Genomic DNA, 72,089 nt, shown 5'->3' with positions numbered 1-72,089 from the left:
GTATGGCCCTAGCTTGTCGCTGGTTGTCCTAGAGTTCTGTTGTCCTTACAACATGCGGCTTATCTGTACTAGGTTGTAGCTGTTGGGCGCGCAACCCCTAGAAGGCTTGGAACTACTGTTATTGTGAATTTTTTGGATATTTTCTATTTTCTCAACGGTAAAGTGTTCTGCATATGTTTTTAGCATTGTTACTCTGCGCCTGAGGCATTTCCTCCAGCTTTTGCATGCTTTTGCACTATGTATGGCTTGGGCAATGTAGCTAGTTGTCTTGAAGTTTTGTCAAGCAATTCCGGTGACTGCAATTTCATAAAAACTTAATTGACATTGTGCGAAACTAAGCACAAAATTGGTCCAAACTCCTAAATACTCATTTTATAATTGTTTAGTGTTTATTGGCAATACAACAGGGACTACCGCTATGCAGTTGCCCTTATTTATTAAGACAATGATTAATGTAGTGAACACATTTTCATGGATTTGATAATATTTTAGAGTTTGGAAGGTTGTCACTATTTTAAGAGGAAACCATATCATGTTTCTATAGCTGCATAGTGAACCATTCCTTGACTTTTTTCTTCCTTTATTTTTATTTAATTTTGAGCATCATAATTTTTTGGTTTTATTTATAATAATGAATCATACACTGCCCAGGTCTAACATTAAAAGTAGCATTTTTAATGTAGATAAGTTAAGACGTCTAACAAAATAATTCTAAATCTTTTCTGTGAATACACAAGATCGTAAGGTTATTTAATATTTTCCTTTAAATCTACAAAATGATATGTTCAGTGAACTAGAACTATATGTTACAATATCATGTTAATCTAAGCAATGATTTGTTGAGCACACAAAGGTCCTTAGATGATGATTACTATAATGCATATTTTTTCATGGATTTGATTTCACTCTGAATTGGGAATGTTATCATGATTTTTTTTATAGGTGTATAGTTACTCACACTTTCACTTTTTTTTTTAAAGAATTTAAGCAACACATTTCTTCTACTTTATTTGCACTAATGACTTATAAACAACCCAATTTTAAACATTTTCCAATATGAATGAGTTAGGAAGACCAACCAAATAACTTTAAACACATTTTTTTTTAATACCCAAAATCTTAGGATTATATAATCATTTCCACTAAACTACATAGTAGTATGTTTGTTGTTCGACTATATCCTAGATAACATATCATACTACACTAAGCAATGATTTGTGGAGTACATAAAAGATCTCTACCTATTAGGATGATGACTAATGTACTGCAGGAGGATACCATATCATGTTTAATTTTATTTATAATAATCAATAATGAATATATATCACTTAATTTTAACAATGAAGATAACATTTTCAATATGGATAAGGGACGGAAGCGTGATGTTATACTTTTTCTTAAGGAATACACAAAATTCATAAATACACACAAGGAAATAAGATTTCAATGATTAAAAAAATGTTTAATGTTAATTTCTATGTATTTGAAGATAGAGATTTTTTGCGTGAATACATAAAGAAATAAATGAAAAAAGAGAAATAAGGAAGTATTTGAATATAAGGTATTATGGGAATTTTGAGGTAAAAAATATGCCATAAAATGAAAAATGTACAAACAAAATCAATTTTAAAAGAACTAATAAGGTTTAAGATGATGATGTCATCTCCAAAAGTAAATATTTTTGGAGGGAAAATAGGAAAATTAATATTTTTAATTGTATTTTTGGTTTATCTTTTTATACATTTACTCAAATGTCAAATGTAGGCACCAATCTAATGGGTACGTAATCTTCATATTTTTTATTAGGCCCACATTGAGATAATTGAAAATACTTGAAAAAAACATTTTTCTTTTAAGAAACATAGTTTTTCATATATCTTTAGTTTTTTTCAATGGGATCAAACACATTTTTTAATGCATTTTCATTTTTTTTAGGGGGTCAAACATTATTTCATGTATTTTCCATTTTTTTTATGTCGATTGAACACATTTTTCAATGTATTTTCAATTTTTTTTTGAATTGGGTCTACTCAAAATTATGTAGAATGGGTACTTGCTGGATGCATAATTAAAGTATGCATTCAACAAGTGCTTACACTTAACTTTTGAGTAAACCTGCAAGGAGATAAGTTAAAAATACAATAAAAATATTGTTTCTTTCTCCTTTAAAATTCATATCTTATTTTATTATTTTAACTAATATTTTCCTTAAAAATCCATTACAAATGTCAAAATTCTTTTAATATTTAGAAATAAATAAATAATAAGATGTTGACTTTGGAAAACAAATTTCACATTATAGAAATACTATACAAAAAATGAAAAACAATTATGAGAGAAAAAAAGGAAATACTAAAAAAAAAAATGAAAAACAATTATGAGAGAGAAAAATGAATTTAAGATGATAAGACTCAAAACTTGAAAATGTTAAAAAAAGAAAAGAAAAAAAAGTGAAGTAATAAATTAGCTTTAAAAAGTATTAGAAGTATCGTGGATATCAATGATGCATCAAAGAGGAAATGAGTAAACTAATAAATTGGAACATTTAACGTAATAAATGAGTTTCAAATCTTATCATTTTTTGTTGTGAAAGAAGATACTATATTCTTACTTAAATAAGAACTACAAAAGATCGTTGAAATAGAACCAACTTACCTCACAAAAATGAAAAGGTTGAGTAGACTAATTGAGTATTAAAAACGATTATTTAAGTAAAGGTAAACTCTAATGAACAAAAATATGGCATTAGAAGGAAAATACCTAACATGGGAGGCTTTAGTTGAACCACTTCTTAACGCCCCATTTTTAGTGGATATTTCTAGTAGAAGTGGATGGGAGGATGTTTTAGTGGATTTGTTTTTGCATGCACTTCAACCATCATAACATGTAAGTGCATTTTATCAAATACATCGGTGCTCCATGACCATAAGCACAATGGAGCAACAACATGCCAAATAGGTATTAATACTCCAACCCATGTGCATTGGAATGCTAATACCCAAAATGGCATTCATGCTCTACATTTTTTTTGATATAGTAACCATGTCCATTGGTATTGGTACACCAATGCTCCTATGAGGTATTATGGAAGCACTAGTGCTTTTATATGGTATAGAAGCATTGATGCTCCTCTTTTGTACATCAAAAGCATTGGTAATCCTAACACATGGAAGCATGGGACAATAATTTGTATTTATTTTAATTAAAAGAGGCAGGGAAGGCGTCAATATGACTCTTAAAAAGAGAAAAACATAAATGAGGTTTTATTTGATTTATTCATTTCACATAAGAGGAGAAAAAGAGGAGGTGGTTGTACAAGAGAATGCAATATAAATAGCCATGAATGTAGAAAAGGAAAAAAAAGTATTGCAATGAAGTGACCATTTTTTTCTCTTCATTATTTCATTTATTCCCCTAGACATTTTGTCACAACATATTTGATAAAACAAATTGAAATTTATACTATGAGGTTTTAATTCCTTTATATTCTAGATTTGTTAGTTACCAATTTTCTGCTTGTGCATGAAATAGATAAAATACAGAAACAAAAAAAGAAGAAGGAGAACAACAAATGCAATCGCATACCATCCACAATGAACACAAAGATTTACTCTAGGAAAACCTTACAAGAGAAAACCTAGCTGGAAGCTGAGGCTACTATATTCTCTTTTTTGGTATGGAAATACTACAAGTACAAAGGAGAAAGCACTCTATGGAGTTACCTAACTTGTAGTCTATTAGATTGCTACATTACAATAACCCCTGTGTTATAATTTCTTACTCCCACTCCCAGTTTCTCTGCTTTTGGCATGGAACATGATACAATAGCATAGATTGGAACCCCTACTCCTTCGGGTGGTTGAGTATTAACATAGTCCGATAGCCAACTAAGGGTTAGTTTGACTCCTTCAATCCTAAATTTGACCCTTCTAGAGTCTTCTTCATAGTCCACACATGGATATACCCTCATGAATGAGTAACGGGGGGTTGATGTGGCATCCACTCATACCATTGTGGTCAAACATGGTAGGTCAACTTCAGGGAGGCATAACTTTTGTATATGAACTATGATTGACATGATTCTTACACCATTGGAAATGTTGGAAATGTATCTAAGTGTATAATATCACAAGGTCTATGATTAAGTAGGAAAGTTTTTAACCCAAAAAAACATTTTTTGATACCTCAAAATGGCTCATGAAGGTTTCAAACTCCAATTCTCCAAAATTGGACCCACTAGTAAAAATGACCCTACAAGTTGATTCCTCCAATTTTTCCACTCTACGAGAATTTAGATAGATGAAAACAATATATAGATCTAATATTTTACTCAATATAATGATCCAATTTATAACTACAACTCCCCATTCTAGGAGGATTTTCATCCACAAAATATTTTACTGAATGAGGTGAGGAAAATTTTCCTCTACTTTCTCTTTAGAGTACCATTTTGCTTTGCCTAGAAGTTGTCCTTTCAAACCAATTTACCAAATATCTTGATACCCCTATCTTGTAGTTTTTAACCTCTTTTATAAAATTGTGTCCTCCACTAGCTCTACTCGAGCATTTTGTGTTAAGTCCCCAATGGAAGTTAATACTTTCCCCTCCTCTTGATATAACATGGAAGGCTCATAGAATTTGAGATTTTCTACATTCATTACAAAGTAAATGCACGTGTATAGGGGTATATTAAGTTTGCAGTAATTATATCCTACCTTTTCTAGTATCTTAAAATGACCATATTGCAAATCCTTGATCTTCTTACGGACCCTGTAGTATTTCATTGTTCAACTGTAACCATGATCTATTTCCCACTTCGAATGACTTCTTTTTTCTTTGTTGATTATGTCTAGCCTTGTATTTTTCCTATGACTTATTCAAAATATCCTATACTTGTAAATGGATCTGCCTAATCTTCTAAAAATAAATTCCGCTCTTAATGCATCGCTTGTGAAATCCTTCCTCATCGCTCTTTGCAAATATCTAAAATAAGTTTCAAATGGGGACTTACTAGTAGAAGAGTGGGTTACTCTATTATAAGTGTGTTGTGTATAAACTAAATTTCATCGCAGGTCTTTATATGCTTCTAATTATAACCCCTTAAAAGATGAACCAAGGTCATGTTGACTACTTATGTTTTCCTATGTATATCTAGATGGAATGTTATATATCTCTTTAACTTTGTGTCCATATTCTCCCACAATGTAGTCCAAACTACATTGATAAATTTTGTGTCCCTATCTAATATGATGCTCCTTTGTATCCAAAAGTGCACCCAAACCTATTCAAATATCAAGTTTGTTAATTCTAGCCCTTTAATGGTCTTTTTATAGGGCATCAGAACAAATATATTCCTAAACATATCAACTAGCATGAACAAATATTCATATCCATTTCTGGTAGTTGGTAAACCTCCTACAAAATCCATGGAAATGCTTTCCCAATGATCAGTGGGTTCATGTAAGGGATGGTATAGACCTTGCTTCCTATTATTGGGCTTGTCCATAAAACAAAGTATACATCCTCTAATGAACCTTGTTGCATCTTCTTACATTTTGGGTCAATATACATACCTCTGTAAAATTTCCCTTCAACTTTGGAGGTATAAATCTCTTTGATAAGTTGTCGTCACTCACCTTTAGGAATAAAAAGATCATCTAACCTGTAGAGTAACCCATTATGGAGATGATAGTTAACTATGGTGTCACCATCATTTGCATGACTCTAGGCCTATAACTATTGAAACACCTCCTTGAAGTCCTCGTCTTTTATATATGCCTCTTTGTGTGTATCATGGGTTAAAGGCTCCAATATGTGCATAAAAGTTCCCAAAGATGTCATTTTTATGTGGGTGGCCTTGAAAACATGTCAACCAACTGGTTTGTGTTGCATTCTTGTACTTGACGACTAAATGAAAATGTTGTAAGGACCCCATCCACTTGTAATGCTTAGTTTGTTGTAGCTTACTCTGGGCCTATAGTTATTGCAATTACTAGTGATCTATGTGGGTGACAATATCCTTTCCCATCAAATAATGTTTTCAACTTTTGGCAGCTTGCACCAGGGCGCTCCTTGTTGTAGGTAGGGTAATTGAGAACTTCCCCATGAAATACTTTAGAATGGTAGCAAATAAACATTCCTCCTTGCATGAATACTACTCCCATGGCATACCCATTCGCATATGTCTCCCCTTTGAAGGGAAACTACAAGTTTGGTAACATGAGAATTAGTGCTTGGCTGATTTTTCTCTTCAACTCATCAAAAGCCTTCTACTGGCCCTTCCCCCACTAGATATTCTTACGACTCACTACTATGGCCTAGAGTGGTGCAACTACGATTGAAAATGAATCTATGAATTTCCTTAGGTACTGTGTTGCCTCAACAAAAATCCTTACCTTAGAGACATTTGTAGGCATCAACCACTTCATGATGGCCTCCATATTCGCAGGATATATCTTAAGCTCCCCTCCACCAATCACATAGCCTAAATACACCAAAGACTATTGTGAAACTCATATTTCTCGATGTTTGTTATTAGTTGGTGCTTCTTCAAAGTCTCTAGCACCTACATCAAGTAAATCAATATATATTGGTTTAGATGTGCTCCTCCTCAGTAGCACTATAAACCAATTTATCATATAAATAATCAATATTAAATGAATCTAAATAGTGGCACAGTACATCATTCGTTAGTGTCATGAACATAACTGGTGCATTACATTAAAAGGCATGATTAATCACTCATACAAACATTGTCTAGTTTTGAAGACAATCTTCCAAGTGTCTTTTTCTTTGACTCGAACTTGGTAATACCCTAATTTTAAATCCATCTTGGTGAAGTATTTCTATTGTTGCAATTGATCTAACATATCATCATTCCTAGGAAAGGGGTACCTATTGTTGAGCATAATCTTGGTTATCGCTCTATAAATTATGCACATTTTCCAAGTCTCATCCTTCTTTGGCATAATTATGATGGGTGGCCCATAAGGTGAAGTACTTGGTTGAATCGCACCCTGCTCTAGCAGTTGAGTTGAAACTCCTTCATCACTTCCCTTGCTTCTAGAATGGACTATCTATATAGCCCAAAAATGGAGTCAAGAAATAATTATATTTCATGATTGACTTCCCTCTTGGGTGGTATGCTTTTATGCTCTAGGAACACTCCCTTGTATTCTTGTAGCAATCCTTCCAATTGGTGTTTATTTTCTTTATTACACCCCTCCAAGGATGTATTTTCCCTTACTGACTCCTCACTAAACTTATTTTCTCTAAGAATAGTATAACATATTTATTTCTAGAACTAAACAATTTATTGACTTCAATGGAACTTGCGAGTGAAATATTGGAGACTGGAGTTGTCTTTGTGCGTGTTAATCATGAATGATTGATATTCCTTGATGATTTGGTACTATTTGGCTCTCTACATGAAGTTTGAAACCTATGTCACATACATGTAGGGACTTCCAAACATGACTTCACATACATCAAGTGGCACTATATCCAATTCTACTTCGTCAATATAATCAACAATGATAGGAAAAAATATTCTACAATGTTTTGTTACCTTGATTTATGATTTCTTATTTACCCATCTCAATGGATATTGGAAAGGCTGATGAAGAACCTTCAATCCAGGTTTGTTGACTATATATGCTAATATGATACTATCCTATGAACCTAAGTCGAACATCGTTAAAGGATAGGCCACTAAATGTCCTTACAAAATGAATCTATCTCAATCTCAAATGGTTGTTGCAGGTTTAGCAGGGTGGGGACTAGTGCAGAGCATAGATGGTAATTCATATCCTCAAATGCTTTATGTTGTGACGTAGGCTAGGAAAAAAATTATTTTTCTCCACCCTTGATCACTTGACTTAAGGGAAAAGTGATATAGAGAACCATAACACAAGCCTTTAGTAGAAGTTAGAAGGCCTAAGAAGTTTTGAAGCTTTGATAGAGTTACCAGGGCTGGCTAGTTCAGAATGACACAGATCTTGGTTGGGTCCACATGCACCCATATTCATCCACTATGTATCCTAAATATTTAATTCTCAGTGTGCCAAATGAGTATTTCAGGAGATTGGCATACAACTTGTGTTGCCACAGGGTGCTCCAGACTTGTTGAATGGGATACAAATGTTCTTCCCATGTCCTGCTAAAGATGGGGATGTCATCCAAATATATAACCACCAAAATTTTTGTGAATGGATGCAAGATATTATCCATCATCCTCATGAACATTGTTGGAGCATTATTCAATCCAAAGGGCATGACCAACCACTCTAAAAGACCTTCTTTATATTTGACGATTGTCTCCCATACAGAAGTTTGTTCAAATAGAACTTAATGGTAGCCTGAATTCAAATCTCTTACTAATGAACCTGACACCCTTAAGTTGTTTTAGAAGATCACCAATCCTTGGGATCAGGTATTCGTTCTTAACGTTGATTTTATTCAAGCCTCTATAATCAATACAAAGTATCCAGGTCCCATCCTTCTTGTGCACCAACACAATTGGACTTCGGCAAGGTGAGGACCTCAATCAAATATGGCCCTTTTGGATCAGCTAATTAATCTAATGTTTTATTTCCTCATTATCCAATTGAGAGAATCTATATATTGGGACATTAGGTAAAGGATCACCAAGTATCAAGTCAATTGAGTGTTTTATCTAGCAATTTAGAGGCACCCCCATAGGTGGAGCGAAGATATCTCTGTATGTCTCTATAATCTTGTCCACTTGATTATGTGGTGTAAAGAGGCCAAATACTAAGGTCATGGTGGTTGTGGTGGTTGTAGCGATCTTCATTTCTCCTTTTGATTGAACCATGAAGATAAAAAACTTTGCAGTCTGAAAGATTACCTTTTGGCATTGTTTTGTTGAGATCAATGAAAGTGTAGTAGTTGGAACTACCTCTAGTACCTTGTAGAGATGACCTGTGAGAGTAAAAATGAAACTATGGGGACAAGACTCATAAACAACATGATGTTTCTAGATATAAGGTTTTCCCAAAAGAACATCACAAAATTCAAGTGGGGAACATCACATGGTACCTCATGTTTGAAGGGCTTTGTAGATGATTAGTGGAACTGTTGGCTAACACGAATGTCTCATCCATGGCTCAACCAACCAGTGGTGTATGATTAGGGGTGTACCACTATCAGTAACTTCAATCTCTTTATGACCTCAATTAATATCAAGTTCTTTTAGCTTCCACTATCAATGATGAAATGTAGTGGTGTCCCCTTCACACATATCTGTGAATGGAATATGCACTCCCCATCTTCAGGCTCATCTAGATCTTCTAGTTGGATCTTTGTGACCATGATGATAGCACTGGGTTTCACATCAATGGTCCATTTTCCTTTATCTCTCTAAATTGAAATCAGAGCCAAAGTCTATTTTATTTTCTTTAATCTCCTAAAACAATGCTTGTTTCAAGCATCATTCATCAATGTTGTGCCAGGGGATTTTGAGGAACTCACACCACTTTCCAATGTCCTTTTTCGACTTCCCATTGCACTTATTTTCCTGTGACTTGGGATGGTTTTCTTGAGGTTTCCTCTCCTTGCTCTATCCCTTGTTCTACGTGTTTGTGCCTTCTTTTCTACGCTTTTGTTGTAGTGGATTTTCATACCTATATTCTCGCTTATTCCTCTGCTTCAATTTCTACTCAGTTTTAACAACATATCAATATGAAGCTCATAATGAGGAGATGTCCAATAAATCCATCTATTTTTGGATGTACTTATGTATACACTATAATAATTCAAAACTAGGTGCTACTTGAAGTATCTAATAACTAGATTTGAGTGCAAGGTATGGAAAATATTGGTATACTCCAGTGTTGTCTCATCTCTCTCATGTCACAAGATTTTCCATCTATTGATGGTGCTGGACCCACTAACATGTCAAGGGGATCTCCCCAGTAAGAATTCCCAATTAGACCTCAGACTGTTTGGTGTAGGAGTCCCAGCAGTGGGTCGTAAGGTAATGACTTGACTGCGATGTCGCACAGAGGCAAGTAAGATAACTCTGTCAATAGCAAGGGTGTGACTGTTGCAATGAGTCAAGGGAGGTGTATGAGAGGTTATAACACATAAAGGGGGAGATAAGGGTGAAGGTGAGTTCCGGGTTGAAAGGGATCAGTCCCAACTCGGCTAGGAACACACAACACAAAAGGACATACACAGCTTCCGACGGAGCAGTCCACTCAGATGCAGTAGTCACAACATACAAGGTAAGATAACACGTACAACACTCATGGATCAGTCTGAACGAGTGCAACAGTTGTTACAGCAAGGTTCATGTGAAACGTTTGTGTGGTATTCGGCAGAGTAGTCGAAACGAACAAGACAACATTAACAACATATACAACACATTTACAACAAGATTCATATAATTACATACAAATCAGTGCATACACAAATATGTAAGTTAAACAACATATATTATTAAGGCAACTGGAACAGTCCAACTACAATAACAACATATGCTTGAAAATGTGTTGGCTCTTATTATATAAAAGTGTAAGTTCCAATCATACAATACATCCATGTAAATCCACTTGCTCCTCCAACGAGATGTACTAGCTCCGTGCAGTGGAGAAGCCAAGGCACATTACAATATTGTCCAAGCTTTCTTCAAGATAGTCTTAGTAGAATCTTGGCTGACCAAAAGCCTATACAATGAGTTATGAGGGACTATTTATAGCAAAGGGTGGGGTGACCCTTGACATTCCCCTTTGTGACCATTCAACTACCCTCATGACTCTTCACCTACTCTATGACTGTTACATCCACTATTGAGACTTGACTTACACTTGACATGACTCAACATTACAATGCACATGTACCCATGTGAACAATGGCTTGAACAAGCCAAACTAGACATCATTTTGACTTAGACAACCATAGAAGTCCAACTGCTCGACATCCTCATGCTGATCAACAATAACATATTGATGCCAAGATTAGTAGTCCTTGATGGTGTCCGTGTGTTCCACCGTGACATCTGTCTGAAACTTGAACCTTGCCTCCATAGCATCTGGGTACACTGCTCGAGCTCCTTTGTCGAACTCGTTTGAGAGCATTCGCATCATTGTCTTCAATGTGGCCATACTAGCAATGTACTTGTGTATGATGTCTGCACTGATAGGAAAGTATGGACTGGTGACAGTGCACATCAACTCGTCGAAGTACAAGTCAAGCTCCTGTCGGACCTGCTTCTTCGTCTTCACCTGGGTGAGAGTCCCAAGTGATGGGATCACATGAGTGTGCACTATAACATCCATTCTCTTGAATACTCGTGCATGGGAAGCCTGTATGCTAGTGATGAGTTGCGGTAGGTCTTCATAGTTTCGGATCTGACTCTGGATACGTGCTTGCAGCTCGACCGCATTGGCCCTCATCATCTTTGGCAAGTGAAGCGGGGCTCCCTTGTACTTCATCATCCATGCTTGCATGTTATCAACAGCAGCATGTATGTTCTTCAAGATGCATGCTCTTCTCACACATCATTGCTGCCATCCGTGGAGATGGACGATTGCTTGGTGCACGGTACCAAACTTGGAATACAATTCTCGCATAACTGTATCAAGGGACAATACTTCATCTAGTATTACCTTCTTTAGTTCAGATTGGGCAAACATTGTCACCAAGTCTCCTCCTTTCTTGGACACCTGTAGTTCCTTCGCCATTCGCTCATTCTCAGCTATGAGGAAACGAACACTTGAGTTGGTGGCTTCGACATACACTCCAGTTGCATTGGCCAAAGCAATTGGATGCTTGCGCACATCAGTCATGATCACTTGTTCTTCAACTTGCACAGGGGATGTTTAGTCCTCCAGAGTCGGTACTTTGTGAGACTGCACAACTCTGTGATGAGATTCATCAAAGGAGATGTTGTGCATCTCTGCTTTCGGCTGACCACCAAGGATCTCAGTGCCTCCTTGGTCATTTGAGACTTGCTTATCATTAGGATGCAATGAAGCGGGTGAGTTGACCTCTTTGTGGTGAGGCATGAGGTCGGTGTCCTATTCCAAGTCCTGTTGCTCCATGTCTGCATCCAACTATTCAAGCACCTGTTCTATCTCATGAGCAAAGTCTTGCCCCTGCGATGTTTCACCCAGTTTTCCTAATGCCAGTTGTTCAGATGAATCAACTACTTGTACAAGTGTTGCTTCGTCTATTTGCATGTGATGTGCCCCTTGTTGTATCTGTTTTTGCTGCGCTTCCTTGTCCTGTTGTCGCAACTCTTGTTCTTTCCGAAGTTGCTCCCTCAGCTCATGCAACTCCTTCTCTGCTTCTTCCATTCTCTTCTTATCCCTCTGCCTTCGCGCGATTTTCTTGTCTCATTACTGCCTCTTTGCTTGAATAACCATAGCTGCTTGTTCTATAAGTGGATTTGCTTGAAACTTGCAGCTTTGCTCCTCCTCCATGAGGTCGACAATCTTCCTCTTCCCTTTGTCGCGCACAAGTATGCATGCCTCTTATACCTTTGTTGTTGCTACTATTGGTGCTCTCCGTGATGTTGCTTCATGCTGCTTTGCTAACTACTCTACGGCGAAGCCGACCTATTCATTGGGTCTGGAAGAATTGTAGCAATACCTCCATGAGTCTTCCTCGGCCCAATGAAAAGCCCCATGGATCCAGTTGAATTGAACTCTCATGCTTTGATCCTTCACAATGCAATGTGGGTCATACGGGTTGAAGCTTCGGAGGTCGAATGGGTACTTCTTCATCTGTTCTGCTTCGACATCCGCTTACTTGATACTCCTGATCTCATATAACCCAATCTACAATGGAAGAGTGAGCCAAGGTGCGTTCTTCTTCTGTTGCAGTCTAGCTATCAATCCTATTGAGATATGATACGCTACTTCCTACATGACAAGCACGTCCAAGGCAAAATTTGGCAGAACATGCGGAGGATTCCCCACACTGAACATTTGGATGAAAGTGCCAGACGATGAGGCATACCAATCTACAATGCCTAACAACGCTTCCATTGCTTCCTTTGACATGCAGGGTGGATCATGTTTGAATATCAACCTGTACACTGGGGTGACAAAATGGTCAGACAACTGTATGATTACTCCCCTGAAGCTGCATTCACACAACAACTTGAAATATGTGTTCACAACAATCTCCGCCAGTGACCATGTCCACTCCAAGCTTGGGAACTCATGTCGGGCACAGACTGCATCTAGGATGTAGGCAGACATATAAATCTCTACATGCATACCCTCGGGTGACTGTCGAGCCTTCATGACTTGTTCCTTCAGCTGATGAGCCAGTATGTCGGACCAGTTGCATGGTCTTCCTTCTCTAGCCAATTGGTCCAATGCGATCACCCAAATCTGAGGGAAGGTTTTAGTGCTTTCTTGGCCACTCAGTCGACATGCGAATATGACCAAGTATTGGTACGCCTTCCTCAATATCTTTGTCTTGTAGATCTGGTTGGGTGTCATCCTGAAACGAGCTGGCTCCTTTACCCAATCCTTCATAATGTCTCTGGAATTACCTTTGCTGCTGGGCAAGATGAATGGAGGACTCATGACAGTCGTGGTATCTAACATCTAATACATCTCATCATAATCTCATGCCCAGAAGGTTGCAAGCTTCGTCCCACTGACACTGCTCAAGGTCATTGTCTCGGGGTCAGTGTGAGAGACGATCTAGTGAATCATGTCCGCGCATGGGAATGCGGGGTATCTGCATGAAATCCGGTAAAGTTCGGACTTGTGGATGTTCACGTACACCTGGTGGTATTCGAGGTCTTCCCCAAAAGTGCCTGCGAATGTTTCATTAACCTCTTGCCACTTCAGTTTGATGTCCTTGTCTAGATACAACTTCGTATCTTCATAGATTGACAGACTAGAGGACACCTGCTCAACTGTTGCTCCAGCTGCAACTCCATTAGTGTCCTGTGATCCTGTTCTCTTGGAATCCATTGAGATAGATGAACACCTGAAATATCTGGAAACAAGCAGCATGCATGGCAAGAAATATGTTAATGGAAACAAAGCAAATCTGGGGAAGGACACAGCACATGCCTGGGAAATTGATGAGCAAGATTGCGCAAATTTTACTAGGAGGTTGGGTGACTGGCTGCCAGAAATATGCAAAATGAAGTCTGGGCTGTCTAGGAGGCAGGACTAGCTGCTGGATCTGCGACATGCACAATCCAGTCAGGCAATTGGCTGCTGGGATTGCGCAATGCGCAATTCCAGCTGGGAAGGATTGATGGTCTAGGGACAGATTTGCGTAATTTATTGGGACAAGCAACCATTGTCCTCCAGAAATGCACAAAATAGTCTTGGAGGCCGATGCTGAGCCTTCCTTCCCTAGATTGCGCAATGCAAACTTGGTGAAGGCAGAGGCTGGGCCAAGGTTGGCCTGACTCACCGACGGGCAATTGAAAGTAAACGAGACAATAAATGCATGGCAACACTAAGTGATAGCAAAAGTGATTGATAGTGCATGCAAAACATGAATGAAAGATTCATTAATCAAATCGACATGCGTGTGGGTGAGGCAGTTCGCTGGTTGGGCGAACATCCATGCAAAACAGTTTCATGCATGCGACAACAGTGAGATAGAAACGAAAACTGAAACAGTTCTAGGACAAGCTAGTATACATGTAAACGATAGCAAGTGTTTAAAGAAATCAAGCAAACAACACTCACACAAGCGAATACACAAAAGTGACAGAAATGTTGAAAAAGTCAAGTTGAGGCCACTTACCCATGAATAGTTGAGCCGGATGTGTCGAAGAGTCCTGGATGTGTTGTGGGATGTCAGAGTCCCAATATCGATGTGAATGAATGAGATCTGATGTGTCGAATAAAGAAGTTTGGTCTCATGACGCGCATGCCACAAATCTAGGAAAAAGCGACACTTGGAGGGAAACTTCTAAAACAACTTTGCATGTAACCCCTAGCTGCTAAAAATAGCTCCATGAATCCTGGGATTCATTTTGCATGTTGTCTCTTGCTATTCCGGGAAGAGCGCAAGTCATGCATGCATGCAAGTCAAGTTTCCTTGGTCCCGGGTGGAACTGGTTAATCGGATTATTCATGCATGTAGTTGCTCAACTACTTGGGAAAAATGCACATTCCTAGCTGGGAGCTGGGCTGACTGCCTAGGCGGATTGCACAATTTATGGGCAGAGCAGCTGAATGCTGCTCAAATTTGCGTAAATCCTAGGCTGAGCAGCCTTGCTGGGGAAATTTGCGCAAATCTTGCTAGGAGTGTTCGCTGGCAGGATTGCGCAAACCTGGAGCATAGAAAGTTGCTAAAGAGGATTGTGAAATTTCTGGAGGGAAGGTTGGCTGCCCTCCATAAATGCACAATTTTCAAGGGGAAGCTACTCAGCCTGCAGATGGACCAAATCTGGGTGAACAGCCTATGAGGGGAATGAATCGATTGTGATCGAAAGGCTACCTTTGTGCGAGGAAAATACTGAAGCTTGAGTACGTGATGAAGAAATACAAATTGTTGTGAAAGGTTGGTAGGGAGGCTCCAAAACAGGCTAAGGCAAAATTTTGGAGCGTGGTTGTAGACGCTACAACACCATCATAGTTCCCTACAACGTAGAATTCCTCCTTAAGGACATCAACACAAGCTTCCAAAGTGGATCCTGCGTTGATATCACATACTAATATTCATTTTATCTCTCCTTGTAACATTCCCACCAATATTTGACACGAGAAATGGCTTTTAGGAGTGTAAATTAAGATGAACTTTTCATTGTCAAAAAAAAATTGGACGGAGTAATAGCCTTCTAGAAAATTTAACCATTTATCCAAAGTATATGCATTTATTTGGCCTTCAAATATTGGGATATTAAAGTTAACTTATAGCTTGAACCATCTCATACATCCATATTTTTTGTTAGTTGAAGGTGCCTCGACTGTTATTGGAAGTCGTCAAAGGATCTAGGAAAATTTGTCCATCATCTCATTTCTATGTCACCCGAGTGCTTCCTTGAGCAACAAATTAATAGGATCTCCCAATCTTTTGTGACATCCCTAGGTTCATATTTCTCCATTGTAAATAAATTGTAATTAACTAAAGGTTGAGACAAGGGACACATATTCCAGTTGCTTGGGGAGGGAGATTAATTGAGGAATTGGAAAAATTAAATATTCCATCCATGAGTTGGCTGAGAAGCTTAAATGAGCTGATTGTGCATTAAATTTAATTGAAAATATGAGGGCACTCCCAAGTGCCTTTCAGCTCCAACAACAAGCAGGAAGACGACAACAAATTCAAGGGAAGCATGGGTTGCATTGTCCAAGCAGTTGACTATGTGCAACTGTGGAAAACAACAAACGAGGGTTGGTTGGGAAAGGCATACACAATATAGAAGAGTGGGGGGGACACTCTCATGCATACACATAGGCAAGGGAGAACAGACCCTCTTGGATTCTCTCTCAAGTGTAGATACAATGGAAGAAGGGACACATTATGTTTACTCTCTCGTGCATATGTTGAGGAAACAACAAAGAGGATGCGGTGAGAGCACTAAAGGAAAATTTCCTCCAAGGGTGGAGGTGAGAAAACAATGAGAGAGCAGTGATCAAATTGGGTAGAAAGCAAGCTATGGAGAGATAGGAACTAGCTGAAGAACCCTCACCGAGGCTTTCTAGGTAAAAGAATTATAGAGAGCAATGGATTTCCTGTAAGGTTGAAGAACCCACTGGAAGCTTGTGGATTGATGAACCTACTAGTTTGGGAAGAGTCACTCAGGTGCTTGTGAGGGTTGTTGAACCACCAAGAGTTTCCTTAGGGCAGAAGCTCTAGTGCTTGAATCACTGATGAACCACCTGGAGAGGTGATCTCTTACCCATTAGTAGCTTATTTATTGATGAACCTTCCTCAATGTGGACTCTCTGCACTATGGTATCTTGGCATGGATGTTAATTATGTCTGAAAGGACAAATTCAAAACTTGTGTAGTTGGTGGATGAAGGTAGTGTGGCCTTGTGGCATCCTATTTTAGTTGTTCTCTTAGTTGAAATTCATCTTAGGGAGCACTCCACCTCAAGCACTAGAACTTGGCTCAGGGGTCACAACTACAAGTAATTGTGGTTGTAGCTTATCTAAGGTTGGGTGGAGAATTGGAGTCCCACTCTCAGTCAGAAAATCATTGTTGCATAAGATAAGTGTTTATTTATGCTCCTATATTTAAATTCTCCTTGCTCGTGTTTAGAATTGGTTGAACTTAGCATTTGTGATATGAAATTGGGACTCCATTCATAAAAGAGGAATGTTAATACTTTGTGCAATGATTTTTAAGGAAATAATTGTTTTTCTGTGATTATTTCTGAATTGTATTGTGACCTTAATAATTGGTTAAATGTATCAGTGAAATCTCTTATTTAAATGATCTTTGTGTTTATACTGAGATAGGAAACTTATTTTAGTGGTGTATATGCATCCTTTCGATATGGATAGATTTGTGACTATATGTAATGGGTTGTGTTTTGCCTGATTAAACCCAGAAGAGATAACATAGTGTGTGTGTGTGTGTGTGTGTATACAATGGCTTATGGCCACGACTGAGTTTCATTAAAGCTCAAGAGGGATAGGTCGAAAGAGCTTGTGTATGCCCTGTATGTCATTAACTATGTATAGGAGGCCTGAGTGAAGGCCTTGTACACTTAATAAGAAATTGCTAAGCTCAGGGATAGAGATATTTTAAGCCCAAAGCATAAGGTTCTAGAAGGAATTGGTTTAAACCTCTTCAACCATGTGACCAGGCGTTGTGACCAAATTCTTGCAGAAAGAGAAATATGGGTTGTCGATGGGGAAGAATTCACGACTGTCAGATGACCTCGGAAGCTTGGTACCTCGAAATTCTAAAGGGGAGAATCAAAGTAAATTGTCAGGGAAGTATCCCTAGGATGATGTGGCAGTGGGATCAGAACCTGAGAGTACCATGTACACTTTAGTGGGGAGGAGAAAAACCCCAAAATTCTTTTAACGGGAATATTGTGATATGCAAGAGTAAAAAATTAAGTGGTACCTCATCCATGTGAAGGGTGTGACACTGGATGATGCTACCCAAGAACCGAGACCCCTGAGAATTGAGGGAAGTGCATAGTAGAACGCATGGTATTTAGGTCTTAAGGCGACTTGGCATGTGGGGCTTTTTCTGTGGGATGAGTGCTTTGCAGCGTGAATGAGTTCTCTTGTCAGTTAAGAGGGAGGTTGAGCTTAGTGCAGAGATGGCACTGCTAACACAACCTGAAATTTTGTCCCTGGAAGCTTTAGGGGGGGGTAACTTTGAGACTTGAAGGGGTTCAACTCTTGGGGTAACATGGCCTTAGAGGGCATGCACCCGCTTAACCGGATATGTCTATGTATGGGCATTTATTGGCTTGGATTGAGACAAATTTTATATTGGTGGGATCATCTCGATGAGGAAAATGTGATGGTATCATCTGTTTCGAGCTTCTCGACAATAATAATAATAATAAAATAAAAAATATTGGCATAGTAACCACCTCCTGCAAACCCTTTTTTGGTTGGGTTTAGTAGGGGTTATGTTACAGAGTGGTATCAGAGCCTCCAGGTTCAACACTTGGACTGGAAGGGCATCATCACAGAACTAATAAGCGAGGGTTCGACACTAGACTTTGGGAGATCCTGTGAGGCCTTAAAGCCTCATGATGAGCATCATAAATTTGGTTGTTTGCATATTGATTATGTGTGCTACTTGGTATATTTTATCGTGATATTTTTTGTGGCATAGTTTGGATTATTTATATGTTTACTAATGTTAATGCACTAATTGAGATGTGGTGTTGCAGCTAGCTATGCACTAGTAAAGTTCCATCAACAAGCCAAGCTGGTGGTGTTTATTCAATTATGTGTGTGAATTACAACACATCAAAGACACTAAGGCTCAAAGAGATGAATTTGAAGGACCATATGAACAACACATAGTGGTACAGTCTAGAAACAATAGACTAAGGAAAGAATAATAAAATTGTGTAGTATAGCTCCAATGAATCAAAACATGGACATGAAGAGGAAAGATTAGTTGAACAACGAGGAGGGGCAGACTCTCATGATTAGATGGACACATTGAGGAGCTTGAGAGGAGAGATAAGGATTTGTAAATATGGCAATGAGAGGCTTATCAAATTCCAAGAAAGGCAAGCTAAAACCAATGCAGTCATACTGCAAAGCCTATCAGACCTGCAAAGGCAAAGGAACCATGCGTTTGGGATCAACCAAGAGACATGTGAATCCAATTAGGGCAAGGATAAAGAACTTATCATGGCGAATGATAGCATATATAGAAAGAGGCATCGGTTGTCTAGTGAAGACACTGTGAAACGAGGCACTATGTTAAGTACCCCAAAAGGGAACTCAAGCACCCATGAGCAACAATATGAGGAAACTCATAGAATGCCTCATTGTCATCATTATCATCATCATCATCATGGGATAAGAAGGGAAATAGAGTATATACTAGAGCAGTTTAAAAAGGCTAAGCCTCCTACCTTTGATGGTGAAATGAGTAAATGAGAGCATGTCAAAGTTTAGCTACTGGGAATGATGAATTTTTTTCAAATCGACGATTACTTAGAGAACATGCATTAGAGGAAATTTTAGCCTAAAAGTGGCCTCCTAAGGAAAAATTATAAAATAATAGTTAAGATAATAAAATAAGAGTTATGAATCTTGGAGGGAAAAGAAGAAAACTACTTTTATTATTATATTTTTGGCTTATATCAATATAGGTTTACTCAAATTTCATCTGTAAACACCCATTGGATGCAGAATTAAATTCCACATCCGATGAGTACCCGTTATGCATACTTCTGAGAAGACTCACATTGATTAAAAAAAAAAATGAAGATGCATTAAAAAAGTGTGTTCAACAAATTTATTTATTTTTATGTATCTTCAATTTTAACCAATATGGGTCTTCTTAGAAGTATGCATAATGGGTACATGTTGGATGTGGAATTTAATTTGGCATCCAAGGAGTGTCTACAGTTGAAATTTGAGTAAACCTAAAAGGAGATAAGTCAAAAATACGTTTAAAAAAATATTTTTCTTCTTTTCCCTCCAAAATATTTACATGTACCTCTTTTTAAATTTAAAGGATTTTGATTGGTCTACATATTCATGGGCACTTTTAGGCTAAAATTTCCTCTAATGAAAGTAAAGGTAGCCACTTTCAACCTAAGAGGCAAGGTTGATACATGGTGGGAAGATCTGAAAAATGTAAAGGGCATAAGGGAAGAAGAATTGTCCTAGAAGGAGTTTGAGGAATATTTCAAAAGAAAATATCTATTTGAGAGATACTTCAATAGTAAGGCAAAGGAGTTTTATGAGCTTAGGTTGGGACAAATGATAGATGATGAGTACACCACCAAATTCTTAGAATCGTTAAGGTATTTCCCCTACCTTGAGAAAGAGAAAGAAAATATCCAGAGGTATGTAAGTGGGCTACCACAACCTTTCAAGGATAGAATAGAGTTTAATGAGCCCAAGTCTCTAGAGGACACAATTTGAAAATTGAATCATTGCTACCAGAAATTCTTCAAAATAAGGAGTTTATCTCCTTTGAATGAGATGGATTCATATTATGATTTATATAAAATGCAAGAAGCTCAAACCTACAATGGTTTTAACCTAGAAGAAGTTCTCTTAGCTCATATTTTATTTATTGGTTATGGATCATCCCCTAACAAATCACCATAGTTAAATTGATGTTAGCCATGCCGACAACCCTCGATCACTAATGATAATATAATCATTCCAATGCCCCCGCTTAATTATTTGCCTCCAAACACAATTATCATCAAAATTCACTAAACCAAAATCCAAAGAAAAAATATTTAATAATCCCCTTTTATTAATTATTCTACAAAATTTCTACCATGTTCCACAAATTCACAAGGTTGGGTCGGGATTTTACGTTAATTATTGGTTTAATCACTCTTGACTGAGGTCGGGGCCAACCTCTTAGTGGCAAGTCGGGGGTCAGGCTTTAAAATAATAGTCGAAACTCGGAGCTATTGAATCTCATTAGGTTGGAAGGTCGGGGCCAACTTGAATTTGGCTAAGGTCGGGGTTCGATCAATGAAATGGCCCAACCAATGGGTCCCAATGAGAAAACTATAAACTGGAAATATTGGAAGTTTTTTCCTACCCCCGAACTTTATCATTTGCTCTGCAATTCAACGGTTTTGACCCTGTAGCCAACCCTTCGAACTAATTCAAGGAACACTCCAAGAATGAAAATCTCACGTGTTAAGAGACAAAATAATTACCAACCCATTCATCCATGTAATAACAAGGAAATAAATTACCGCGAAGGAATGGTTCCCAATATTCAGTGAATAGTTAAACAATTCTAGGACCGAAATATGAATTGAACAGGTGGGAAAAGGATTTTCTCTCTCTCCGTCTCAATTGGTTCTTGTGAAGGTTTAAATGGGGCTGCATCACTCTGATAGAGCTCAACTAGTTCAATCGTAGAAATGAATAATTTCAAATCACAGTAGTATCAAGATACACACACGAAGAATGAATTCTCTCATAATCAACCATTAAACCAACACACTCATTTCTTTATTCATCCATTACAATCCTAGTATACATTAATTTGGCCCTCTTTCAAAATATGGGTGTATTATACTCTCACTCTCTCTCTTTTGTCTCCTATATCCTATCACTAATGCCCATAGGCTTACAATTTTAAACCCAAAGGATCCTAAAACTAGAATTAGTTCATATCCTATTATTTCTTCACAAAAAAACCTAAGATTCCTCATATCCACAATATCATGAGGAAGATATCTAAAATCTCTCAGTCCCTTTCTAGATCTCGACAAATTCTTGGGACCTTTACATTAATCAACCAATTACAACTTCTAAGACTTAATTTAACTTATAAAAACAAAAGAATTAAATTAAGGGAACCCAATACCTTTAGTAAAATTGAAAAGACCCCATAGGCTTCCGTCATATGACTGATTCCTGATGGGATTGCTCTTGGATCATAAATGAAGGCATAGGTGAAAGTAAAAGTCTACATAAAAATTACGATAATAGATCTCATGAAAAAATTCATCATGATGATGTTCATACTTTGATAAGTACTAATATGCAATATTGATTACATAAATAATTTACAACTAGCACTAGTGTTGGTTCTCCTCAAAGATCCCAAAAAGTTCCTTAACATCCCACAAAAGTAATGGAATTGTTAGCAAGCAGAAGCAAACCATGGTTGGTAGTGCTGGAGATGGAGGAGGAAGAAACCCTTTTCAAATTCCAATTGAAGAATCACACACTACCTTAGTTAGTTCAAAAGAAATATAAAAAATACAAGGACAATAGTTCAAGAGGATCAGAAGGAAATAATGCATGATGAAGAGGCTGAAAAATAATGAAGAAATTGTGATACCCAATTGGGAAATGACGTAGTTAATTGAGAATGAATCTATAGTTGAACAACTATTCCATGATGGACCAATCATTTTTGAAGAAGATTCAGTCACTCTGCACCGTAAAGAATTCAACAAAAAATCCAAGAAATTACAAATGGAAAAAGTCAATTTAAAAAAGAAAAACGTTATTGACTAATGGAATTCATATATGGGAATTGAAGACATAGATACCTCAAATTTTTTAAAATTTCATCAAACTATGGAAGATGATTTTTTTATTCAGTAACAAAACAAGAAAAATAAAATATTGAGTTGAAAAGGAGAATAATTGAACCAGATATTGCCTTATTTCCAAAACCACTCTTTGTCACTCTCAAACCAAATGAAATTTCTAATGAACTAAATGAATCAAGCTCAAAAGTAAACAAGCTTCAATTCTATTGAATGGAATAAGAAAATATGTCGTTCATAATAACAACAAATGGCTCACCATAGTTTTTGAAGCATGGGAAGTAGCCATGAACTCAATCACTTTGGGATCTAGAATTACATCTTTTATTGAATATTTTTAAAAGGATTTTGGAACGTCTTTTGGATTAATCACGTCATTAGTTGTTGGTTGACGTCTTGAACCATATAATGTGGGTCGTCCTTTGTCCCGAGGATGGACCACATTAGATGGTTCGAAACGTCGACCAACAACTAATGATGTGATTATTCTGAAAGACATTCCCAAAATTAGTATGGATCACAAAAGTCTAAACTCAAGTATTTTTAAAAGGATATGGAAGCTAACAAACAATTTTATAAAGATATTATAAGTATCTTTGCTTTTAAAGTTTCACAAATGAATGAGAGAAAGAGGAGAGAATGAAATATCTAATCCAAGCTCAGACTTAAACATCTCAAAGCATGATGGATGGAAAGGATTAATGTACTTCAATAGTTACTTTCTAATTGTGATACTCTTAAATATAAAAGAAGTGAATTGTTCCTCAAAATCTTGATATAGTAAAAGAATTGAATAATGGAAGGTATATTGTTGACCAAGGAAGTAATGCAGGAAAAAATAGATACTCTAAAGGTCTCTCGGGAAATTGCTTTTGATGATTTGAATGATTTTTCCGAAGATGAAATAAAAAGGTGGTTAGTCAACTATGTCAATAAAAATGAAAACCAAGGAGCCATCATTCATCAAATGGTTTCAAGTTAAAATAAATTAAAGATGAGTTTTCAACTTCTATAATCAAGCATAAGGTAACGGTATCACCATTACACGAGTTTTCTGAACAATGGTTCAAAGATGTGGTATCAAAAATAACAATGATGCCCAGCCATGAAAAAATGGTTGTGGCGGTTAAGGCTTCTCAAGGTGTTACTTTTAAAAGAGATTGCAACAAACAAATGATCAAAATTTTTCCAGCATAGTAAGTAAAAATACTCTCACTAAAATTTTGATAGATATTTCCCAATTAGTTACCATCCAATCCTTTGCTTTAGAGTATTTTTGAATGCTAAAGGTGAATTTCCAATTGCATTTCCTTCTTTCTTCTAGGACTTCTTCTTCGTCATCTTTATTTGGTCCATGGGAGCCCCATCCCAACCCATTTGGACAAATGCATTTATTTTTATAGATATCTTGAACTCCTTTACATACATTTACTATTTGAGATTATTTAAGATTCCACAAATAACTCTCATGAGCACATAGCTAGTGTGATTTGTGACTTTGAGTATAAAGAATATTATTACTAGTGTGTGTTTTCATTTCATCCTTATAATCTACTTGAATTATCTTGTCAAGTTCTTTGCGAATGTGGTCCATTTCATTTCATATACCTCAACGATGTGTTATGCTTTACTATTATGTTGGAAATTGTCTGTCATGCAAATATCGATCTTGTATTACTTCAAGTTCTGTATTATATATTCTAGTGTTTATAATCCATTTTTCTACTTTTAAAAGGTTCGATCCTATCTTAGGTATTTTTATTTTTATTTTTATTTTAAGAAAAGAGGAGTAATACCTCTCCTAAACAAAAAAGAGTGGATTTACCTTATAATGTTATCTCCAAGACTGATAATATTCTCAAATATCAACAATAGACTATAGTATTATCATGTTTAGTGTATGCATTTTTATTTTTATTTGTTTTGGATTTTCTTGCATTATCAATGATGAAAAAAGTCAAATTAACAATTTTAAACCAATCACAATTTTAAAAACGTTATTTTACTATTTGATGAATATATGTATCTGCATTTGGTTTTGATTCACACACTTGAATAAATTAGCTATATTTGGTGGTACGAAGCGTTAAAAAGTCGAGAATCATTAAACAGCTCATAAAGAGAGCAAGCATGTTATAAAGTGGCTTTGAATCTAGGGTAGGAGGATAACAACTTTCCTCTTAGCAAGTCGACCTACACCTAATGGACATAATATGGCCTATATATTAAAAAATATATATTAGGTTTTTCATTTAAAATAAATTTTCTAATTATTATTATTATGAAGTTAATGCATTCAAATTTAACATTATAAAAAACCATTAAAGTCTAATATATCATTTATCCAAAACATCTTGGAAAACACTATATTTTTTCAAAATTTGATGAAGTAAAAGATCAGGAGAAGGCATAGTTTCCAGTCATTTATGGATTTTGTGAGGCTTTGGATTGATTCAAAAGCTCTCAAATCCCCTAAATGCATGGAAGGATTATGGCCCTAGAATTTGATGGATGAAACCATGTGAGGCATCCAATCTCTTGCTATATTTACCACACAGAACTTCATCAAAAAGAGGGTTATTTTGGATAAAGGACATCATATGTTGAATCATTACGATTATTTAAATTGATCAGGCAAAGCACAAATGCAATTATATCACTTGGATGGACTTGAATCTTTTAATCGAGTGCTATATAAGCTACTATCTTTCACCAACCCAACAAACTATGACTAAAAAATGTACTAATTTCATTTATAAATAACCTTAAAATGATTCTTTGTTCTTTTAGTTACAATGTTATGTGTTTTATTGTGAACACTACATTGTACCAAACAAGTAGATGTCTCCATTCATTGTCCATTATTTCATACTTGTAGCGATATTTTTCTAATCCCAAAATTTTGTAAATGTAATTAAAGGATGGTAATGTTGGAGGGTGAGCATGGATGCCTTGCCAAGACTATTTGATTTATATCCTACTTAACTAAATTATAACTTATCAAAGCTAAAGAGGAGGACAAGCATATACAAATCCCAATGTTTGAATGGATAGCTTGATTGAGGAAGCCTATAAGGAAATTGGTAAGTTCCTATCGATCCTGAAATAAATGTTCTTGACTCATGATGTTCAAGTTACACTACTTAACTACCAAGCAATTATGAGGGAGATGTGGGCAGAGGTACCATACTACCCAAGCATGGGCTCTGTACTGTGTGACAACCTTAGTTGACTCCTTAGCTTGAGTATGGACCCCATACCTCTCATATGTGAGGGATCCCTCATGGGGGAGTGTCGTGTGTTATTTTGTGGGTGAAAATGGTAATCATTGGAAATAAAGAGACACTATATGGGAAAAGAACTCGTAACTATTGGTAAAACAGTGACATGTAAACCAGTGTGTGTATTAAGAACCATACAAGTTATGAGAGAGTGACTCTAGAAGGGAACATGAAATCACCCTTAGATTCATGACAGGCCCGTGAGGGAGTCCCTCTTTGATTGTTATTGGAAACCAATGAGAAGAAACCCTCATACTGAGTCAAGTAAATCAAATGAACTTGGTTATCTGGTTGTAGCATGCATGAGAAGCACTAGAAAGGGAGAGGATTGTTGAGGGGACCATAGGAAATGGTGAATGGGTCTCCCTTTGTGTTATGTAATCCTCTTGTGGCCATAGTTTGTTGTGAAAATAACCCAGACCCAATAATTGAGAGGTAGCACTCATTTTTCCTGTCTCTTATAAGTGAATGAGAATGGCCTTCATATTATATACCTTGAATTGAATCTAATTCAAATTTCCTGAGTAAAGCATCCTTCAGACATTAGATCTAGCTCAGGTTCGACCAACTACAAGAAATTTGTAGTGTATTTGTTGCTATTATTGGGTGGAGAGTGGTTTCTCCTTCTTCAATTTCTAGCAAATTCAAGTGGAAAAGATAAGTGTATCTCATCCTAGTAAATGTCATGTAAATATCGTTAAAAGTTTATGTTCATATACTATGCTATATTTACTATGTATGTATGTAATGATAGGTTGAAAGCTATTGAAATTATTTATTTAATATGTATGAGAAGTGAGTTGAGTGTAATGTTCAATTACTTAAATGTTGAAGCACATTCCTTTTATATGAATGTTGTGTACAAAATAATCCTTTCAGTTGTGTGTTATTCATGGCTATTCTATGTTGTATGTCCAAAAATAGATAGGTTGGGATTGGATAAGATGTCTGCATTTATTTACTACTTCTTGAATGTTGGTATGTTAATTACTATGTAATATAATGATGTAGTAAATATGTATGGTGGGAGGATCATAAGGCTTTGTATGTCCTTAGAGGCAAGCCAATCTATGGGCCTCTCTGTTGTGATGAGGTAGGAAGGGAAAATCCAGATGCTACCTGGGTAAAGGCAAGGTGTAAACTTGTTTTGAAGTTGTTGGGTGGAAGAAAGGAAATTGGGTAGAAATTCCCAAGTTTCCTTCTAAATTTGGAGGTTAGAGGCCTCGACCTTACCCCCTAGTCACATAGCTTGAGGGAGAAGGCCAAATAGGAGGCATATTAGGATAACAGGCCCAAGAGAATCAATGAGAATACACTTTATATGGAAAAACCTCGATGTGCCATGTCTTAGGAAATGAACCATCACATGAAGACCCCATTTATGTTTACTAGGCTAGTCAACTAACGACCTCAGAGCATCAGAGTAACCAGAAGAATCGAAGGAGTGGCAACATGATGATGTCACGGATGATGATGTGGATATTCCATGTGTAAGACACATCCCACCTAGATTTGGCCCTTTTGGGTACACCAATTGTACAAATGTGAGTGACACATGGCACACATCAATATTGCCACATGTCAGGCCATGATTGGATGTCAGAGTATGATGTGGCATACTGAGTTGTCATATTAGTATATTAGCATATTGGGACTTCTAAAGGATTGTGGTTTGGAGAGCCTAAGAAATCTCAATATCCTAAAATACACATCAACAATGCCACATGTATGGAACATCATCCTTTTCCATGCAATGATATATGATTGGATGTCAGAGATATTAGGTGGCTTGTTGAGCTAGCCACTAGCCTATTGGCTTATTGGTGAAATGTAATGATTTTCAGTTATAAAGAATTTTCCTATGACTCGATCTCCCGTGTGGGTATATATTCATATCGAAAGGCCAGGAGATTTGTTCCCATATATGATTATCTATGGAATTATGCCCATGTTAGCATATCAGAAATATCAACCATACCATTCATATTGGGCATATTGGGACACCAATTTATGAAGATATTAGAATCTTTGGGATTTGGAAAAAGGGCATTTTAAGGAAATAGTTAATATGGCAAGGCTCAATATGATAGTCGAACCGAGCATGTGGAATAATGTGGAAGCGATGTGTGGCCAAGGGCTACTATGTGCCAGCCACATGGTTGTATCAATGATGATGTGGCCTTAAAAGAGGAAAATCTTCACATGGGCACAACTTTGTGCTTGGAGCTCAGAATGAGATGAAATTTATATCATTGTAAATCTCTCAACACGTAGAAGGCGATGGCAATATCAAAATTATTATTTGAGGTGATTGAGGAAAGAGGAAATTTGATAACCCTGTCTTTATAATAAACCTTGAAGGCAAGTTCTAATTATGCCCCATAGCCCTAATGTAACATTAGGGGGTTGAGTGTGTTACTATCCTCGACCATCCACCTCACCATTCATTTTGATTTGTCTCCTTGTACACACCCACCAATTAAAAATTTCTAAGGTCATCATCAAGATGTTGATGATAATCATCCATTGCGATGCTTACAAGGGGATGGTAGTGGATGTTGTAAAGAGAAAGGTGGTACATGGAAATCTCTTATTATAGTGGGGATGGTGAACTGTTTCACTTGTGGACCATTGTTGGGAAAATGATGACCATTTTATGATTTGAATAATGATAAAATCCCCCATTACAAAACCAAGCCTAAGTCCACGTCTCTTGATTAGGATGAAGAGGAAAGTATAAGAGAGAAATGGAGGCTCTATCATAGACTCACAAATTTTCTTCACATGGGTGATGCTCACCTCCCTTGCATTATAAATCCTTCTCGATTTAAAGTAGGGCCCAAATTACAGTAATAAATTACCTATACATCGTACCTTTCTCCCAAACAAAGGGAATCTACCCTTTATAGAGTGCATGAATGTTAATGGATGTCTATTTGAATCTTAAGCAAATGATGTGTTTTTTCAATTAAGTCTTATTTGTTAATGCATGAAAAGAGTTCTCTCCATTGCAAGGTTGAAGTAGAAGTATCTAATTTTGGTTTGACATCATCAATAGGAATATGGATATACATTTTAATGTCTAATAGCAATAAGTAATTGTAATAACAATGTTTCAATAATAATTGAGGGTATTAAATCTTAAGTGTTATTTGAATATTGAGAATGTCATCTTTTTTTGTTGGTTTTCATCCAAATAAGTGAACAACATGTTTTATGATTTGGTTGGTCCTCAAACAATTTATCATACTTAATTGTGATGTAAAACTAAGGTATATCTTGTAATATATTATCCTTTCCCACTTTCCAAACTTTTTTTTTATCTAAAGTCTTTTTTGAAGAAATGTTTTTCCTATGAATTAGTAATGTTTTTTCCCATTAAAGTTGGGTATTTAATATTTTGATTTTTTATTATATTTATATTTTACATTAAATTTAAAGTTAGGTATTTAATATTTTGACTTTTGATTATCTTTACATTTTACTTTAAATTTAATTTTGTTGAATTTATTTTACGCTTTAAGAGATTTAGTAGCCTTGTAAAATCCCATTTTATTAATTTTCCTTGAAACTTATTAAATTTCATTATTGTTTTTGTCAAATTTCAACATGAACACAAATATGAAGTGAGTGAATTTGGCTTCAAATAGAGGGACATGAACACAAACTCGTTACTAGACATAAACACTATATATGTGATAGGTTGTCTTTGAATATATGTGATGTGTTCTAGCTCACAAAAGTTAAAATTTCATGTGCATTCGTTCTCCATTATCTCTCTGAAGTGTTAAGTAAACTTGTATCTACTATTAATAAGTTATAAGCTCAAATAAGTTATAAGGTCTATTAATAAGTTATAAGGCCACGAATCCTATAATCCATCCTACTAAATGAAAGTTTGAAGGTCAGGGGTCAGTTGTTGCCCCACCGTACTTGGTTTATGTTGAGTTGGATGGTGTCCAAGTGTTTGATGGTTAAGGGTGATATAAGGAGAGAAAACCAAAAGATAGAGTTCGAGAGAAGGTTCAAATGCAAGACAAAGGATATGTGGCCTCACCCTCCTGAATTCATGTTAGGGGAGCGATTTCATACGTTTGCAACCATGTAATAAATGCATATTGAATAACTGGTTTTTTTATTACTATGTGAACAATCAATGTCTCACATCCATTATCCAGGTGGCTCTAGAAACACTCAATGATAAAAAAAGGCTCAGGAAAGGATCAAAAATAAAAGTTATTATATTGCAATGAAAGTAGAATCAGATCAAATAGCTCGCCACAATATTTCCAATGGCACAAACGAAACCTCAATCCGACATTGTATGCGAAAGTTATGGCCAGTCAAAGTTTTGGTCAACTAGGCCCATTGGCTAAAGTTAGCAGAGCGCCAACTAAATTTGGAGCCCGGATAAATTTGGCGGAAATTAATGAGGCAAAAATTTGGAACATGGTGGCAACAGTTTTTGGCAGCCATAACTAAGGAAATTTTTGGCTACTTAAAAAGTTCGGTAATCCCAAAAATTTCGCCGATGAATTTTAGTCAATCTATTATAAAAACAAATGTGTGTGTGTGTGTGTGTGTGTATATATATATATATATATAAAGGGTTGGTTGGTGGCCAAACCCCGCCAAACCATAGCTGTTGACAACATATAAAAATAATATATGGGGCGAGCCGCCATTGGTGGAAACCACCCACCATATATATATATATATATATATATATATATATATATATATATATATATATATATATATATATATATATATATATATAGGGTCGGCGGGGATCAAACCTGCCCAAATAGTTCTGTCAGCCCACCCCACTCACCAAACAACATGCCAAGTTAAAAAAAAAAAACCAATGCAAACAAACAGTCTATATGGGGGAGGCCCACGACCCACGGGCCAGAGATTAGGAAATATGCCAACAAAAAATTATTTAAACCAACATTTTACCACATGCTCACCAACGGAGGAGCACACATGGATGCCGAGGTAGTGGAACCATGCTTGGCACAAATTTTGAGGAGAATATTCTTTGATGCAGAGGAGGAATCTAAGAGATTCCCTTGAGGCCAAATTTTCACAGTGTCATATTTATGTCGATTTTATACTCAAATTACTCATAATTTCGCAAGGAGTCTGATGGTGCAGACAATTTTTTGATATGAGCAGCGGATTTCCAAAGATATAATGTTAAGAGCATAACCATGAAGGTGGAACCATGACAGAGGAATTTGCATGGAATCTAAAAGATTCCCTAAAGGCCAATTTTTGAAGGTGATAGAACCATGTCGACTTTATACTCATTCTTAGTTTTTCGCAAGGAACGTGATAGTGGATTAGTTTCTTCATTTGAGTAGCCGAATTCTAGTTAACCCATGAGAAGGAATCTTTGGGGAATCTTTGAGATTCCTGGGGGTCTAGATTTTTACCCGAGCAAAAAGGGGTTAAATTTACAGCCATTTTTCATGATCTTTCACCGGAATTCAATGGTGCAGTTTATTTCTTTAGCAAAGGTGTGCATTTTCAGACCATCCCCAGAAATGGAGGTATAATTTGTCTTTTGTACATGCATGCAATTTGATTTCACTGAAGATTAATGAATGAGGCCTCCCCACATTGAGCAGGGCTCGGAGACGTAACCCACACTGGGTGAACTCCGTTATCTACTTGTTAGTGTCTTTGCTTCTTATGGTTGTCATTCATTTCTGCTTCTTTTATGTGTATGTATGGACGTTGATAAGATTTTTCCATTTAGTAGCACCTTAGGATGGAATAGCCTTGAATGATGAGGTTCAAACGAGGAAGGGCTTATGGTGGATACCTAGGCACCCAGAGACGAGGAAGGGCGTGGTAAGCAACGCAATGCTTCAGGGAGTTGGTTACATGCCCTTTTAAAATCAATTATGTATACATCTTTGAAGTGAAAATATCTGGATCAAGTTTGGTATCAGAGCAGATCTTCTGTTGATGTGAATTGCAAGTGTATGATAATCAGGGCAAAGCTCCAAAGAGGTGAAGGAAAATTTGAGTCCCTTGATCTAGAAGTGGGGCATGTAGCGCAAAGAAAGAAAGTGGCAGATGAAGATGCTCAGTTGGAGGAAGAGAGAAATTATCACAAGGCCTTCTACACCATGGCAGAAAAAGTGGACAAATTGTTTGCAGAGTATGAGAAGAAAATGGTGAAGCCAGAGAAGAAGGAAGGACTAGATGATCATGCCTCGGTGAATCATGAAGGAGGAGGAGAAGAGCCTCCTGAACCTCCCTCTCCATCTTCTAGTGAAAGTTCTTTTTCTTCCTCTTCTCATCATTCTAGAGGTAGAAAAACTCATAAAAATCCCTTTTTCAAGTTGGATGTCAAGTTTGATTTGCCTGTGTTTAGTGGAGAATCTAATGCAAAAAAAGCTAGATAGCTATATTTTTTATTTCTGGTAGCATCGGATGTGCTCTAAGCCTAAAAAATTTCAAGGAGGCTTAGACACATGTATTCCACAACACCCAGAAACCATTTTGGGAAATTCCACCCGAAGACGGTTTTATTAAAATAATCAATTATTTTTAATGGAGGCCGAAGTATAAACTTAGGGAATTAAAATAATTAAAGGGTATTAATAAATAAGTGGGTGAAACTTCTAGAAGAAGACGAGGATCAAGCAAAAACGATATGAGCCATTGATTAGAATCTAATCTGGGTCGTTGATTCTCAACTAGAGGATTATAAGAAGAAGCTTGAGGGGCATTTGGAAAACACATCGAGTGGGAGATTTGGGATCGAATTTATGAAGAGAGCAGCAAAGCAGTTGCCAGTGAGATTCGAAGTGATTTATTATAGTGAGGGGCAGGGATAGTTCCGGTTGGATATTTCTCCTTATTTGGGAATACTTAGCAGAGGAGGCAAAGATAGATCTGGGAGAGGTAGCGTAGAGGCTACATTGGGCAGCATAGGCTGACGCAGAGGCAGTGCAGAGCCTTGAGGAGACCCATATTTTTTCTAGAGAGATCAATTTCTGAAGCCAAACGCCGGGGTGTAAGACCGGGAAGACAGAATCGAATTCTCAGAGGTAAATTGATCGGCAGAAGGGTTGACGTTGTCCCTAGAAGTTGTGATGTTGGGCCTACGTAATGATTGCGCAGAGGTAACAAGGGACAAGCCATTTTGTGGCTGGATCAGTCGGGATCACCAGCGATAGTGTGAGGTATTCCTCAATAATCTTCTATCAGTCATATTCTTTGTACTGGATAGCCAGCAAGGCATCAAGAGATTGTATTTAGAAAACTACTGCTTAATAATACAAACTCTCAGTTGTTGCACCTGTTTTCCCGCATTGGGTTTTTCCTGGGACATTTGTCCAAAAATAAATGTGTAAATGTGTTGTGCATTTATTTCTTGCTCAATTACTCATTTCCGCATATAATTTTAATTAGTGAAGGCTGCAGTGTATTAGTTTCGACATTTGTTGTAGGAAGCAATAAATAATTTGTTAAGTAATTAATAAATAGAATGAACTTAATCAATTGTTGTAGTAGAAATTTGGGCTTCCAATTTTTCACATGGTATCAGAGCTACAGGTGAAGCAAGAGAACAGACCCGAAAGAACCTAGTGTTGAAGAGAAGGAGGTTCAAAGTGCTACATAGGCACCATATCGAATCCCCGGAGGGATTGCGTAGTCCAGGGCAGGAGGGAAAAATTTTCGAGGAAAGGCTCTCTTTGAGTGAGTCGACAGAGAGGTAAGATTTCTAGATCAAAGTTTTCAAGTGTCGGAGGGAGCAACGCAGAATCATCAGTGAAGAGGAGGTTTCTGGTGTGAAATAGTTTTTCTACAACAATTGTTGGGGTAGAAAAACATCAGAAGGAAGAAGAGAGACATTGTTGAGGGAATCCTTCCTTAGAGAACTTCCAGCCAAGAAGTTTGATTTCTCAAGTGTTGAGCAACAACAAAGAGGAGTTGATCTACTAACTCTAGCAAGGAGTGCGTAGGCTAGACTAGTGTTGCGCGGAGGAGAGAGGAGGTAGTTCGATAGTTTGTTGGAAGAGATGGAAACTAATGGGTTGCGAGATCAAGATCGGTTAGAGGGAGCATCCAACTATGTGACCTAGAAGGCAAGGATCTCATGCCTTCTTAATGAGCATGATCTCAAGACCTACGTTGACAGTGTGTAGTTGTACCCGCGGATCCATGTCCGCTCAAGAAGTACAAGGCCGAGATGGCGGAGGCCAAGAGGTTGATCCTCGACAGAGTGAGGGATCATGTAGTGTGTCACATTGTCGATAAGGATACTACTCGACAAATGTGGGAATCTTTGGCCACGCTATACAAAGGATCTTCCGAGCAGCGAAAGATGTACTTGGAGCAGAAGATGAGATCCACACAGATGTAGAAGGGGGAACACATTGATCCATTATTTACAAAGCTTCAAGAGATCCGAGACTTGTTGGAAGTTGTGGGGTCAACACCTCAGCCTACCGAGATGGTGAGGCTAGCCCTAAACTCAGTCTCAAAAGAATTGTAAGTTTTTTTCCAGAGTATCCTGGGAAGAGAGAGATTGCAGGAAAAGATGAGGAGAAACTTAGTCAAGTGCAAACTTGAGAGCAACAACAACAGCAGTGGGATGAAGCCAAAGGAGGAGGATGAGAATGTAGCCCTCACATCTAAGGGGCAGTAGGAGCAATGGAAGAAGAAGAAATATGTTTCGAAGATCAAGTGCTTCCGATGTGGTGAACTTGGTCACTCGCTACACAATGTTCTCTCAAGAAGAAGGACAAGGATGAGAAGCATGATTGCCCAGAAGTGGGGTGATATATAACTGTAGTTGGGCAGGATCCTTGAGGAAGTCCACCTCTTGGATCAATACCTTGCTACGGGAGCCCAGGTTAGAAGTAGCAGGATGGACCCACATCATTTGGTGCAGAGGAGTGCTAGAGTGACAGGCGCAATAACTAGGAGTGTTAGAGACTAAGCAGCATAGAGCTAGAGTTGGTAACAATGCAGTTGGCACAGAGCAGAGTCAACAACAGCACAAAGGCTTCAGAGGGTCAGCACAGAGACTAGCAGTAGTAAGAAATCCAACAACATATGCATCATGTTGAACACCAGTTCAATAATTTTGGATGATTTTCCGTTGTTGATGCAGTAGTAGCAATAATTGGAGAAGATTGCAGTGTTGGTAGTGGCAGTGCCAATAACAGCACAGATACAAAATTTGAGAGGGAGTTGCAGTATAGATGCAGCGTTGGCAGTGGCAGGGTCAACAACAACACAAATGCAACATTTTCATAGTAGTTGGTGGGCAACAATGTCATATATGAACAACGCACGAGGGATATGTTTCATAATTAGAGTGATGCTTCAACAAGTTGCATTCCTAGAGCACATTCCTCACTAATAGAAGTGTTGATTTTTGGTAGAATCGAATGTGCTCTAAGCCTCAAAATTTTCATGGAGGCTTGGACACATGTATTCCTCAATACGTAGAAATCATTTCGGGAAATTCCACCCGGAGAGAGTTTTATTAAAATAATTAATTATTTTTAATGGAGACCTAAGTCTAAACTTAGGTAATTAAAATAATTAAAGGCTATTAATCTAACTGTGGGTGAAACTTCTAGAGGAAGATGATGATCAAGCCAAAACGATTTGAGCTGTTGATTAGAATCTAATCTGGGTCGTTGATTCTCAACTGGAGGATTATAAGAAGAATCTCGAGGGGCATTTGGAAAACACATTGAGTGGGAGATCAAAGATCGAATTTCTAAAGAGAGTAGCGCATCAGTTTCCAGTGAGATTCGAAGTGATTTCTTGTAGTGAGGGGAAGGGATAGTTCTAGTTGGAGACTTATCTTGATCCAAGAATACTCAACAAAGGAGGCAGAGAGAGATTCAGGAGAGGCAATGCAGAGGCTACGCTGGGCAGCGTAGGCTGACGCAGAGGGAGCGCAAAGCCTTAAGGAGATCCATATTTTTGCTGGAGAGATCGATTTTTGAAGTCAGAATCCGGGGTGTGAGACAAAGAGGACAAATTTGAAGTCTCAGAGGCGAATTGATCAACAGAAGGGGTGATGTTGTCTCTAGAATTTGTCACGTTGGGCCTACACAGAGGCAGTAAGGGATAAGCCATTTTGTTGTTGGATCAATCAGGATCACCAGTGATAGTGTGAGGTATTTCTCACTAATCTTCTGTCAGTCATATTCTTTGTACTCGATAGCCAACAAGGCATCCAGAGATTGTATTAAGAAAACTACTGCTTAATAATACAAACCCTCAGTTGCTGCACTGATTTTCTGGCATTGGATTTTTCCAGGGACATTTGTCCAAAAACAAATGTGTAGATGTGTTGTGTATTTCTTTCTTGCTCAATTGCTTGTTTCTACATATAATTTTAATTGGTGAAGGTTGCAATGTATTAGTTTCAATATTTGTTGTAGGAAGAAATAAATATTTTGTTCAGTAATTAACAAATAGAAGGAACTTAATTAGTTATTGTAGTAGAACTTTGGGATTTCAAAATTTCACATGGATTAGACAGGTTGAAGTATATTGCCGCATAGAATGAATCAAAGAGGATGAAGCCAAGATCTATCTAGCATCCCTTCGATTGAGTGGCACTACTCTCGATTGGTGGGAAGGCAAACTGCAAAAAGGTGGTAAGTGTAGTCATAAACTTCTTTCAGCATGGTTTGAGTTGGTTTCCGATTTAAGAGGATAGTTTTACCCATTGGGTTACAGACAAAAGGCTATGATGGAATGACAACATTTGAAACAAAGTAAAGGTAAAAATTTTCAAAATTTTATAGAGGAGTCTAGGAAACAAGCATTAGCATTGAATGTTCCACTAGACTCTCTTGAGACGTTGATGAAATATATTGTTCTTTGCGTAGTTATTTGCGTCATTCATTGCTATTATTTGAACCTAAAACTAGACTTGATGAAGCAAGTATGAAGGTTGTACATCTTGAAAACAGGGGGAAGCATGAGCAATATGACCACCCAAATAGGACAATTACAGTTAAGAGAAAGGAAGCAAAGCCCTCTTGTACTCATTTTGAGAAATAAAGGCATGATGAGGAACATTTCTAGAAATTGCATCCGGAATTGAGGCCAAAGAGGAATGGTAGGAAGGAGATGTAGAAGACAATTGCAACTGTGCAACAAGACCAAGAATCTGAATCAAAGGATGATGAGAAGTTCACAGTTGCAAGATTTGCAAGTGTTAGACCAATTGACTTGGTATCGAACTCAGGTGATGAAATGAAGATTGCAACTCTTGGGATTGCAGAAGATGGACCTATTGACTTGGGTTCTGATTCAGGCGATGAGACAAAGATTTCAACAGATGTTGTGCCAAAGATGAGAAGGGCACCAAACACTGCATGGCTCCAAGAACTTGAGGAGATCAACTAAAGCATTCAAGTAGATAATGTTGAACTAAGGAGACTCCTACAAGAAGAAGAGAAGGAGAAACATAGGTTACAACATCAGTTACAAGCCAAGGAGGAGGCCTTGGAAAATTTGCAACATAACAAGCCTGAGGTAAAAAGTGATTCTTCAATTTCATGTTCTTTTTATGATGATGATTTCACTGCTTTTGAGAAACATACTACAAGAATTGGATCAAAATTGTTGAAGAAGATGGGATATCAAAGAAAGGTCCTCGACATTAATGGCCAAGGCATTATGAATCCCATCAAAGTGGAGGAATTGCCTCGTTATGCAAGACTTGGGTATGTCAGAAAATAGGTTGGAGAATTCTCCAAGACAACCAGTGACCAACCAATGATGGATGATGGGAGCACCTCATCACATTCCAGTGATAGTGAGGATTCCATGGGCACTTATCAGAGGCACACTAGGAATAAGCATTCCAAGACAGTACAAAAAGTTTGGAGGAGAAAGAATAATTGCAGTCACTGCAACAAGGATGGGCATCAAAGAGCCACATGTCAGATACTTCATGACTAGAAAGCACTTATGGAGGAACCAGTTGGTGAAGACATTCAATAAGTGAATCAACTGCAGAGAGATGACCCATTCACTTTCTTGAGTGAGAGATGGTTTTATTAGATATAGTAGCTTGTCATGGCCATATTATTGTAAATCATATGTTGCAAAATGATTGAAAAAGTGATGATGTGTTTTCCATCAATTATGAAAGCAATATGGTGATGTTTTGTCCTTTTTTTGTTGATAGTTGGGGTATTGGTTTCTATTATGATTTTGATGTAAACTTGACCAAAGAGCATGTTATAAACTCTTGGCAAGTATGAGGTTGTTTGGGTCATAATTGATCATGCAATTGAACATGTATTTTGAAAAAATGTACTACAGGTCTATAGAGGACACAAGTGTTGGTTCATCACTTATGGCTTCAAAAAACAAAGGTGAAGGAGAAGGAAGTGTGGCATGTTAGGGCACTTGTTGTGCAAACAAGGGAAGACAACAAATTGCAGATTGTGTTCTTGCTTTTGGAGGACCAAAAGCTCATCAATGGGGAGAAATGATCTAGGTGGCTCCAGAAACACTGAGTGATAAAAAAGGGCTCAAGAAAGACTCAAAAATAAAAGTTAATGGATTAAAATGAAACTAGAGTTAGATCGAAGATCTTATCACAAGATTTTCAATGGCATAAAATGCACCTCAATCTGACATCATATGAGAAAGTTATGGCCAATCAAAGTTTTGGTCAACTAGGCCCATTGGCTAAAGTTATCAGAGCGCCAACTAAATTTGGAGCCTGACTAATTTTTTTGGAGCCGCTAAATTTGATGGAAATTAATGAGGCAACAATTTGGCACTTGTCGGCGACGGTTTTCGATGGTCGGAACTGGTGAAATTGTCGCCTACTTAAAAGTTTTGTAACCCCAAAAAATTCACTAAAGAATTTTAACCAATCTATTATAAATAAATAAATAAATAAATATATATATATATATATATATATATATATATATATATATATATATATATATATATATATATATATATATATATATATATATATATATAAACAGGGTTGGTTGGTTCGACCGGACTGCCCCACGGGTGGCCCCACTCACCAAACAACGCGGCAAGTTAAAAAAAAAAAAAAAAAAACCAATGCCAACAAATAGTATATATGGGGAAGGCCCGCGAGCTTGACCCCGAGACCTCCACCAACCTAATTTGGTATATATATATATATATATATATAAACAGGGTTGGTTGGTTCGACCGGACTGCCCCACGGGTGGCCCCACTCACCAAACAACGCGGCAAGTTAAAAAAAAAAAAAACCAATGCCAACAAATAGTATATATGGGGAAGGCCCGCGAGCTTGACCCCGAGACCTCCACCAACCTAATTTGGGCGCCCACCAACGACTGTTATAGACATATTTGGGCACTGCAACCCCAAATTCATATGTCCATAAACTAAGGGCTCCTTAAGTCCCTAAAAGTGTTGTTTCACACCCTAAAGGATCATGGTCAACTGATTACATCATTTCCCAGAAGTTCCACCAAAAAAACTACTCAGAACTAGCCAAAACTGGACCATACAGACTGCTCCATTGGCAAGGTGCGATGCATACTGACTGCCTAACTGGCCAGGTGCGATGCATACTCAAATGGCCTTTTGTGGGGTGTGATGACCGAGAATAGACAAATGGCAGAGACAGTTTGCAAGGTGGATGATCATGGAATCTTCCAGAAAGTTCTCCTGTGACACTTACCTCTCTGAATTCTCCCAAGGATGAGTAAGAGATCATGAAATCTCCAAGTGGAACCAAGAACTATCAATGGAATGACACTAATCAAAAACCCAGAGCTGACTCACACCCTTGCAAGACATCTATAAATGGATCCCTCATCTGAAGGATCTCGAGGCTGGAATTTTGTATTTTGTAAGGGAGTGTTGTTGGTTTGTTGGTGAGAAGAGACATTGCATTGTTGGGTGATTTGCTTGTTTATGAGGTGAAGAGGGCTTCTACAACTAGGAGGATGATGCTGAGTCAGGCAGTTGGGTTGTAATCCTCTCTTACATTACTATTAATAAAGTTATTTGAGTTTTCCTCCATATAATCTCATATTTGTAAATCTTATTGTTTATGAATGCAATTGTATTGTCAATTTGTTTCTGATTCCGCATTGTTTATGATGTTTTAGACACAGATGCTTTGATAGTTTGTTGTTACTTTGACTCTACAGGTACTCTTTGAAGCGGGACAAGTAGGAGAGGAGTGGCAAATTTTATCAAGGAAAGGAGAAATCAAGCTAGGATCAAAGCGAAAGATCCAGGTTGGTCCTCTCTTCTTCTCTTCCATCTATCACACTTAAAGGAACTCTTGAAAAGCTTTCATTGTTTGTTTCTAAGATAGCTACCCGTCTTAGTGGGACTAGCAGTTCGAATCGACACTAGTTTTCCCTGAAACAAAATCCGCAATTCCTCAACAATATAATTAGAAACCAGATGATACTGAGGTTACCCCTTCGCCTTCTACTTCGTTTGTTTCTCCTTCCCCTTCTTCCTCTTTGCTTGGTGAAACTAGTGACACTAAAAACCAAGTAGTTGAGGAGAAAAAGAAAGGGAAGGAGAAGAAGAAGAAGCCAGCTAAACAAGGGAACACCAATGCATCGTCTGGCGAAAATCCGCACACTAAAGTTTCCAAACCAAAAACTCCATGCACAATTTTCAAGGAGAACCATTAACATCGAGATTTCCCATGCATCTCGCAGATCTTGAGAGAATGGTCTCCCTGGTTGCATCATTCGGTGTCATCAACCCCTGACAGTCCGGTTGACAACACACCATCAACTAGTGAAAGCGAAGTCAACAGACAAAAAGGAAAAGTTAGAGTTCCATGTAGGTTATGTGAAGGTGATCACACTCTTCACCGTTGTCGTTTTCTAGACGAAGCCAAAAACAGCTTGGATAACCGTCTTACTTCACCGCAACAACTTCCACCTGGATACAAGAAACTCTTGCCAAGTCCTTCGCTAGTTGAAAACCCGATTGACATAACTCAATTGTTGATCGAATCACCTATCATTGAAAGTGAACCTTCTGAGTCCATACCGGATCAAAGTCAACTGGTCGAGATGGCAATCGACCCAGTCTTGCCTTCAGAAAATCCACCTTCAGATGATATAGTTTCCAAAGAGGATGAGAACGACACCGTTCAAATTCTTTTTGTCAATATAGAGTCTAATGAACTTGGGGGCAATCCACCCATTCCTTCACAATAGGAAGAGACCCCCCCAATTCATGAAACTTATCCAGACATTTATCCGGTACCTCCTCCGAGCAGTCTAGTCGTTTTCTTTGATTGGAATCAACTAGCGAAACCTCGCCTTCCATCTAATGTACCATTCCGAATCATAGTACAAGTTTACAAAATGATTGTGTTTGGCACAATCATAGATGAAGGGGCTTCAGTGAGTATCCTTTCCTCAACTGCTTGGAAAGCGCTTGGTTCACCATCGCTTTTGCCTGAAAAACAAAATTTGTCGGGCTTCAACAAAGGAACCAGTCGACCATTAGGGATCCTTCCAAGGTTACCGATAACTTTGAGAAAGAAAACTGTTTATTTGAACGTGATGGTAGTCTAAGGTCCACTAGATTACAATCTACTCCTTGGACATGATTATATATATAGCATGGAAGCCATTGTTTCCACATTCTTTCGAGTGATGTGTTTTCCACATGAAGGCAGACTAGTGCAACTTGTCGACCAACTTTCATTTCCTAGTTCAAACACAACTATAAATCAACCATCATCCCTAAATGGCCTCTTCGCATCAACAATGTCTCTTCCATCCCATCCACCTAATTATCATGAGTAGTTCGGTGAGTGTGATGAAGATTAGGGGGCATGCACCCTAGTCTGCTTCGGCAGGCGAACCCAGAGGAAAAGAGAGATTTTCTTGAAAGGTCATAATACTTGGACCGAATAACATTCCCGTATAGGTTATGTGATTAGTCTGATGCGATTATTTCCTTTGTACGATTGTGAAGCTTACAACATTCACCTTCGTACGTTATGTGATTGGGGCTCACAACAATCACCTTCGTCCATTTCGATGGGCAAAGCAAAGGAAGAGTTTTTGTCAGTCGACAGAAACAATCCTGCCTAACCGCAGGAACTTCCATTTGGTAACCTAGAAACTCTCCTTTTACTAAAATACCTGGGGGCATGCAAACCTTTGCATGCAAGTGAAAAGCGACCTTTTATTTTCTTAGTTTGTAGGTTCTTAACCCTTTAACCTCGTAGCTCGGTCATTTCTATCTTACATAAAAAGGTCATGAGCACATGTTATAGTAGTGATCAAGCTCATTAAAAAATAAATCTACCAAGAGACATTATCAAAAGACTGGTAAGAGCAATGTTCCCGCAAGGTTCAAGCTCGTTAAAAAATCAACCTGCACTAAGCACATGTTGGCACAAGGTTCAAGCTCATTAAAAAATAAACCCGCCTTTGGTAAATAACCTTTGTGATCGCTTTTCTATCTGCCCTTTGTGAACTTTGGTTGTGTTCCTTCCATCACCTCCATTTCATTCGACTGACCATATGCTTCCACTTGATTGTTTACCCTTTTGAGGAACATCTACGACGAGTGATTCTGATTGCCACCCTCTTCACACTGCCATGTTTTGAGAAGTTCCAAACTTACCTGGAACCAGCTGCTACCCAGAAATATCACTTGTTCCTAAAAATGAGCCTCTTTTAAACTCTTTTTAGACGCGTTAAATATAAAAAGATTGTTGAGCTATTAGCCTTCCCAGCTCGTTAAAGTAAGGGGAACGCTGTCCCTCTCATATATTTTAATCTTTTTGGACTTGAGGGATTATTAAACAAAAAGATTGAGCGCTTGTCTTTGTCGGCTCGTTAAAACTACTGAAAAGTCATCCATTTCGTATTATTTTACACTTTTTCGGACTTAAGGGATTATGCCACGAAAAAGGACTATTGGAGTCTCCTTTTCGTCCATTTTCAGACTCTCTAAACAAGAAAAGGACCGAGTTATCTTTTTCGTTAAACTCGTTAAAACAATAGCGACAAACTTGTCCACCCAGACAAGAACGAGTCTCACTGACACTAGGCTCACTAAACACAAAGCGACAGGTTTGCTCGAAGGGCAAATTATAGACCAAGCATATGTTATCCTCCTCAAGCTTGTCAAAAATAAAGAGGTACTGGTCAGCAATGACTGGGGAAAAATGGGAAGAAAACTTGAAGAACTCTATTGGTAGCAAGTCGCTCTTGAACATGACACTTTCACTCCATCACCGTGATTGAGTTGGGTTGGGTTTCCGTTCACCATCACCATTGGTCCGCCGTGCCATCCATGGGGTTAACGCTACCAGTCCATATCAGTGTCGCCAATATGTTCAAGAGAAGTCATTCAGAGAATTCACCATCCAGCAAACGCCTCATCCACTGCATTACATCCACGCTTCATTTTTCATGACCGCCATTCCTGAACCTCATATCATCAAATCGTTTTCACCTCCACAAAAATCATTTTCTCTGTTTCGCGTCGTAGATGTGGGATACATCAAGGCCCTCCTACGACAAGTCACTTCTTGTCAACATCAACTCATTATCCAAGAAGTTGACTTAGAAACAACCCTTTCAATACTTTGAAGCTTGCATGCCTCAATGGCAAGTTTCTCACTTCTGGTGACAGGTTTACATCAATGACCTTCGACCAAAAGACTTTGCGTGGTGTTCGACATCGGCTCATATATTCACACCACGTGAATTGTACTATAGTACCTTGAGGGTCATCATCATTATCGGTGATTCCTCTCATGTTTGTTAACAGCTCACATTATTGGCTGGTAATCAAACGATGTCTTTCCATGTTCGACTTCAGAACATCTTTTCACATGGATCGACTTGTACATCGGGCGAAGATTGGATGAGTTTTGAAGACCTCAAATCTAGTTTCATCCATCCGGGCTGCGATATATTCAGGAAAATAAAGACATCAATTGTACATAGAAGCTGCATAGATAGTCATCTAAACCAGGGAAGATGACTCTTCATGCGAAGAATCACCAGTTTGCAATAGCAGACGATTGTCTGTCCTATGTACATGAAAATGAATTTATAAAGCTGAGCATGGGAATGCCCGCCTCAGCCAGATCATGAAAATAATATGATGATGATGTATTGTATTGTATCTTATACAGGTCACCTTCCAGTTCAAATACCTCGGATCCTCATGAATAAATCATTTCACCCGACATCAAAAGATTTACGATCTCATGCTTTAGGGGGCAGTGGTTATAGACATATTTGGGCACTGCAACCCCAAACTCATATGTCCATAAACTAAGGGCTCCTTAAGTCCCTAAAAGTGTTTTTTCACACCCTAAAGGATCATGGTCAACTGATTACATAATTTCCCAGAAGTTCCACCTGAAAAACTACTCAGAACTGGCCAAAACTAGGCCATACAGACTACTCCATGGGCAAGGTGCGATGCATACTGACTGCCTAACTGGTCAGGTGCGATGCATACTCAAATGGCCTTCTTTGGGGTGCGATGAGTGAGAATAGACAAATGGCAAAGACAGTTTACAAGGTGGATGATCATGGAATCTTCCAGAAACTTCTCCTGTGACACTTGCCTCTCTGAATTCGCCCAGGGATGAGTAAGAGATCATGAAATCTCCAAGTGGAACCAAGAACTATCAGTGGAATGACACTAATAAAAAACCCAGAGCTGACTCACACCCTTGCAAGACATCTATAAATGGATCCCTCATCTGAGAGATCTAAAGGCTGGAATTTTGTATTTTGTAAGGAAGTGTTGTTGGTTTGTTGGTGAGAAGAGACATTGCATTGTTGGGTGATTTGCTTGTTCATGAGGTGAAGAGGGCTTCTACAACTGGGAGGATGATGTTGGATCAGACAGTTGGGTTGTAATCCTCTCTTACATTACTATTAATAAAGTTCTTTGAGTTTTCCTCCATATGATCTTGTATTTGTGAATCTTATTGTTTATGAATGCAATTGTATGGTCAATGTGTTTATGATTCTGCATTGTTTATGATGTTTTAGATAGAGATGCTTTGATAGTTTGCTGTTACTTTGACTCTACAGGTACTCTTTGGAGCGGGACAAGTAGGAGAGGAGTGGAAAATTCTATCAAGGAAAGGAGAAATCAAGCTAGGATCCAAGAGGAAGATCCAGGTTGGTCCTCTTTTCTTCTCTTCCATCTATCACACTTAAAGGAACTCTTGAAAAGCTTTCATTGTTTGTTTCTAAGATAGCTACCCATCTTAAGGGGACTAGCAGTTCGAATCAACACTAGTTTTCCCTGAAACAACGACCCACAGGCCAAAGATTACTAAATTTATCAGCAAAAGTTTATTTAAACCAACATTTTACCACACACCCACCAACAAAGGAGCGCGTACGGATGTCGAGGCAACAAAACCATGCCTGACATGAATTTCGAAGAGAATATTCTTTGATGCAAAGGAGGAATCTAAAAGATTCCCTTGAGGCCAAATTTTCACAGTGTCAGATTTATGTCAAGTTTATACTCAAATTACTCAGAATTTCGCTAAAAGTCTAATGGTGCAGACGATTTTTTGATCTGAGCAGCTTATTTTCTAGAGACATAATATTGAGGGCAGAACCATGAAGGTGGAACCATGACAAAGGAATCTTTATGGAATCTAAAAGATTCCCTTCAGGCCATTTTTTGAAGGTGACAGGACTAGGTTTAATTTATACTCATTCTTCTCAATTTTTGCAAGGAGCATGATGGTGTGATTAGTTTCTTCATATGAGCAGCCAAATTCTAGTCAACCCGCGAGAAGGGATCTTTGGGGAATCTTTGAGATTCCAGAAGATCCAGATTTTGTCCTGAGAAGAAAGGGATCGAGTTTACAAACGTTTTTCACAATTTTTCTCTAGGAATTCAACTGTGCAGTCCATTTCTTCAGCAGAGGTGTGCATTTTCAGGCTATCCCCGAAAGTGTAGGTATAAGGTGTCTTTTGTACATGCATGTAATTTGATTTCGCTGAAGATTATTGAATGAGGTCTCCCCACATTGAGCAAGGCCCGGAGACATAACCCATACTGAGTGAACTCCATTATCAACTTTTTTGTGTCTTTGCTTCTCATGTTTGTCGTTCATTTCAGCTTCTTTTATGTGTATGCACCTTATGGTTACATGCCCTTTTAAAAGAAATTTTGTATGCATCTTTGAAGTGAAAAGATCCAAATCAATCCAATTTTCACTGACATAACTAAATAGTAAAGCTAGCCAAAACATCGTATCATCCAAATACATCAAACATGTTGTATTTTGAAACTACACCCATTTCAAAATGAATGGTCAACCAAAAGACCTTTAATAAACATATCATAGTAAATTCAAAAAACTTGTATATTATATTTCAATATATCACATATTCTTATAATATCTTTTACCATTTTAAAAGAACTTGTAAATAACATCAGCCCAGAGCCAACTCCAAGGGTTAGCTCAGTTGGTCAAAATCAGTGCCTCGCCGTTCGAGAGGTCATAGGGTCCATTATGCCCGAAGCCCTTGGGGTTAGGCCTAGCTAGTGGGCTACGTGGATTGATTCCTTTCGGGGTTGATCAGCCTAGATTTTTCCGTGGACGTAGCGACCACCCGTTGACCAGGGTGTTTGTGAACCACAACCAAAAAAAAAAAACATCAGCCCAGAGCCATTTTAATTTTTGAGCTACCAAAGCATATAGAGGGATTGAATCTATTTTCACTCTAAAAGAGGTTTGCATTTAAAGAAATTTTGTCTCTTTGAACACTTTGTAGATCCGGAGTTAAGATGGATACAGGGTGGTTCAATTCCCCCCTTTAAATAGGTTATATTCCACATGAATACCATGAGTCAATACCATAGTAATTTATAAAAATTAATAAAAATAATATTTTTATTTTTATTTTATTTTTACGGAGTTAAAATGTTTACAAGACATTACATTACATTACAACATCTCTACCACACTAGGCTAGACAGTGCCTCTCTAGCAAATATTTAAGTTAAAAATAATCTTGTCTATAATCTGAAAATAATTAGCTTAAGAACACTTGTCAATAATATTAAGAATTAAAAAAATCTAGTCTTAAAACACTTGTCAATAATACCCACAAATTTTAATTGAATAGATTTGTTGACACAAATATAATTTTTTTCATGAGAAATATCTTTATATTTCAAATGAGGAGTATACATGTTTAGGTTTTTAAGGAACTCATCATGTCCCTTGAGAGAATTAAACTTGGGTGAGAAAATATAATTATATCTCCGAGAGACCAAAAATAAATCCAATTAACATAAAAAAATATAATTTAAAAAACACTTGTAAAAATATTATTAAAAAAACTAAACTTTTACCAAAAATTTAGCTCAGGGACATTTTCCAATAATATTAAGAAGTATCTCATCCATATATAAATTAAATTTTTAGTAAGCCATAATAGACATCAAAAAATACAATAATAAATAATAAAAATTAACTAAATTATGATGTCTTTGTGACGATAGGGATATCATAGCTATTAAGAAGTATCTCATCCATATATAAATTAATTTTTTAGTAAGCCATAATAGACATCAAAAAATACAATAATAAATAATAAAAATTAACTAAATTATGATGTCTTTGTGACGATAGGGATATCATAGCCCAGTGTGAAGGTAATGTGTGATTCTCCTCATGCTCAACGTGGAGTTAACATGTGTTTTTTAAAATAAAAATAAAAAATTCTAAAAAAATGTCAATTTATAATAATTATATATAGAAAAGAATATATATGTTTTAGTTAGTTATAATTAAAACCATTATAAAGCATTCAATAGTATGAATTTCACTTTGCTCAATTAAGTTTTATTAGAAGCATTAGAAAACATCAATAATTACATACTCAGGTTGTTGTGTGGATTCATTGTTACACCGAGAGGCGCTTTGCAATTCAATATGAAAAATGTTAACAAAAAAATAATAATTATTAAGATAAGTTTGAGTTAGTCATTTAATGGGTTTACAGATGGTGGTTTACAAGCCTATGGTATTGCATAATCCATAGTATTTGTTCGTGGCATTTGTGATGATAAAGCCTATTTAAAGGCTTGAAGAAATCAATTATGGAATATTATATAAAACAACTAAAAAATAAATTCTTATGATTAAAATATTTCAAGTAATTTTATTATTTTATATTTTAGGTTTTTTTTAAGTACCCAATTTAGTAAAGATTTGTTGTAATTGCAAAATTTAACCTATGTAGTCTACACAATCTAAGTGTTCAAGAAAAATTTCAAAATATTGTAATCAGTTGTGAGGTCATCTGCTGGGAGTTTTAATTGTAATCAACATCATGGATGTGAATCCTTTAATTCTTATTCTTCTGGCGGGAGATCAGAAATTCGCCCTCGAGAATCTGTCAACAGGGAAGAGATATCATTTATCGGAGTGTTCACGCTTCATGAGAATGGCATCTCTCAATCTGTTGACGATTATTCCTCAATGACTTTATCTGCTAATTTCACCCCTTCCCCTATCTTATTGAAACCTGGTTGTCTGTCAGGGGTCAAATCAATTGAGTATATTACCCTGCTATGGTGTGCAGCTCAAGGAGTAGACTCCCTTATCTATGAGTCTCGGCTCTTGCCAAAATCATAAGAAATTAGTATATCTGCTTGCAGATTGTTAGATGTACTCTTAGTGTTATAGTGGCAGCTACCAGAATTGATCCTCAGTCTTCCTTAGATTAGGTCTGACAGTTACCAATTCACCTTGTGCCTAAAAAAATAAAATAAAAACTCTATGTCAGATATTTCCTACAAACCCCTCATCATTTCTTCCTCTTCCCATTTTCCAGTCAACGCTTCCATTGACGTCTCTCCTATTTGACCGTCTTCACTCCCATTCACCCATCCTTCCTCGTCCGTATCTCCCATTCCTATTCAACCATTCCTTGAAGTCGTTTCTCATTCCCCATTAATAACTCTAATTTCAACGTAAATAATTCACATAACAACTTTGATGTTAATGATATTCAAAACTTAAATAGGGAGAAAAAAAGTTTTGATGATGACATTAAAATGATTCAAAATTTAAATATTAAAGACATTCATTATGGTGATAATATTAAAATGATTCAAAATTTAAATATTAAACACATTCATTAGGGTGATAATATTAAAATGATTCAAAATTCATTTATTAAAGACATTCTTGATAATGAGAATAATAAGTTTTATTTTAAAAGAAATGATATCATAAATGACCATTATAATATTGGAAATAATATTCATAAAAGTAATTTCACTAATAAAAAGAATTTGAATGAGAATAATACTAGAAGCAAAGTTTGTAACTCTTATAATAATACTCTTTTTAATAATAATAATAATAATTCTTTACAGAGCATTTTTAAAAATGTTATTAACTTTTTTAGTGTAATTTTGGATCTATTTGTTTTTCGCCTCTTGAATAAAGGGCTCAATTTCGCCCTTGCTCCTAAAAAGATTCCATTTGAGGACATTATTTGTAACATTGAATATGGAATTAGAGACCTTCCTGACAATGTTAAGGAGCTTATTAGGCAAGACTGTGCTATTGTGCTTAGGAAGGCAAAGCCTCCTAAAAGCAACATTAACAAAAATGAGTTTCTTGCCCTAAAATCCCTAAGGGATAACCCTGACATTGTTATCCTAAGAGTGGATAAAGGTGGGGCTGTTGTTATTTTAGATAAAGTCGATTATGTTAACAAAATGAATGACCATCTCTATAACAGTGGTAGTTACATTAAGCTTAATAAGAATCCTATTAAAAAAGTTTCTAAAGAAGTTGCTTTTGCCATAAAATCTAATAATGCTCTTAATCATCTCAGCAAAAAGCTTATTGAAAGCAACCCTCTCACCCCCAGAATTTATGGCCTTTTGAAGATTCATAAAGATGGGATCCCCCTGAGACCTATTGTTAACACAATAGGTGGGCCCACTTATCTTCTTGCTAAATTCCTAGCTCAAAAACTCAAACCTCTTGTTGGTCGCACCAATTCCTTTGTTAAAGACTCTGCTTCCTTTGTTAAAGAGTTGAAAGATATAAGGCTAGAGCTTGGGGATCTGTTAGTAAGCTTTGACGTTGTTTCCCTTTATACTAATATCCCTATTCAAGAAGCCATCGATGTCATTAATCGTGTTACTGATGAGAACACAACCAAATTGGTTGGTCTATGCCTTACCTCTACATTTTTTAGCTTCTAGGGTGAGTTCTATGAACAGACTTGTGGGGTTGCGATGGGTTCTCCTCTTTCCCCTATAGTTTCCAACTTATTCATGGAATATTTTGAGAGCAAAGCTTTAGCCTCTGCTCCACTCCGCCCCAAGCAATGGAAGAGGTTTGTTGACGATACTAATATCGTGTGGCCCCATGATCGTGAAAAATTAAATCTGTTTCTCAACCATCTTAATTCCCAATTTGACTCCATCAAATTCACGATGGAAATCGAAGTAGATGGATGTCTCCCTTTTCTTGATATTCTCCTCTCTAGAATGGATGATGGTACTGTCTCTCACCGGGTTTTTTGCAAGAAAACGCACACTGAACAATATCTTCATGCTAGTTCTCATCATTTTCCAGCACAAAAACTCGGGGTTCTCAACACCCTTGCGACCCGTGCTCTAAGAATTTCTGATGATAATCACTTAGAAGAGGAAAAATCTCATCTTCTGAAACTTTGTGAAAATAATGGCTATAGCATGCAACAAGGCCTCAAAGCTTTTCTAAGGGCTAGTAAAGAATCAAGGATTAAACCTTCTCGTGACGATACAATCTTTAATGTTCAACTTTCTTTTATACAAGGGACCACCGATAAGATTTCTCATATCCTAAAAAAGAACAAAGTTTTTGCTACCTTCAAACCCCTTAATACCATTAATTAAACAAGTTAGTTAATTAAGTAAACAAATTAGTTAATTAACTAACTTAGTCTCTCCACAACCCCACCCCGCTTAGGTCTCTCCACAACCCTACCCCCAACACCATCTTCTGCTCGAAATTGGTACCCCCTGACTGGGCAGAGCTCCCCTCTACATGGGTTGCGAATGAGAATTACGCGACATAGGTTGCATAACAAATGCCAAAGAAGACACCCCCAAGACAAGACTGACAACGTTTTGCAAAACCTCCTGACAAGCCATGAACTAAAGCACGCCTAACACCCACCCCAAATTATCCAACATAACCCTTCCCCCCAGAACTGACAACCACCACACACCCGCTAGGAGGGATGCGAGGACACCCACAAATAGGAACCATGCCAACCAAACTGATGGCTCTTCCATGCCACTAAGGGGGGAAGCACCTGGGAACGAAGGTGCAGGTAAAAGGACTTGATGCTAGAACACAAACATACAAGAGACACACCTAATCCAATTAGGAGCCGAACTGAACTCCACCAGGCCTTCCTATAACCTTTGAGACCAATTGCTGCTCACCCAGTCATGCGTCTCAAAATTCCAGGGTAAGACCTCAGAAAGAGAAAAAACCAGAAGATTTCCAACAGACAAAAGACCCAAGCACCATCCCAAACACTGAAAACACTCAGGGAAAAAGTTATCAAGAAACATAGGTAGGGACTAAGACCGACCATCTTACCATGCAAATTTCCCTCAATCAGCTGACAGAAGAGAGTAACCAGGCACAGGCAACGAAACTTAAAGCTTTTGCTGACCTTTCACAGTGGAGGAAGCGACAACGTCCTTTTCTCCACCACTCCCTGACTACCCGAAGGCCGAAGAACCCAGATAGACTAACACTGCTCAAACAAAAAACTGTCAGCCTCCACATTATCAACGCAATATAACATTCCATAACCCCGACATTCGTCATTAACCAACTTACCTTACTAGCACACATTCCTGCAGAGGATGAATGAAGGCTCGCACGCTGCACTGATCCCCTCACCTTACACCTTACAAAATCGGAGGACTGACGATCTATACTCCTTTCCATTTTCCTTATGTTAACATTCATTGCACACACGTCGAACACGTCTCGAAGTCCGTCACCCCCATCAGGGATATTCTCATAATTAATTTGGAAATTAATTATTTTATTTTTATTTTTTATTTTTTTCTTAAGATCTATAAGTTTATCATTATTATTATTATTTTTTGTCGACTTTTAAATCTATATAATTTCTTTTCACTTTGATTTAAACATAATTATGTAAATCTTTAAATTAAAAATCTTTTATTATTAATTAATTAATTATATATATATATATATATTTTAAATTAAAAAATATTATTATTAATTAATTTTCTTCTTATTCCCCCTTTTTGACTTCACCCTTAATGACTATTTTTGAATAATTTCATTGTTTTTCCCTAACGGTTAATTCATTTCTTTTCTATTTAAGGCTAACCAACACTGACATGTTATCATTCAATTTTCTCTGGTCGCTGATGATGGGTGGAGGGTCCACCGAAACGTTGGACAGGATAGTAATCCTATGCACAGTTCCATTCAGAAATCTTCTACATTTTTTTGTTTTTTGTTTTGCATTCTAAAAGAGGTTTGCACATCAAGATATTTGATCGCTTTAGAAGCTTGTTAGGTTCTTGGTTAAGAAATTTGATCGCTCGAAGATTGTTAGATCCATGGTTAAGATGGATCTATACTAGTTTTCAATTATTATTATTAATTATATAAATAACTAATATATGATGTAAACATATATACATTTAAAAATATATATAACAAGATTTTTAACTATGGAAATTTACTCATTTTACCTCAAAGATTTTTAAGTTGTAAATAATTTTTATTACAATATGACAACTTACTAATAACAAATGTTTAAAAACCATAACTCAGGTACATATGACATTTTTTTAATTAACTAATTTAACTAAAAACCTAAAAGTATGTAACTAATTTTGAGATCAATTTCAACTTTTATGATTATTATTAAAAATATTATAAAATATTTAATGAAAGTTAAATCCATACCATTCAAATAATAATTATTAATAATTAAAATAAATTTAATCCAAAAATATTTTACCAATAATATATATTTTTTAAAATAAACTGTATTCTAATTTTATATATATATATATTCTCACTCAATAAACCATATCTACCCAACATTTAAGGTGGACACTAAATCTCTACTCACAAAATATCTAAAATTCACTCCCTTTTTAATGTTCACAACGTGTATTCTCGACCAACAATCTCGATTCTAGAATCACTTTAGGATCGAGTGCCCCAAAAACAGTACATTTGAATTGATTGAAATAAAGATGATAATGTTAGCTTCTCCTCCTTGTGTAACCAAGCCGCCTTCACCAGGATTAAAGCCATGTTTTGTTGTGTTCCATAGTAATCTGATAAATTCCAGTAGCTTTCAGGGAAATAGTAGGAAGCCGAGTAAAGGAATGATAACACGGGCAGAGCGCCAACCAAATGGATTGAACGAGTCAAAACCTTTTCCAAAAAGATTGCTCGTTCAGGCTGCAATTGGGCTGTTCACATTGGGTTTTATTGATGCGGGGTATGTAGTGTTTTCTTCTGTTTTTGTTTTTTTTTTTTTGAAGTTTTTGAATTGAATTTTTTTAACGAAATTTATGATAATTTCAGTGTTGATTTTCGCATCTGTTATTGTTAACGGCAAATAGAGTTATTTTCTGAACATTTTCCTCTGATTCTTGTTAGGTTTGTCTATCCATTTTAATGAGTTTTTAAGGTCAAAACCTCAGTTTAAAGGGACCTCTTAAAGACTCAAAATCCCTTTGGCTTTCCACAATTCTACTCACTCTTCCTGATGTATGCCCATCTTTCAATGTTGTGATTGATGCATTTTAATTTGCAAGGGATTTAGAGCAAGGAGGACACCCAGTAGCTTGTTGCTGAGATCAATTTTGCTAAGGCAAGTTAAATTATAGTATTTCTGTCACAGCTTTTTATGCACAGCTTCATGCATTTGAGCACTAGTAACAGTTCCTTATTGGCAAGGAAAATATGAACTGCATTAAAGACCGATTTTCCCAGTTTCTGAATTCACAATTGAAACATTGGGACCATCGCCACATGAAGCGGGCTTAATTACAGCAGTTCCATTGAGTGATCAAAATAAGAATGGCGTCAAAAACAATGTTGGTGATCTATTCAACTAGTCCTTGGGCAAACTCTTACAATCGCATTGAATTCGAGATTCAACAACTATGAGGATTGGAAAAGTATCTATTCGTGAATGCATTTCCAAAGGTATTTACACTGGTCAACTACTTGCAAGAATATGGAAGATTACATCTACAGATGTTCGTAACCTAGTCTAAGTCCTGCAATTAGAAGTTTGTCTTATATCATCTGCTATCAAATTCATGGAAATTCATCTCTATGGACTTCATTTGTAGCTTGCCAGCGACTCAGAGCAAACATGATTGTACTTCTGTAGTAGTTTGTTGATTTTGCAAAATGTTAATCTTCTTTCATTGCAGCAAATCTATGAATGCCTTCAAATGTTATAAAATCAATCTTCCTAAACGTTTTGACAGACTACGGCTTTTTAGTCATTATTTATATCACTATTTTGGGTGATCCCTGTGGAAGGTGTTTGGTTGTCAGTTAAAGCTTTCCACTTCTTTTCACCCTTAGTCTGATAGCCAAACAAAAATGGTGAAGAAGACCCTGGTGAACCCACTTTTTATTTATCATCAAACAAACCTGCAGTGTGATATCTCCAAATTGTTCAACACAGCTATAATAGAGCAAATGATGTATCCACAAACCATTGGCCTTTTGAAGTTTGTTTACGCTTTTCAGAGAGTTGCATCCCATGACTTCCATCAATTCTTCCATTGCCAGCAACAAAGCATAAGTAGAAATATCAAGGAAAGGTTTCGTACGATAAATTTAGGGTCCAAATCTTTCCTAGCTTAGTGTCAAAAGTCCAACTACATTTTCACAGACAAAGATTATAAAACCAAAAATGCTACAAGCTCAAACGCATTCACATTCAATATGGACATTAAAGATTCTGCAAGTTATTGGACCAAATTCTTTCTACCTTGACTAATCTGCTCATCTCGGAGTCCATGTTGCTGCCTCAATTTATTGGTTCATGATCCAGATTGGATCATTATGTTGTTTGTCATCCATCTTGATGCTTTTAGAGTGGAAAAAGTAGAGGAATAAGCTCATGACTATTTACACCCACGAGATCCAGTTTGGCAAATTGGGGTCTAAAATCATTTGGGAGCATTTTGAGGCATCAAATGACGTTTTTTGGAGGTAAAAATTTGCAACTTTTGCACAACACCTTTTTTTTCATATTCTACACACAAAGACCTTTTCAACGACACAAGAATCATGTCAATCAGAGTCCGTATGCAAAAGTTATGCCACTCAGAAGTTGACCTTCCTATTTTCACCACCATAATTCAAAAGGATGTCACGCTAGCCCCCATTATTCATGGAAAAGAGGCTAGCCATGTGATTATAATGAATAAGACTCTATAAGAGTCCATATTCTATCTCTTGTTAAGAGTTGAGGTAGTCAAATCTAACCACTAGTAGGCTATCGGGTTGTGTTATAACCGGGCCACTAGGAGGAAAAGGGGTCGAGTGCATTTTTTCCATAGATGAGCAAAAATAATTGAGAGGGATAGGAGATAGAACACACACAGAGGATTTGTGCGCATTGTAGTAGCCCACTAGCCAGAAACCATACTTCTTTGTACTTGCATCCATTTTATATTCAAAGAAAGAGAGTAGAGTGACCTTACCTTCTAGCTGGGTTTTCTCCTTAAACGGTTTCCCAGGTCGTATCTTGTATCAAATTGTGGTTTGTGAGTTTTTATTTCATTGTTTTCTATTTTCTGCATAATTTTAATTTGCATGCATACACAATTAATAGTAATTTACAAATCCAGAAATCTATAGAGAAATAAAACCCTAATTGTGTAGAATTCGGATTTTTAAATATAGTTTTATCATATTTGTTGTGACGAATTGTCTAGTGGAATATCCATGGCAGTTTATGGATCATATTGGTATTAGAGTAGGATTCTTTGGGTATATTGTGAAGATTTGTAGGGGATCTAGATCTGCTAGGCTAAAAGTCGTAAAACCCTAATCATTGCTGACAAATCTATGAATGACCCTCGTGATCCTATAGAAGAGAGGTTTTTGCAGTTGGAAGCAGAAGTTGCAGATATAAGCCGTAATATGAATCTCTTTATGTCAACCTTGAGTAATAAGCTCGGGATATGTGGAGAAGATGGGGGTTCTAATGCAAAGGACAGATCAGAGGGGAGATCAAGAGATCAGGAAGAAACAGAAAACTGACCAAAGAAAGGACTCAAAAAGGATCAATCCAGTTCAAGTGTCGTGAATCATTCATAGTCCCTGTTCAAATGGAAGTGAAGGTCAATATCAAGCCGTACCAAGATGAGATTGACGCTCTAAAGCTAAATCACTAGTTGCAACAATTAGAAGTTTATTTTAGTGTCCATCATGTTGAGGAAGAACAAAAGATTTCATTTGTGCGGTTGAAATTAAAGGGCCATGCCCTCACTTGGTGGGAAAGCCACATAGTGACCCTAAGGTTAGAGGGAGATCCTCCAGTGACTAAGTGGGAGGACTTCAAAGCCCTCATAAAGTCGCAGTTTTACCCTATTGGGTATGTAGAAGACTAGTGGATTTGGTTGCACTACTTCAGGCAAAAGTAAGGGCAAAGTGTACAAGAATACACTACAGAGTTCAGAAAGATGGCCATAATGTTGGGTATCTCCCCAAAAAACCTAGATGTACTCCTCAAGTATTTTGGGGGTATATACAACCATCTGTGAAAGCAAGTGATGTTGTTCAGGGCTAGATCGGTGGCCGAGGCTTGAGTACAAACCAGTGTTGTGAAAATCGTGATAATATTGAAAAATCATGGTTTTTTGAAAATGGCGATATTATCGCCCGATTATTATGTGAATTTTTTTTTTTTTAATCGCGATTTTTTGGGAAAAAATCTTGAATTATTATTATTATTTTTTTTTTAATTTAATTTTGCCGATTTTTTGATGAGGAGGAGGAGGTGGCACAACCTACCTAGGCTACCCCTGTCACTAGTAGAGGATGTGGTCTACCTCCTGTAGCTCCTAGTTCTTCAGCTTCTAGAGCACATCAGAGTCCACTGCCAACTCCACCGGCATCTACATCTAGAGGGAAAGCTATTGCATTTTCTCACAAGAGGGGCAGAGGAAGGGCAGAGGAAATCAATGGTATTAGTTATTTTGTTCATTTCATTGTATATGACATTATGACTCATGATATGAGATACATTATTATATTTTTTGTTGATATTTTGAGGCTGAGTTGGGACTCAGGAGTCAGGACTGACTATTTAGGACATGATTCACTGTTATGTGTGATGTAGCACTAGAAATGATATTACACATCTTATATATTAGTTCTTTTATCATATTTATGTGTCAATGTATTTATTTTATGTTGTAGATGCTTTAGATATTAAAAAAAAATGAAAAAAATTGAATATTTTTGTATTTTACGATTTTTTTTTTTTCCGATTTTTTCCCAATTTTTTCCCTCGCTGATATTATCCAAATAACAATTACTGCAACATTGGTACAGACACAGTACCTGGAGAACATAATCCTGAAGAAAGGGCAATCAAGTGGATCCAAGTAGAAGGAGCAACAAGACACTTCTAAGGAGAGGAAGAAGAAGTGGAAAGGGAGAAAAGATAAAAAGGCAACAACCACAACACACCAGTGCAAAGATCCCGACAACCACTGCAACATTGATGACCATATGAAGGAAAAGTGTTGGAAGTTGCATCCAGAGCTTAACTCGAAGAAAAAAAGAAAGACAATAAGAAGAAGAATCTGATGGCCACCGATTTGAGCAACCAAGTTGAAAGCACCTCAGAAGTGGATGAGAAGATTGTCTATACGTTAGTGCAGAAGGAGGTGAATTTGTTAAAATTGGAAACTAGCGCCAAGTTCCACTTTGGAAAACTCATTTGATGGAGATGATGATTGCATTGAATTACTTTTTTCGAGAGGACCAAAATTGATCTAAAGATCATCTAATTTGGATAAGCAGAAGTGTGTTTTTGAATTTTTGCCCACACATGTGTAAATTGTTTAGGTCGACCACATCATCATGTTGGCTCATGAAGCCCAAGAGACATGTCACTTCAACCTCAAGGACTTGTATAAATACAAGTGACCTCTCACCTCATTTGGCATCATCATCACTCACACATTCTTCTCTCTCCTCTCATTGGTTCGTATAGCTATTGGGCATTCTCTTTCTCTCACATGTGTGGCTAGAAGGACGAATTTCAGACATAAGTATAGGGCTGAAATTTTAAGGAGTTGACTGAAGTTTGACCAGCATTGACCTGAATGTTTGACCAAGTTTGTTTGCGATTTTGGAGGGATTGACACTGTTTGAGCAGGCTGCATTGATTGGCACATAAACTGAGATTTTTTGGGTTGTTTGATTTGCATTGATTGTAGGGTTGACTAAGTTTGACCACATATTTTATGACTGTTTTGGGATGACTTTGACCACTGCTAGAGGCCAAGTTTGACTGCTTTTGACCGAGCTTCAAAGGGGAAGTTTTGTTGCTGCATTGACCATCTTTGACTTTCTGGTTAGGGTTGAATTTGATTGCAGATTTGACAGGGTTGTTTTGACTTTGATTTGGCAAGTCAACTTTGACTTTTTGTACCATCTCTCTTTGCTGAACATTTGATATAATAATAAGAAGAATTGATCAAAGGGTTTTCCCCAATGTTTTAAAACTCCAACTCGGGTTTGGAACCGGCTGAGGGTCGACTCTGACTCGGTATCGCCTTAGCCGGTTTGATTTCAATGACTCGGTCATTGTAAAAAATACATTAAATATTTATTTTCTATGAAAAAACATAATTTTAAATATATTCATTCATGTTTCCAAACACAAAGCATTAGAATATAGAGAGAAGACAACATATGATCAAGGTGGGCTCATGAATATATTCATTATATCAATGTGGGCTCATGGATATATCCATTGTATCAAAATGGCACCCAGTGCACAGTCTAATACATACATGATATAGAGGTTAGAACAAAAACACATAACCAAGGAGGCTCTAAATGGCCTCTAAAACAAAAGTAAAACATCACTAGTCACTACTGGCTACTGCTAGATAAGCCAACATCATCTGACTCAGACTTTGAATTTGAGTCAGATAGGGAAACCCATGGCTCCTCCTCATCACCATCTCCAAATGCAACTGTAGAAGTAGTAGCACTAGCAGGCACAACAGATGCATGCTGAGATAGACGAGCTATGCGCTTGCGTCGTGGTTGAGTAGAGGACGTGCCTGCAACTAGAGGACTTGGGGCTGGGCGTGGTACTAGTGGATCTGCATTTAACTAAACATGATGTTCCAGTTCAACTACTGCCTCCATTGTAAATCGAAATCAATACCATTATCCTCATTAGAATCAAACTCTGTTGGATGACTCTCCACTACCCAATCTGATAGTGGATCAATATCTTCCAACACAATGGGATCTATATCAGGTATTTTGTTCAGCAATTGGTTGTGTCTTAGCCTGAGGTTGTATTGGACATAGACTAGATCATTTAATTGTTTTTGTTCCAAACGGTTTCTCTTCTTCGTGTGAATCCTCTCGAAGACAGACCAATTGCACTCACACCCAGTGGCACTGCAAGTTTGACTCAAAATACGGATTGCAAACTTCTGCAATTGAGGACAATGGCTATCAGATGCCTCCCACTATTGTGCTGCAATAAACATAGTTGCGTAATGAGTTAGCTCAACAAATTTAATCCAACTTTCAAATTATAAACAATTTAACAAAATAAGAATTTGAAAATTGAAATTGTTTGTTTACCTGGCTCATTTGCTTCCCTTGCAATCCTTGCTAGGTTCTTGCCAAAGGTACCTGTGGCTCTATTGAAACAAGTGATATGTCGGTGTATCTCCAGCTAGTCACTCTCCTTAGGGACCATGCAGTCAATGCAGTCAATCAATCCATATCTAACCTCCCCACTCAAAGCTTCTGCCTCTAGAGCTTTATAATGATACCTTGGGTTCAGAAAATACCCAACTGCATATATAGGGCGATGGAGTTGATTATTCCATCTTTGATCAATGATTTCCCAAATGGGCCATTACTTAGCCACTCTATCCTTGTTTGTTGCCTTTATTTGCTTCTTTGCTTGATCCATAGCCTCATAAATGAAGCCCATAACCAATCTTTCCCCATCCACTAACTGCAACAGCTTAACCAGTGGCTCAACAACCTTCACAATCTTTGCTACCTTTTTCCAAAATATTTCTTCATTAACGTTGTTTCTCACATCTTTTCCATCTTGTTTGTGAGACCATTGACATTCATTCCATTTATCACTGGAAAACACGCTTTGCAAGTTTCTATGTTGGGAAAGCATAGATTGCAATGTCAAAAAATGAGTTGCAAATCTAGTGATGGCAGACCTAATATTATCCCTGCCCCTTGTGTGTTTCCTCATTAGGTTCAAAATCCATGAGTGATTGTAGATATATTTTGTTATGCTTTTGGCATGCTCTACAATGTTCTTGATCCAATCTATTTTACCAATATCCTCAAGCATGAGGTCTATGCAATGTGCAGCACATGGGGTCCAAAAGATAGTTTTGTGTTTTTCCTCTAACATTTTACCAACAAGAACATAGTTAGAGGCATTATTTGTGATGATTTGAACAACATTATCCAGCCCCACCTCTTCAACAACCTCATCCAAAAGCTGAAACAACAAGTGTGCATCTTTCACCCTATTAGATGCATCAACTGATTTTAGAAACATGGTTCCCGGTGGGCAAAAGATAAGAAATTTTATGATGGTAGTCCATCCATCTGACATGATGGTACATACTGTTTTTTCCCATGAGCTTTTGAAATCTTTCAAATATTCATCAATGGACAAAACCTCTTTTTGCAAAAGAGATCCCCTTAACTCATGCATAGTAGGGCCTTTGAAGCCCTTTCCAACAACAAATATGGCATCAAACATAGGTTCATAATATGGTGAACGAGAAGCATTGAAGGGGATATCAACATCATACCACCATCTAGCTATGTAATCACAAGCAGTTTCTCTCAATTCTTTCTTCCAATGGTCATCTAAAGTGGGTTGCATTTGACCTCTATTAGCTTGAGGACCATGTGCACTATTAGAGGGAGAGGAGAGTGTGAAATAACTTTTGATATCACCCCTCCTTTTCATTTACCCTTACCCTTTTCTTGAATAGACTCCAAAGAGGGAGGAACATAGCGAAAGGGGTTGGATGCATTAGTGCAAGGGATAGATGAAGAGCCCTCATAATCAAAATTGGGGTTGGAAACCATCATGTGTTTTATACTCCTCTTCCTCCCAATTTCAGCCTCTATTTCTTTTTGCCTAGCTTTTTCTTCCTCAAACTTCTCAATTTTTTCTATCAACTCCTTCCTAATATCCCCAATTTGTTTTGCTAGTGCTGCACATGGAGCAATTTGGCCTCTAATACCAGCCAAGTGTTGTTTCAACCTATGAATGCCCCCTCCACCTCCCTTAATTTTTCTATGACAAAATTTGCAATGCATTTGATTATCAATCATCTCAGCATATGCCCAAGCAACATCTTTCATTCTAGGAGCCATTTTCTGATATTTGGACTTGGAAATGAAAGGAAACAAATTTGAAAATGAAAAGGAAAAAAACAACTCTTCAATGTTCATTTCTTTTACAAAAATTACTCTTTTCAATTTCCAGATTTGCAAAAAAAAACACAAGCAAAGGCAGATTTGAGAAGTGAAAAAAAAATACCTCTAGGCTCTAGCCTCCTCAATGCTGCTCCAACAAACCAACTCCTCAATGTTGCTCCAATGGCTGCCCAAGAAGCTCCTCACTGTTGCTCCAATGATTGCCCAAGACTCCTCATTGCTGCTCCAAAAACCAACTCCACAACTCTTCACAAACTCCTCACAAATTCTCACACAAATGCAATGAGATAGCTGTGAGGAAATGTGAGGGGGTTGGGTAGCTTTTATAGGCTTGGGAGAGGTTAGATGGACAAACAGAAAACCTAAAACCAAAAAATAAGCGAGTTTGGAGTCCACATTCCCTCCAAAATGAGTCGCTGACCGAGTTTGACTAGCTCGACCGGTTTAAGTTGGACTCGGCCGAGTCGGCCGGTTCAGTAACAGATCGACCAATGAACTGGTTTTTGTGTCGACCTTGCCCCGCAAGGGTTCGGCTTGGTCTGCTCAACCGATTCTGATTCGGCTTGACTGAATTTTAAAACGTTGTTTTTCCCCACATTAGGGTTTTTTTCCCTGGCATTCGCCAAATTTGGTGTCCTCTTGTCTTGGCTTGTCTTCTGCATTTTTGTTATTCATGTTCTATCTACAACTACTCTCAATGTGATTTATGGTTAATGTGATTGCTATTGGAAAACTAAATTGGAAATTGTCATTGGGTTGCTAAAGTAACATTGAAGTAATTGTGCTAAGCATAGAATATACCATTGTTAACTAAAATTAACAGAATCTGAGTAGCCTTCAACAATAGGAAGAGAAAGAAATGACCAAACTGTTCCACATAAAGATACAGGTCATGAAGGCAAAGATTGATGCTTTGTTTGACTCAGGATCGCAGACAAATCTCATTGTAGTAGAGCTGGTCAACAATTTGGGATTAGAAGTTCGTGATCATCCGAGTCCATATCCACTGGGATGGGTAAATAAGGATGCAAAGTTAAAGGTAACAAAACAGTGCAAAATTAGATTTTCTATTGGTGCTAATTTTATTGATGAAGTAGAACTAGATTTGGTTCTCCTTGATGTATGCAGAGTGGTGTTTGGAAGTCTCTACATGTACATGCAAGATGCAATATTCATGCAAAGAGCCAATCAATACCGGCTCGTCAAGGATGGAAAATCGTTTACCATCAATGCACACAAAGGCAAGTCAAAAATTTCACTAGTAAGTGTCAACCAAGGCAAGAAATTGATCAGTTCCAACAAGAAGTATGTTTTACTATTTTTAAGAGAAAAATCAATCTGTAGAAGAGTTTGTAAGAGGCAAAGCATCTCTGGAGGGGTGTACTAAGAAAAAAAACAACAAGTGGAAGAGTTGCTACAAGAGTATAGGGATTTGTTCCAGGAGCCTAAAGGGTTACCACCCAAGAGGGAAGTGGAGCAGGTAAATAGTTAACTACCCTACCTGCGACGAGGAGCTCTATGCCCTGGTGCAAGTTGTGAAGAAGTGGACGCACTATCATATGGGAAGGGAGACAGTAATCCACATAGATCACCAACAACTACAATACCTACAAGCCTAGAGTAAGCTACAACAAACCAGACATTACAAGTGGATGGGGTTTCTACAATAATTTCATTTAGCGATCAAGTATAAGAAGGGCAAGACAAACAAGTTGTCCGACATGCTTTCAAGGCCACCCACATCAAAGATCACAACTTTGGGAACTTTGATGCACATGGAGCCATTCACCCATGATGCATATAGAGAGGCATATTCGGAGGATGAGGACTTCAAGGAGGTGTTTCAATAGTTGCAGAACCAGAGTCATGTGCATGATGGTGACAACACCGTTGACTACCATCTCCAGGATGGGTTACTCTACAAGCTGGATAAATTATGTGTTCCTAAAGGTGAGCGTCTGCAACTGACCAGAGAGGTTCACACCTCCAAGGTTGCAGGGCACTTTGATGTAGGGAAGACAATGACCAACTTGTAGAGGTATGTATATGTTGAATAAAGTTGTCATTGATGGCATCATAGTTGAATTGTTGAAACAAACCCTAGATGTGCAAACCCTAGGAGACCTAAACCCTAACTACTTGACTAGATCCTAGGTGCATGTGTATATTAATGAAATTCTAGATGCATTTGCCATAACGAAGCGTTAGCAATGATGTCATTATGATATCATGTTTGCATTGTTGAAGCTAGCCATGTCGGTCATTAATGATGGGAAGCCAATAACTTGCCCTTATATGCATTGCCCAAGCTTTGTTGGAGATGCCCTAAGAAAGAAGTTACCTTGTTGAAGATGCCCATGCAGACATATTGAAAAGGCACCCTAGCCTTGTTTAATGATGCTCATAATTCCCATGTGATGAAGCCCTAATCTAGTAACCCTAGATGTATGAATATGTCAAAGAAGCCCTAGTCCTTGTATGCAATCCTAATGCATGAAGATCACATGCACTAGCATGTCAAAATAGTGAAAAAATTCTAATCCACTTGATGCTCTAGTTCCATAAAAAAAATTCTTTAATAGGGTTGTTATGAAAAAATATGCATATGATGAAAGAAAAACTAAATTTTCATCATTAGAAGTCATATCTTGAAGGGAATACTATATCAGTTTATAGAGGAGGTCATAAGCTTTCCAATGAGTACTCACTTGGCTCCTAATTCCTTACTGTTGAAGAGAAATCAATTTTTGAAATTAGCATATGTCAAAAATTGTCAAACTGTCCAAGCCGACTTGAGTAGGATCATAACCCATGGAAAAGAGACTTGTCCCTTTAGAATATGGAAAACTCACTATAAATATAAACCTAAATTTGTCCATTAAAGCTCAGATTTTTCGATGAAGACAATACAAGAGGTAGAGAAGCAACCGCAACCGAGAAAAGCAAGGAAGACAAGTTTGTGGAATTATTCTTGGGTTAAATAGTCTCCCACAAGTTCGAGCTAAGAGCAGAGAAGTTGTCGTGGCCGAAGTTGTCGTGGCCGAAGTTGCCGTGGTTGAAGTTGCCGTAGTTGTCGTGGTCGAAGTTGCCGTGGTTGAAGTTGTCGTAGTTTTCATGGTCGCAGCTGCCGTAGTTGTCGTGGTTGAAGCTACTGTGGTCGAAGTTGTCGTAGTTTCCGTGGTTGAAGCTGCCATAGTTGTCGTGGACGAAGTTGTTGTAGTTTCTGTGGTCGAAGCTGCCGTAGTTGTCGTGGTCGAAGCTATCGTAGTTGCCGTTGTTGAAGCTGTCGTGGTCGAAGTTGTCATAGTTGTCGTGGTCGAAGTGTTGATTTATTGGGATTGGACAAATAGAGCTTATTGAAGTCTTCTCTTGAGAACATAATAGGGCAGAGTTGGAGAACTTTGTGAAGCAACATATTGAAGATTTGTGGAGATCATTGAAGACCATGATGCATTGAAGCCATCATGAGGTGACCTTGAAGAAGTTTTGTTTGGGTAACATGAAGAGTTGTGGAGACACCTTTTGAGAAGACAAAGTTGTCATTGATGAGCTAAGTGCTTTGGAGATCAAGGGCATTGTTGAAGGTGAAGATTATTGTCAGGGCTAGTTGTAGAAGATATTGGGAGCCTTGAAGAACTATTAAACTTATCTTGACGAATTGAAGCTGTGGGTTGGAGCCCTAGAGGATCAGAGTCCTCAAGAAACCAGGTCAGAGCTTGAACCAGATATAGGGTTGGAGCCCTTGAGGTTGGTGCCTCAAAATTGACAAGGTTGGAGCCTTGTAAGTCCAAGTCAGTGCTTGGCAAATACAGGTTGGAGCCTGGGAGATTGAAGATCGGTGTCTTCATATAGGGTTGGAGCCCTATATATATTGTACTTGATTTATTATAAAGAATAAATTAATAAAAGCATTTATTCTCATTGTTCATTTTGTGTTCTAAATATAAGTGATCTAACTGGTAAAAATAACAATTGAAAAGAAATATTGATTCACCCCCCCTCTCAGTGTTTCCAACAGTGTATTGGCCCAAGATGCAAGAACAGGTAGCTAGGTTCATAAGAGGATGCATGCTTTGTTGTACCAGCAAGCCTAGTAACAAGAAACAGGGTCTATATCATCCCTTGTACCCACTCACCCTTGGGAAAGCATTTCCATGGATTTTGTGGAAGGTTTACCAACAACTAGGAAGAGACATGACTACCTGTTCGTGGTAGTTGACAGGTTCAACAAGATGTGTGTTTTGATGCCCTGTAAAAAGATCATTAGCGAGCAAGAAGCAACAAACTTGTTCTTTGGATAGGTTTGGGTGCACTTTGGGATACGAACGAGCATCATTTCAGATAGGGACATAAGATTTCTCAGTGCATTTTGGACTACATTATGGGAGAAGATGGACATGAAGTTGAAGAGGTCTACAACATTCGATCCACATACTGATGAGCAGATAGTAGTCAACAGGACTTTGGAGCAACTTTTGAGGGGTTATAATTAGAAGCATCAAAGATGCAGGAATAAAAGTTGGTATATTTACAACACTCTTATAATAGAGCAGTCCACACTTCTACAGGTAAGTCCCCATTTGAAACTTGTTTTGGATATTTGCCGCCTTCACCTTTGGATATTGCATATGGGAAGCAAGTAGGAGTGAGGGAGGATCTTATAGGGAATGCCTTGAGGGATGAAAAAATTGTAGAGAAGATCAGACATATCCATATACAAGTACAAGAGACATTGTAGAAGTCACAAGAAAAATATAAGGCTAGGCAAAATCAACACAGAATAGAGAAATTGTTCAAGATAGGAGGCAAAGTATGGCTACAGTTGAACAAGGAGAGGCTATAGGGTCCTGGTAAGCAAATCAAGGCTCTGCGGTATGGTCCCTTCGATATACTGGAAAAGGTGGGTGATAATGCCTATTGACTCAGTGTACTACCATACATGCCATTTACTCAGTTGTGAATGTAGAGAATTTGAAACTCTATGAACCTTCCATGCTAGATTAGGAGGAGAACAAGTTCTACCTTCTGTGGAGGATTTGTCACTAGATGCTCAGACAAAGTTGACAGAAGATACAATTTTACAGAAGAGGTCCAGAACTATGAGACAGGGGCAGCATGACCTTTGGCAGATTGGATTGAAAGGACAACTTCCGAGCAAAGCTAAATGGTACTCCCAAGAGAAGGTGGAGGAAATTCCTCACCTCATTTAGTAGAAGCTTTTGGGACCAAAAGGCTTCCAAAATGGGGAGGTGTGATCCGGATTGGATCATTATATTGTTTTTCATCCATCTCTATGCTTTCAGAGTGGAAAAAGTGGAGGAATCAGCTCATAGGACCATTTTTACCAATGGGACCTAGTTTGGCAAATTGGGGTATGAAATCTTCTAGAAGCATTTTGAGGCATCAAACAAGGGTTTTTGGGGGTAAAACAATGGCGCTGTAGCGCCCCAACTTTTTTACATATTCTACATACAAAGACCTTTCCAATGACGCAAGAATCATATCAATTGGAGTCTGTATGCAAAAGTTATGCCACTCAGAAGTTGACCTTCCTATTTTCACCACCATAATTCGAGAGGATGTCACGTCAGCCCTCATTATTCATGGAAAATGGGCTAGCCACGTGATTATGATGAAGAATACTCTAGAAGAGTCCATATTGTAACTCTAGTTAAGAGTTGAGGTAGTCAAACCTAACCACTAGTAGGCTATTGGGTTGTGTTATAATCGGGCCACTAGGAGGAAAAGGGGTTCCATTCTTTCGAGTGCATTTGTTCCATAGATGAGCAAAAATAGCCAAGAGGGATAGGAGATAGAGCACACAGAGAGGATTTGTGCATTGTAGTAGCCCATGGGCCACAAACTATACTTCTTTGTACTCGTAGCCATTTTCTATTCAGAGAAAGAGAGCAGAGCGACCTCACCTTCTAGCTGGGTTTTCTCCCCAAAGGGTTTCCTAGGTCATATCTTGTGTCAAATCGTGGTTTGTGATTTTTTATTTCACTATCCTCTATTTTTTGCATACTTGTTATTTGCATGCATACGCAATTAATAGTAATCTATAGATATAGAAATTTAAAGAGAAATAAAACCCTAATCGTGTAGATTTTGGATTTTTAAAGATAGTTTTATCAGATTCATTGTGATGAACTGTCTAGTGGAATATCCATGGCAATTTACAGATCAGCTCATTTTGGCATCTAGAACATATGAAATATCAACAATCTTAAGCTTTATGAGACTCCACTTTCAGAAGAGAAGGTGCATATTGCATATCCACTAATACCATCCCAGTGTTTTAGCCTCACTCCTAGAGGGAACTCTTCTAAACTCTAAGACTCGCACCACTAGATAAATGTATTTCACTACTTACCTTGCAAGCGAGGAAGGCATCTTATTCCCAGGCCAATCAGTTTTCATAATTCACTTTGAAGCAAGAATTTTCTCATTTATAGCTGAATTTGGGGACATCTTCCTGCCCAAGGAGGAAAATGGCAAGTGCTTTAGTCTAGGACATTAGCATTTTATGCTTATATTTTTTCATCAGTATCAAATGTTTGTGCTTTAGTAAATTTCATATTTTATTATGTATATGTCACTACCAGTTATTGGAGAAGAGGAAATGTAATCACTAGAATATTCATTTGCTTCAAGAATGTCAGTTATAATTAGGTCTCACTTGTACATATTAGGCCTTTCCTAGTTTAAGGCCACAACCTGTTAGAAATTGTGGAAGTTAGTTTTACATGTTTAATGCAGTTACTTTGTTCTTGTGCAAGTCCTTTGTGTAATCAGAAAAACTGTCCTTTCTCATCTTTCTTCCAGAGTGTAAGCTAATTATAATGTGTTGTGTACTAGAGTATTGCGAGGATGTTTGTAGTACTAAGGCGTGACTTGCCTACATTATGGAATACACTGGTGAGATGTGTTAGGATTTGTAATTGCTCAATAATTTGAAGGAGAAGCTGATTGTTATCTAGACCATTTTTTAAAGGCACATAAGGCAATAAATAGTCATTCGACTCTCAAATTAAATAATCTTGGGTTGAATCGGGAAGTCCCTTTTATGGGGATGCCTACAAACAAAAACCTTTCTAATATGCTGTACTTTTTTCTTTTCCATAGTTAAAATGACTTGCAATACTCGAATTCTGTGATCTTGAGTTCATAATTGGTAGGTTACAGATCAGCTCGTGCTTTCTTTCTTATGTGCTAGGCTGTCATTAGTACTCCAGTATCCAATATAAGACAGAAGGCCCATAGTAGTCTTTGCTAAGCAGATTTAATATTCTACTAAGGTCCAAATTTGCAGAGAGAGATGAAATCTTAATTTTCCAAGTATAATACGTCTCTTGCTGAGACGATTCATAGTACATACTGTATGTTTTTAATATAAGGGGGCTTTTTGGGGAAAAAGTTTTAAAGGAATTCCAGGTTGCTGTATATTTTCTTGCAGTTCATGCAGGCTTGTATGGAGATGTGAAATTCTAGTTTGTGATATATTAAAACATTTCAGGTAGATTCATTTCTATAGATGCAGATTTAATCTGGGAGAGGATAACATATTAATGGATTAAATAGTCAAGGGTTTAAATTTCCACAATTTTATTGTCACAATAATTTTTTGATTATATGAATTCATGCAATGTTTTGGCTCATTCATTTCAGATACAGCGGTGACTGGTCTCGTATTGGGGTCATTTCCAAAGAAATTGAAGAAGTATTACAGGTTGCTACATTCTTTGTGGTCCCTCTATCTCTTGGGATGATCTTATATCTCTCTTACAAGAAGAATCAAGTCTAATACCTTTTTTCTAGCAAGATTTTTATAAACAAAATTTAATGCTATATTTGTCAATTTGTCAATCGAGTAAACTGTGTATCTGTTATATGCTTTCTCTTTGAACAATTTGTTGCATAAGTATTCATCTGGTATTCCTAAATATGCACACTGACATATAAACTTTTTAAGACTAATGTTTCTTTCGGGTTGTTGAAAGCAGATGGAAATTGTCTGGAGCATTTCTTGACATAATTTCATTATTGGCTGTTCAATCTTTGAAATGCATCTAGGGCATAATCTGCAATATGGACACAATTTTCCTGCCATGACTTTTTTTGTTATTCATTTTGTCCCTAATACTACCATTTCTGGATCCCCTTGAGCTACTTTTCCAAGCAAAACCTTATGGGGGAATTTTTAGGCAGTTTTTTGCATTTTGCAGATGGTATCTGATGCAAACCTGTCAGTGCTAATTACGGTGCCCAATCGATAAGGACATCAAGTAAGACATGCAATAGAGATAGCCAGCCTAGGGGATCAACCCCAGACCTCCTAAATTAAGCTCAAAGCATAATCGCTCCAACTAGCACACAATTAATTTTTAACTGCACCTTATTTGTCACCCTATGATCTTTATTGCTGAATTTTGAAATACCAAACCTACGAGTTCATCTTTTTAAACTCTAGGTTGTACCAGAGTTTACCTTTCATCATGTTCCTATCTTCTTTGGTGCATAGTTTATGTAATAGACACCTTAGTTGACATCGCATGCTCTTTATTGCTAAATTTTGAAATACCAAACCTACAAGTTGGTCTTTTTTAAACACTAGGTTGTACCAGAGTTTACCGTTCATCATGTTCTTTTCTTCTTCGGTGCATAGTTTATGCATAGGTTTAATTCTTCATTGTTATATAGGAGGTCCCCGAACCATAACTTTGGAATTATTTTATATTTTTGGTAATACGCACTGTTTTAAAATATTTTGGAAGTGTTTCCAAATCTTCTGGTTTTGGAGTAGAATCCTATACTCACTATGTGATTATTTGAGAACTGTTACATTAAAATGGACACCTTTCAAGATAAAATTTAAGAGATCTCATTTAATATTTTGATGACCACTATCTGAGTTTTGCTACAAATCGACTCCTAATTTAAGAGATCTCATGTAATATTTTGATGACCACCTCTGAGTTTTGCTGCAAATTGACTGGTTGAGAAGTCATCAGTCATTGTTCTCACATCAGAGGTCCCCCACTTCTTCCAAAGACGATGTTGAATCACCTAGAGGATTCATATTGTAAGTGATGTCTTGCTTTATGAAGACATTTTTTTCTTCTTCGAACTAACTTCTTTTCCTAGCTTATCCAACTGCACTAAAGTCTTGCCATGCCCACAAAAGCTATTCCTCTCTGCACTGTTTTTGGAATCAGGATATATGACTAGGTAACCAGGTATTAGTTGGTCTAGCTCTATGCTACTCGCCAGTCATGAACAAAAATTGAGTGGCTGACAGTTGAGTTCTTAAGTGCAGGTTAGTTTCATTTGTTTAACAATATCCTTTATATGCAAAGCACTCGAGCAGAACTTTGATAATGATAGATCATTCTTCTAAATTACGAAAATATGTGTTTAAGCCAGCATGTGTGTTTGTATTTGGGTTTTCGGATGATTTACACATCTAAATATTACCATGGTATCCTTACTGTTGTGCATCTCATCATACACATTGAACTATAACTTGCTTTACGCTGGTTTTATCTAACATCACGTTGGATAAAATTTGTGAGGAGAAGATAATGGATCCATAAGTACTTACTATGCGAGCCTCATTGTTGTGGAGCATATATGTCTGGTCTATGATAAACAGTTCCGATATAATTTAATATAATGGGTTACATTTCCCAACTACTTGCAAAATATCTCTGGCACGATTGCATGAAAGTGAGTCACCTCTTCGTGATAAGCTTTTAACAGTAGATCAATGATGACCATAAGGAGATACTCATCCTTTTTACCCATTTTTTGTCTAGACTTGCACTCTTAGGGTTTTAATCTTTCTAATCACTTAAGTAGAAAAATTACTATATATCTCTATGTATGGAGGCCATTAATAAGAAATAAGGCCCATGTAATAGTGTTGAGCACAATTATTGTAAGAAAATTTCACCAATGACTTAATGAAACATCGTGTTAGTGTATTGTATTTAAACCCTGAGTGGTGGCAATGGTGGAAATGGTGTAAGAATTCCCACAAAGGTTATATTGCTTGGATTCAATTTATAGTTGATATTTATGGATATTTTGACACTAATACACATCATTTGAGCCACTTGATGCTTAAACAGTGAAGTACACTAGAAGACTACATCATTCCTTCTAAATGACTTGCTTTCTGCACTAAAGTCACGTCTGATGCCTTCTTCCGAGAATGCTTTATTAGTCATATGAACGAAAACATCTATACCCAAGTTTTAATGGCTCACTCCACCATTTGACTTGAAGGCACTCAACAAGCTCGGGAATCCCAATAAGTTGTCCATACTCAACTAAAAAATCATCTTGTATTCCTTGCCCCCAT

The 72,089-nt window shown here is 37.4% G+C and overlaps 1 protein-coding gene across 1 annotated transcript; it reads left to right on the top strand.

Moving 5' to 3' along the window:
* Positions 1 to 53,121: 53,121 nt before the first annotated feature.
* LOC149224823 (DNA-directed RNA polymerase subunit beta) lies at positions 53,122 to 69,761 on the top strand. The gene is made up of 2 exons (XM_089386295.1): positions 53,122 to 53,498; positions 69,395 to 69,761. The coding sequence occupies exons 1-2, from the start codon at positions 53,248 to 53,250 to the stop codon at positions 69,528 to 69,530; spliced, it is 387 nt and encodes a 128-aa protein (XP_089242421.1). The 5' UTR covers positions 53,122 to 53,247; the 3' UTR covers positions 69,531 to 69,761.
* The last annotated feature ends 2,328 nt before the right edge of the window (positions 69,762 to 72,089 follow it).

This window comes from Pinus tabuliformis, chromosome Q (genome assembly GCF_031772625.1).
Source record: "Pinus tabuliformis cultivar Carrire ecotype Pingquan chromosome Q, CPIR1, whole genome shotgun sequence".
Classification (NCBI taxonomy): Eukaryota; Viridiplantae; Streptophyta; class Pinopsida; order Pinales; family Pinaceae; genus Pinus; species Pinus tabuliformis.
The sequence above is the reverse complement of the archived record's forward strand: the minus strand, read 5'-3'. Positions and strand labels throughout refer to the sequence as shown.

Bases quoted from the DNA above. Each gene is read 5' to 3' on its own strand.
- LOC149224823 (XM_089386295.1), top strand. From the start codon at position 53,248: ATGATAATGTTAGCTTCTCCTCCTTGTGTAACCAAGCCGCCTTCACCA. The intron at 53,499-69,394 runs GTATGTAGTGTT...CATTCATTTCAG, and splicing joins TTGGGTTTTATTGATGCGGG to ATACAGCGGTGACTGGTCTC.